This window comes from Anser anser, assembly GCF_964211835.1.
Source record: "Anser anser genome assembly, chromosome: 2".
NCBI classification, from domain to species: Eukaryota; Metazoa; Chordata; class Aves; order Anseriformes; family Anatidae; genus Anser; species Anser anser.
Genome location: NC_139721.1, coordinates 136,141,445 through 136,211,931, shown reverse-complemented (window position 1 = coordinate 136,211,931; position 70,487 = coordinate 136,141,445). Strand labels below are relative to the sequence as shown.

Here is a 70,487-nt window from a genome sequence, read left to right as displayed (position 1 = left end):
GCTGACACAGGGATTTTGGCAGGCTCAGCGTGTTCTTCTTTCTCTCTTTTTACGCACCTAGAAGCTGGGCATGACTGACAGACTGCAATTTCAGTCCTAAAAGCAGTCTCTCGAGGCTTAATCCAAAGAGCAACACAGACATCACAAGACCTTGTCCTGCTCTACTGAAAAATCAAGCAGCCGCTGCAGGTGTGAAGTTCACGGTGCTGACTTAGACTCCAAAGACTCCTTTGACTCAAAGGACTCCTTAGACTCAAACTCACACCCATGAAAGGCCTCGGTGTGGCCAGCTGGAGCTGCCAACAACGGAGGCAGAGGAGGTACAGTGCCCTTCGCCCGGGAGCAAGAAGGTGCCCCCACCAAGAACCGGGGTGCCTTGCTCAGGAATAAGGCAGGGGGCTCAGGTGGTGTACACGTCTCCTGCCAGTGCCAGGAAAGGAGGCAGAGGTGCTGATAGCACCAGCCTCGGGCTCGTGCAGGAAGACAGAGACCTGGACACCAGGGCTTGCTCAACTGGAGAAGGCTCAGGTTCACAGCTCCGACCCATCATCTCAGGGGAGGAGGACCTGAGGAACGATAAAGCTCCAAAATGGGCTGCACAGCGTGCTTTCTGCCTGCGTTTTGGAATCACAGACCAAAGCTTTGGTTCTCAGATTGCCCAGCACCCAACCAAACCTCTCCAGGAGGGATGAGAGAGGAAGTGGTAATGGGGAAAGGATGCAATGGCCTAGGGTCTGTTTCTTTCACACAGACACAAAGTTGATAAAAACATTTGTCTGCAAATCTTCTTGACATCAGCATTCTCAATACAAATAAATAAAAATAATTAGAGATAAAATATTTCTTCATGGAACCAGAAGAAAGAAGCAAATCTGAAAAGCAGCCGTTGCCTGTTGCTCTCTAAGATGAGTGTGGTTGCTACAGGATTTCTTCTCTAAACCTTCCAGTAGGACATAGACGTAGAATCACAGAACGGCTTGGGTTGGAAGGGACCTTAAAGATCTCCCAGTTCCAACCCCCTGCCATGGGCAGGGACACCTCCCACCAGACCAGGTTGCCCAGGGCCTTGTCCAACCTGGCACTGAGCACCTCCAGGGATGGGGCATCCACACATGCTTGGCATGAGACACCCCTGTAAACTCATGGCCTCTGTGGGGTAGGGGTAGGTATAATTCTCTCTCTGAGATTCCCAGAAGAAAAAACATATACACAAATCATACAATTGCGATTTTTCCTACTTATTTACCGTTTTTTTTTTTTTAATATTAGTAAATCCTTCTGTTTGGCTTTCAAAACAAAAGTGTATCTAACACTCCATACTCAGAAATTACCTTTCTGTTCCTCAAAACACCAAAGGAAGCTAATGGTAACACAGTTGCCAAACTTGTGGAGAGTACAGAACTGATTCAGTCTCAAAGTGAGTTTCATTTCAGAGAAAGTAATCATTGTAATGACAACAAAGAGTGAATCCTCAAATTTTATCAAAAGGTTTTTACATTAGACTTAGTTAAGCGGTTAATGGCATAATCATCTACAACGAGGCAGGATCTTGCATTTCTTGGATGGACTGGGGTTTGTATCCCTCTGTAAGCTCCCCATAGCTGAGGTATGAGGAGGTCTGAGAGCAACAAGTCCAAGGGTGCACAGCTGTCCCACCAACGTCCAGTGACATTAGCAGATCTCAAGGAGCCACAGGAAGCCTAAACTTCACTGATGTCAGCTGGTCATTTACCTGCTTTGTTTTCGACTAGAAGACATTTTTGATGAGTTATCACTGATATAAAGCTGTCCTGTTAGTGTAAACACTCTTTTGAGTTGCATTATTTCCGTGGAGTCAATGCAACGTCGATTGCTTGTGGTGCAGGACGTGGCCACCCTGGGTCTGAATGCAGCACTTTGTCCTTCTGATGGCTGTCTTCTCTCTAAGGAAAGCAGTGCATTCACCTTTAAAATGTAAATACTACTGGGAAAGTGAAGGAATGGCATCTGGTTTAAGAAACTATAGACTAAGTAGAGTTGGCAGTACTTTTTCATGAGGACTCTGATGGATCAAAAACGCAGATCTGGCAACACTGAAGCTTTCCAGGAATGTCCCATTTCAACATCTTTTTTCTTCTTCTTCTTCTTTTTTTCTTTTCTTTTTCTTTTTTTTTTTTTTTTCACATACAAAACTGAGAAGAAATTTCCCTGAAAATCAAAATCTTTTGTGGTAACATTTTCAAAATTAAGGATTCAGTGTTTCTTTGCAAAATGACTTTTTGTTTTGAGATGCCTTTCAACTTTCTTTGAAACAAAATTGAAAACATTTTTTAAAATCTCAATTTCAAAATAGAACAGTTCATTTGGGGATCAAACAAAATATTTCATTTAAGTGGTCAGGAAGCTTTTTTATTCTTTGGATCTGCTAATGAATCAGAAAAATTCTTTCTTTCCACAACTCTGATATATGCTGTGTTGAAGCTGCTTTGATATTTGATATTTATTACCTTAATCTTATTTGTGCCTTAGCATTACCGGGTATAATGGTTCCATCCTTGCCTGATGTTAGAAGTTTAAATGCTGTGGACCTGAACAGTGCTGGGATGCAAGGCCACTTAGGGATCCCAAATACTGTTGACATAAACAAAGCAATTATGAAGGGAAAACCCTATTGCCACTGCTGACCTGGTAAACCAAAAAAAAGAAAAAAAAAAAAAAAAAAAAGAGGAAGAACGTTCATCACGAAAAGTCACAAAAAATGTGGATAAGTAGAGGATATAATAACAGAGAATCTTAATTAGAGGAGGCTCTGAATGTAGGAGAAAAATCATCTCTGAAATTGAGAGATCTTTTGGCATTCAAATTAACTTTAATTCTATTTCAAATGACAACTGAGAGCTGATGAACAAGGTGTCATATTTTAAATCACTAATTAAAATGGTCTTGAGCCAGAACCAATCTGATTTTATGTGTTTGTTTTTAGCAAACAGCACATATTTGTGATTCGACTACACTGACTTGTGCCTACAGGAAAGCCACCCGTCATCTGCATTTTATGAGTACATCTCTTTTTTTTTTAATGCAAACACTGGGGAATGTTAGCTTTTTTGTGGCTCGTTTTCAGTGTTATAAGAAAAATACTGGAGGAGAGAGCAAAGTCCAAATGCTAGGAAAGGAGCCAAGGTCTTTGGACCTCCAGTGTGCTGTGACAGCATCAAGTTTGTTCTTCCTGTCAAGGGTAGTTCCAGGCTTTGGAGCTGGAAATCTGCCTTTTCCTCTTGATTTCTTGGCTGTGGGCAGGAAGAGGGCAGGGCAAGCCACAGGAGTGGCCAATTCTAGGTTTGGATCCCGAAGCTGCCCTCACTAAGCTTCACAACTTTCACAATTTCAAGCATTTATTTCTGGGCCATTTGTATTTACACAATAAGATCTGAAAACCTACCAGCTGAGCCTTTAGCTGTATCCCATCTTACCACGGGCCAGTTGTTTCTCCATGGTAAATATATCAGATGTAGTGTGATCACTGTTAGAGTTGTTTCAGCCAATGCCACATGGAAGATACCTCATGTTCTGATATTAAGGGCAGCGTGTGACTACAACAGGACACATTTTTGGAAAGGGGCTTTAATTCTAGCTACAAGAACAGCGTGAGCCTGTGCTTCAAGTGGTACAAAACACCTGTAATGGTGAACTCAGGTCCTGTAACCAGAATTTCACGCTCAGGTGTCTACAAGCTAATTCATACAGGCACCTGAACAAATGGTCTCAGGGCAAACATCCACGAGGGACACAGGATATGAAAGAAGGTGATTTTTTTCTTCCAATTTACTACATGTTTGGTTTCACTTCTCAGGTGGCCATAGCAACCTTCTCTGCACCTCCTTGTCATGGGAGGCATTTAAACTCTGAAGTTCTGCAGAACTGCATTGGCTTGCCATGGAGAACCCACAAGAGGCTCAGATCCTGCTGGAGAGAGGGACATATTTTGGATGCATCTTCATCCAGCATCTACACGCGGCTCCACCCAAGAGTGAAGGCATCCCATACTGCTCTCTTTGCATGGGCTCTTAGCACTGCTACAGCCTGCTCAGGTGTGCACTTCAGAACAGCCAGACATGTCAGGAAAGAAGAGCTAGTGGGTCATCTAGGTGACTCTCTGCTGACCAAGGAGCTTTGCCTATGATGCGTTGCCCTTGTAGTGCAGGCAGCTCTGCTCAGGCACTCTGAGCAAGTGGAGGAATTCAGACGAAAGATGCCTGATTTGGGATTCTTGTCAAATTCCTCCCTGTTGCTGTGAATGCTGCCTGTTTCAAGTTATCTGGTAAATACTTTTGTCATCATGACTAATGGCCTGCCAGAAGAAAAGGAAAAAGACATATAAAATGGAGCTGCATTCAGGGGTAGGTGGCCGTGCCCTGCCCCTCCAATTTCCTTGCAGGCAAACTGTGATGGCTCTCCTTTGTGAAGAAGCTCTTTGAAACTTCACATTCAAAATTCGCCATTTTCCTTACAGTATTGTTTATACAGTGGTCATCTGGAAATGGTCTAAAGCTTTATTTGTGCCCAAGAAAAATAACACGAGCTTTATTTTAAAATGCATCTTTTGATCAAGAATGCAGCCAGCACCATTAGCAGAAAAGCAATTTAGTTAGATGGTAGCTGCTTGAAAACAAAGTTCTGCTCAGAGTTTTCCCTGGACAAAACCAGATCATACTAATAGGAGGCTATACACACAGCTTTCCCACGTAGAGCCTTCAAGATGCTCACAAAGGATGTAGCTACCACAGAGCTAAACACTGAGACACAAAGGGACTTGCCCAAGCTGGAAATGAATCCCAGCTCCTCTGCGAGCCAGGCCACTGGCAGTCTGCTGTCCCTCTCTGCCCCACCTGCAGGATGGGGGAGCTAACGAAATCATTGTTCTCCCTGCGTCACATCCAGCAGTTAAATTCTGCTCACTCTGACCTCTGGACATTAGGTATGGTTCATTCCAAAAGTCTTGGGGGTTATCCAGAAGCTGTGCATGTCCATACGGCGTCACTGCTAATCTCTTTGCAGAGAGGCTGTGAGGTCCGTGCTCATTTTAGAACAACCAACTTGCACTGTGGCTTTACTACCATTTTTATTTTTTTTTTTACATCTGTCTCTCTTTCCATTTTTCTCATTGGTTTTGCAGCAATAATTGAGCCCCTTTGGTTTGTCTCTGAGAAGGGGAAACTCAAAGACTGATAATTACTTTGCGTGCCATTTAATGAAATTGAAGGAGCACCATAAAATCCATAATCTAAATCTTCTAGCTTGTTAAACCCCAGTCCTGCCTATTTCACAGTGTTAATAATCAAACATAAATGGAAAAAGGTTAAAAGGATTCAGTGAAATTGTGACAAATGTGCCCTTTGTATGTATGAATTCTGAGTTGACTCTACTGGACACAGTTTTTTGGTTAATCTTGCTACGAATACCAAAATTACCTCCTTGCTAGCAGGACTCATTGCTGTTATTACTGTGGCCCAGTGGAAAGGGCATTGACTTAGGTGCTAGGAGACTTAGCTTCTCATCACATCACTGCTACCATCCTGCCATTTGTCCTAGGACAAATTCCTGCATCGTTTTATCCCTGTGTTTCCTTTCCCAAGTTGTGCTCTCTTGTGTACCGAGAGGTAAAGCACTGGGGGCAGAGAGCTCCCTATACATTTAGTGCCAGGTACAAGGCAGCCTGATCTCCGCTGAGGTATTTTAATCTTAATAATTTTAGTCTTAATACCAACAATACCAGTAACTTAGTCAAATACCAACCAAATAAATGTTCAATGAAAAGAAGTTCCATCTAAAATTAATGAGCGTACTCAAAATTGAGCATGCTCCGTGAAGTTTAAACCAGCTTTAACAAATGAAGTTCTGGTAGTCTCAGATTATCTGTGCAGGAGGTGGTACACTCTGCTCAGCTTCCTCTACCTCTTAAATGTGGAGGCCTTTAATAAATTCACACTGAACAAAAGTTAACATAGCTGATCCCATGCCTTTCAGTTTTACCATCCTTCCAGTCATCCTGCTTTCATATTGTCACTTTCCACACACTGCGGGATTTTGCACTGAAAATCAAGAACTCAGAGGGAGAAGTTATCGTGGGGGAAGATTGAGAGGTGATTCCAGGTTACCTGGAGTGAAAGTATATGAGTTCTGCAGCTATACTGAGAGACAGAGAGAGATCAACGAGAAAAGAAAAAAGTGGGGAGCGGGGCAGAAAAGAGGCAGCACTTTATTTATTAAGTGTCATCAATGTTTAAGGCATAAGGCAGAAATTCCTGAAGCAAGCAATTCGTAGTTTAAGTGTTAAATTGTACCTTTAAATGGAAAAAGCCCACACTGAGGCCAAGAAACCACTTACCAAGATTTCTCAGAATGTTTTCGAGCCTTGCTGGGGTCTGCCTTCCTCCTACCACTCCGGTGGAAAAGGAGGGTGTCTCAATAAATCATATCTTCTGTAGAGGCCAGTGTCACCCACAGGGATACCCTCTGCTCCTTCCTTGACCGTCGCTTCCCCGCCAGAGCTGTGTCCCTGCAGCACTCCACACCCTCAGGAAAGAGTCAGAGAAATGCGGTGGGGTAAGACACAGCCAACCTAGAGAAGGAGCAAAACCGTAACACCAGCCCCCCTGATGAAAAGGATCAAGGTTGGTTGGTAGCAGATAACATGAGCAAAAGAACCGTTAAGGGATTCCCATCATCCACGGCTAATCTGTCCTCTCTTCAGCTGGATATGTCGTTTTGGTATTCACCTTTTCATCCAGAGATGCCTACTGTTTTTGGCAATATTGACCCTTGAGCATTGACACATTTGTGGGTGTTGGTTTTCTTTTCATGTTCACATGCCTGTAGCTGATGAAGTTTGGTCACTGCTGGCTGGAACTCACATATCTACGGCAAATTGCAATAGCACATAACTTGGCTAAAGCGCGGCAATGGTCTTTGGATCATGATCCCATCCTACAGTGCCTGGATACCTAAAAAGCTTCTCTGAAGTGCAACAGCTCATGGGGTGGGACAAACGTGTAAGAAAGAACTTGTATTCGAGCCCTAGGGCCCTATCCCCCTCACAGCTGTACCATGGACGACTGCAGGCATCAGGCTGCTCTGTACCAACAACTTCACATCCACCAGAATAAAAAATAAAAATAAAAATAAAAAAACAGGGAAGAGTTATAAGTAACTCTGCTGTTAAGGTTGTGGAGTGGAAATATGTCATGGAAAAATCCCTGAAGCACTCCAGTTGTCATTCTTGACTGTGGAGCCCATATGGGGCACGCAACCTGAACCTCTCCCTCTCTCCCTGCTGAGCATTTTCTTATGTCTTTTGTTATGTTACCTGAATTTGTAATGGAAAACTGACTTTTGTTATCATCTAAAAGCATTATCATGCATTTCAAACAGAGGGAGAAAAGAAAAATGTGAACCAGTAAGCTAAGAAAGCTGCGGAAAGGTAGTGAGCTCTCCAGACAGACGGAGTGCTTGGAAGCCTGCTCTCCTACCACAAAATGCAGATAAAATCTAGCTGAGGACAACCATATTTGGCCTAGTATAACCCCTACATTTAGAGTAAGGCTCAGAAAGAAATATGTGGCTTTGCAGGCACAGAGAGGTATAAGGCATCCACCCTAGAATGGGCCATTAGGCTGAAAAAGCTGCTGATTGGAGGTGTTTGTTTTCTCTGCCCATATTTTTCATACCAGAAAATGTAAGACTTTTAAAACCATTTTGTTGCCTTTTCAGAAAATACCAAGGTTATAATGCCTACCATGCCAGACTATGAAACAAAAAGAAAATGAGAATTCACTTCTGGTTTACAGCTGTTGTCCCAATAGTTGTATGTGCACCAATAAAGTATTACAATGGTCCAGAGAGACTCATTTGCCAAGCCACAAGCACATCATGCTCCAGAAATAAACAAGGGCCAAGAGAAGAAAAGTCAGTCTAGCTGGAACTATGTTATAAAAGCCTTCTTAGCTTGGTTTGAAACCAAACAGACTATTGCCAACCTTGTGATACCGAAACACTAGTCTCCCACCCCTAAACCATGAAATTAAATATATATGCACTAGATATTTTTATTTGCCTTCCACAAGCCCCAGTGCTCAAATGCACAAGCTTCGCACTACAATCACCAGGGCCGAGAATTTTAATTTGGAACAAAGGCTGAGATTACATGTAATTAAGCGACTCTGAGCACTGAGCTTTGAGGAAAATAACCTTTACAGAGTCTCTGTGAAGTGGTGAAAGACGGTAATAATGCAGTGAGAGGGATGACAAAAGAGAAAACAGTGGGGCAAGGGACACGGTATGACAGTGAACGTGCAAAGTGGGGCTGGTGACAGCCTCAACCAGCCTGTGGCGAGCAGAATCCGTCCCAGGAGCCCTCCAGAGAGGCAGCAAAGGCACAAACCTCCAGCCCCATTCTGCCGCAGCACGGAGGCGCTCAGTCTGCAATTCCTCCGGGAAATCCCACTGAGATTTTTGGCTGGGGCTTCGGAACAACCGGAGAGGAAACTTCAGCGAGCCCTCCGCCTGTTTGGAGAGCACTTCAGAAGTTTATGCCGTGCTGACTGAACACTTCTGCAGTGCAAACACCAGCCGTCAGGCTTCTCGCCTATACGCACGGCCGCCGGGGTCTGCCAGTGGAAGGCAGAGCTGGGGTGTAAGGAGGTCCTGCCTGGCGCGGGATCCGATTCCTCCCCTCTGCAGCTGCAGCTTGCAGCGCTTTCCTGACGGCTGGAAGGAATCTGTTTTCTCTCAAGAGAGTTACTAATCTTTTCAGCTACATAAATACGCTTCTATTATTGTCTGAGTAAATTGCCTTAGAAAACTGTTTCTTCAGGAAAAAGCTGAAATTTCTTAAAAGGAAAATGTCAGTATATTTTTCATAATTATTCCCGTACATTTTTTCTACCATTGTTTATGGTAAAATCTCGATAGTTAGGAACTAGCTTATAAACTGACATTATCGTACCTGTTTAAGGATCTGAACTCACCAAAACCCAAATAAAAAGTGAGACTTGTTGTGCATCTCAATCTCCTTTGCTCCTCTGCAAATCTCACCTAGATTTCTCCCCAGATTGCTGCCTGCCTACATTAGTTTGTTATTACAGCGTTGCGCTTGGATGGTGAGCTCTGAGAAGAAAAAGATTATACAGCCCCACCGTCAGCACCACACTTCAGTGCTCACATCCAGCCTTTCACAGAAAGATTCCAGTTCAGCAAGATATTTATCCAAATGCCTAATTCGGCACGCAGCAGTCTGCACTCGCTCTGCCCCCTCCAGCATCAAAAGGCACGGAGGGGTTTGCTCTGGTGGGAAGGGAAACGAGGCCGTGTCTAACCGACCCAGATATTAAACGATCTGAAGCACTCATCGTTTTGTTGAAACAAGGGCAGAAGCCCTGTGACGGATCTGCTCTGTTTTGTACACACCATTAGGTTCTTCCACTGATATTACTGGACTTAATAAGTTCCAATACTTGAAACCAGGCAGCCTTTTGAATCATTTATCTTTTTTTGAAAAAATGAACTGTGTAACAGGCACAATCTAGATGTAATTTCCAAACAAATCCTCACTGTGATCTCACCAGGAGGTCTGCAAGGAGAATGCAGACAATTCCAGAGAAGACAAGTTGAGGTGCCTGTGAGTGTCAGTGGACACTGCAATAAAATATTCGGTCAGAAAAGAGCCTGTGTCTAAGCAGAGTGCACTGGAGAAACTGTAGGCAAATCCTTGACTTATTCATATTATGAATTTTAGTATCTGGTCTCGCACCTGAGGAGCAGTACAGGAATTTAATGAATGCAGTGAACCCATGCAGCTTGGACCCATCCTCCACAGTGTGTTTATTTATTATCGGAAGGCTAATAATAACATCCCAACAGCAATTCGCATGGAAAATTCCTGCCCTTAGCTGCAGTTATTAAAATCATAATAGTGGAAGAGACTGTAAGAATTTTTGAGTCTGATCCTGAAATTACCTGCCCAAGCAGCAGTTTTAAATACCAGGTCCCATTCACAGCCGGGGGGCCGGGAACTTGCACACAATTCCCCAGAAGGTCATTTATTTGCAGAATTGCAGCCGGATGTGAAAATGTCGATCAGTCTGTGGGCCGACTTATGCTGCAGCCCCGGAGGTTTTCTCGCAAGCCTTGGGATAGTTTGCCCTGCTGAAATCCCAGCTCCTGGCAGAAACAGGCTGGCAGAATATCGGCTTTCCTTTGTTTATTTTCTGACGACTCAAATCTTCTTGGTTATAGAAAAAAAGCTCAGCTGTATAATTTTCTAGAGGCTTAAAAATCAGAAATCAGATAAAATAACGTCCCCGTTTCCTAGATTTCCTGATTTTTAAGCCCAGATCTATATCCCAGGGCTCTCAGTACTCTTTTTTAAATAACCGGGACTGCGATGCCAGTTGAGGGGCTCCCAGCACTGCCAAAAGCACACCTCTCCCGGGTGGCAGTGGGAGCAGGTTTGGCCTGAGGTCAGTAACTTACTCATCGTGCAGTCATCAGAAGTGCTTCGGCTGCCTGTGGCAGCAGGATGCAAGGGGAAGAGAAGCAGGTGTGTTTTCACTGAGGGGACTGTACCTTTTTGCTTTACAATCCTTTTTTTTTTTTTTTTAAACCTTTATAATCTTATTTCTTTACCTGGATATATATATATATATATTTATTTTTTTTACCTGATACTTTTAAATCTCACCTAAAGCTGTCACAAAGCCATTTGGTGAACAAGCCAGGCAGCAGCAGCAGCAGCAGGGCACACAGCAATAACCTCTCTCCATTCACCCTGGGAGCCTCCGAGCAGGGGGCTCTGACATCATCACACGTATTTCTTCTTCCTGGGCCTGTTACTGCGCTTTTTGGCCACGGCATAGGACAGCAAAGTGCTCTAAGGTGTGCCGTGCCTGCGGGAGGAGAGGGCCCCGTCCCTCGGCGGCAAAGGCACAGCGGGCAGGACCGGCGAGAGCAGCGGGAGATTCAGCCCTCCTGGCTTCTTTCCAAAAAAAACACTTGCAGAGAAACCTGGAATTACATATAAGTAAGGTCGCCTTTTGATATTACCACGTAATTTCCACTTCTGGCAAAGAGATTTGTGTCCGGGCTAATTTGGACACATTTTCCTCCACCGCACTGGCACCGCGATGTCATTTTGATAGAAGTTGCATTCATCGGGAGAGTCATGGCAACCCGCTCCGTCCAGCAGGGCTGTTTGTTGAGTCTCTCGGAAGGCTGTGCGAACAGATAAACATGCTACACATGAAGTACATTAGGTGGAGGTGAAATACAGATGATTATATTTAAGGGCTTACAATAGTCGTTAAGAGCTTCTAACCGCAGGCCCTGGCAGGGCTGGTCCTAGGCTCTCAGTGCATGTCTTGGCTGCATCCTCAACCGACTTTCTGTTTCTATCCCTTGAAATGGGGCCAATCTTGTCAGTCTGGTGGCAAGGAAAAAAAAAAAGAAGAAGAAAAAAAAAAGAAAAAGAAAAAGAAATCAACCCTGTTAATAGGATTATAAGATTTGGGGAATATAATGTTGTTGCAGATCATTTATTTTGAAAGCTGATTTCGTTTTAGTGAAAACAAGCTCAGCCCTGCACACTGGGGGTTTACAGCCATTATGCCAAACACAATCATTGCTGGTTTGAAAGATGTGATTGCTTTTTAATGTGGAAATTTCACAAGGTTACAAAAGAGGAAAAAATTAAACTCCTTTCTTATAACAAAGTCACTCTGGGATATGTGCTACAATGCCCTGACAATGTCCAGATACTCTGACCGCATTACACATCAGAAAGGTGGATGAGTGTGATTTACACCATTTCGCAATTGTTTTTTTTTTTTCACGCAGCTGAAAAAGCCTAACAGTTTTGAGCGAAAATAAAAACAGTGCTTTGTAAAATGCATTCAGAATTGCACAAACACAGCCCAGGGGTCAAGGAAGTAGAGGGTGGATGAGGAAAGAGTGCAGAGGGATAAATAAGGGGATAACATGATCTCCCTCCCCGTGCCCGGCAGCTCAGGACCACGGCGGTCGCCCACTTGGCATACCGAAAGCTACGCTCGTCCTTAGCGCTGTGGACGATCCTTATATTTGTTAGACATCAGAATAAAAAAACGATAATCAGCATCCGTGGCCTTTTCAATAGCAATCTCCCAAAGGGCTTAAATATATTCTAGCAATAATGGCTAAGCCCCATTTTTCTGGGTGTTAGAAGATGTTCTGTCACCATCTCAGAAGAACCATTGTTGTGACAAAAGCCTCATGGCACAGCCTGGATGGGGCTTAGCAGGAAAACAGGCACTAGCAGGAACGTCCCAGTCAGAGGAATTCATCGGGAGGCACCAAAAGGAATGATTTTTTCCAATGTCCTCTTCAAATAATAATGAAGGGGGGGACCAGGCTGCCCCTTCTTGAGTTTGGGGGGTGGCAGGAATTTGCGGGCTCCCTTCTCCTTTGTAGTGAGGATGCTGCTTTTGATCTACAGCGCAGGGACAGCTCTCCCCAAAGGCAGGGTGAGGGAGGGGGTAGGTCTGGAGGGAAGCACAAAGGATGGAGCTGAAGCACTGCCTCATAGCCGTGGATTGAAATGACATGTGCGCCGCGCAACCTTTTTCTTTTCAAAGCAATTTGCTATCATTATACTGCCCGTGCATTTCCAATACATGTCAGCCTGTTCTCTTTTAACTTGGCGGGAGGGGAAGGTGCTTTTATTGCAGGGCTCCTTGCAGAAGCTCGCCAGACATTGCTATTATTACATCTGCCGGGCACAGCACAGAATGATGTATGTTCATTAGAGGAATAGGGTTAGAGTAAAGCAAATTTGTTCAGTTCTAGTTAGAGACAGCTTGAGTGGGCTTAGAGATTTTCATATACAGAAATGCTCTGAATTTAAAAAGTAGCATGGTTTCTAACTCTGTAGCTGCAATTCAGCTTCTGGCTGGTGTCACTGAAATCATTTAGCTTTGTTTGCCTGGATCCTGTCAGCAGTGAAAATACAGAAAACTGCTAGAACAACATCTATTAATAATTGCATAAAGTTGCAAATGACAAGATTCCCGTTAACTCTTTCTAGTAGGACTCCTCTTCTGCTTTCACTCCTACACTCCTCTAGCTGTTAGGGGTCAGTGTGCGGCCATATATCTGCACGTGCGGTAGGAAAGATAGGGTGATAACATTGATTACTTAATCAATAATTAGGATTTCACTTCTTCAACCAGATGCCCTCTCACTCACGTGCCAAGAGATGGGGCTCATTATCGCTCTGCGTGGCTGTGTGCCCGGGCTGACACACGGGCTTGACACCGACAGGCAGCCTGCAGAGATGAATTTAGGCTCTGTTTCTGCTTTTCCACATATTAGTACAAGGAAAACTACACAGAGCAGAACAATGTAATTTGGGTTCCTTGTCTATTTTAACCTGGTGTTGGTTCAACCCCAGACCGAGCCCTTCCTCCACCCTTCTTTTCCTCCTACTATTTCAGGGGGAAGTTGGTAGCTGGTAAGGCATTTTTGGTGGGGAAATGGCCAATCACAGCCACCTCTGGCCGTGTAGCTTTTGAGTCGGGATTCCTAATGTTACAGAGAGGATTTGCAAATTCTTCGGTTTCTTTGCAGAACTGTGAAGATGCCATCGGTCACCTCCTCCAAGGATGGCTGCGACTATGGGAGAGCAGAGCAAAGTCCCGTCCACTGAGACCCAGGACCAGAAAGCAGAACAAAACACCAGCAGACTACACAGGGACTGCACAGCGCAAAGCTTGAAGTCATCCTGAAAAACACGGTGAAGGAGCTGGCTTCTGAAAACAACAGCAATACCAGCGTGATGCCGATTTACCCATGCCCTTTCCCGTCTCATGGCCACAGACGGGGTGCGTGAGGAGGAAAGCGGTGCTGCAAGACGGTGGGGATGCCGGGGACGCCTCCCTCCGTGAGGACAGCCCCGTGGAGTGCTAAAGGACTTGGGCAGCCAGGCCAAGAGTTGGGTTTGGGAGATGAGAGGGCCGGGATTCGCTCTGGGGCCTGTCGTGGTCTCCTGAAGGAGTGCTGAACCGTGAGGAGCCTCTGCCTCGCTCCCTCTCTGCTTTGCACAGAAGCCTGACTAACAAAATGAACAGCGCAGCTTGAAATGAGACCGCTGCACACAGGTTTTCTTCTGGCATGACAGGCTATCGCAGCCTTAATGGTAGGCTGCTAGACTAGAAGCAGTCTTTCATTGAGTTTGTCTTACTGAGAGGAAAAACTGCTTTGTGTAATAACTTTATGGTAAATGTTGGCAAAAGATTTGCACTGCATACTGAAAGAGAGACATTTCTGACCACAGCTCATGAACCACATTTATTTACTCTGGCATTTGTCCATTATTTGTTCATAGGCTTTCTGTCTCTGCTAAATGTGTTCCAATTTTGGGAGCTAAATCATTGCCAGTAGTTTCCAGGACATTCCGCTAGGCTAAGCAAAATTGCCCTAAGCAGTTGTCAGAAACCACTGGAGTAGTATTTTAAATACAGAGTATTTGAAGAAAATAAAATATACCAAGCGTCCTATCTGTCTGGATCCCAGATCTGGTGTGTTGTAAAAAGTTACAGAACAGAAGCAGAGGGCTTAAAGCGGGGCATGTCTTTCTTGAGCCATTTTCCATCATTTAATGAATCGATATGATTTTAAAATGAGGTTAGCAATTTTAAAAATATATATTTATCAGCAGCTCTCCAGATAGAAATAATACTCAGCCTTCAATCTGGAAAATCCTAGTTATTTATGTCTTAATAAAAATGCATTACAAAATATAGGAGGAGAGCCATGGCTGTTAAAACTGACACTCAATTGCTATCAGATGGCCTTACAAAAGTGTAAGTTTACAGCTTAGGCAGGATAATAATGTGGGAATTATTTTTCTGGAACATCCCCCAGATCCATCTGCTCACTGTTCTGTACCTGATAGAGTTCACAATAACCAGATATATTACCTGCCTGGTCCACGACCCAACGAAGATGTCAGAATAATCCCTAAAATAGTGAGTGACCAACTTGAAGTATGAGTTTCCTTATCATTCTCTGTTGTTGTTTTCCTCAGCCTTAATTACTGTCATTACAGAGAGCCTTATTGTCCAAAAGAAAGCTCCATGCATCTTTGGGTGGTGTTGAATTTGTGGCTGGAGCAGTACGCATTTGGCAAAGCCAACGGTCCAGAGGCAGTGTGAGTGCCCAGGGGGCAGGAGGCTTGCCTCCTCGTGCTCTGGCATTACCCACCTTTCATTTCCATCATGTCCACCCTTTGCTGTGCATGAAAGGTGTACAATGACTATTTTCTCTTCATTTATCACATCCCTTTCTCCTTCTATCCATTTCAAAGAGAAACTGTCCCAGCTTTCCAATTTCTCCACTAGTGAGTCAGAGTAATTTCTGAGCTCATTTCCAAACCCCTCTGCTTCTGCAGACAGAACAACCAGTCCCATCCACGCAGTGCCAGAGGAAGCTCTAGCAGTGCTTTACATAACAGCATTCTGCTATCCCGTTCTTTATGCACCCCATTATTTTGTCCAGGGATTCAATCTACTGCTTCGTGTTAACGGAGCATCCTCAATGAACTGCCAGCTAGGATTCCTAGGGCTCCCCTCTAAATCTGTATTTAAATGTAGGTCTCTTTGGAAAAAGGTGTTTTTGTTGTTTTGTTTTGTTTTGTTTTCAAAATGTATATAGAAATATTTTATCAACGCTCCATTCCAGTTGTCATTTCATTACTCATTAGTCTGTTTGTAGCCATGTGAATATTCTCAAAATGCACTTTTCACAGGCTGAAAAAACAATGCTACGTCCACTGTTCATTTTTCATCATACTGCCCACTTGTATAGCAGGCATGGTAGTAACAGTAACATAGTAGTAATAGGATAGTAAATAATGACACTGATCCTAGTAAATGGAGCATCTCAATGCTACTAAACCTTTGACTTTGTCAAAAGCTAGCCATTTAATCCCTATGTGAGTAATTGTTTATTCACTAGGTATAAAGACTGCTTTGCTTCTTGTGTTCAAGCCAGCTTTGATTGACGGAAAGATTCAGCTTAACTTGCATGATGGTTTGTTTTTTCCATAACTTCGTGTGTGTTGTTAGAGGTTTCCTGGAAGTCCAGGAGCACGGTGGGCTGGCTTGCCTCTGTCCACCACCCATGGGCACGGGTAAAGATTCAGAGAGATTAGGGAGGTACGATTCATCTCTGCAAAATCTATGTCGAGCCTTATCTGCACACATATTCCTGATCTTTTACCATTTTATTTTTAGGTGCCATTTGATGGATCTAATGGGAGCAGGTAAGATTCCCACTGGTCCATAAATCTTGGATCATCCTGCACTTCTAAATTCTGGAAGTCTAAGTCTACAATTTTTTCTACTCCTATCATTTAAAAGGAAATGTAAATTTTATTCTATCGCTTGGCAGTAATAGATTTATACTGTATGGTAATGTATTTGCTTTTCTTCTACCATTTGCTTCAGTGACACCTTTGTTTCACATTCTGTTATCATTACTACTACTAGAAAAGAGGAGGTGGAGAACAGATAACTTTCCAAAACCTTATGTAATAAAAATCTTTCGTAGCTCACCCTTCAATTCCCGTGAGCCCAAGCAATGTTGCGATTCTCTTGAAGCCTTCAAGCTTCTGATATATTCAAATAAAACATTTTTATTCATTCTTCCTATTGAGATATTCAGCTACTTGGGCCTTTAAAAAGCCATCTCGACTTCCTAATTTTTCTCTTGCTGGTTCTATGCTAAAAGGCAGCACCATTATCATTCACTTGTGCATTAGAGGCTATTTTCTAACCAAAAAAAAAAATAGAAGGACTACAGTGGGAAAGCAACGGCATCTGGAAAAATCAAACAATGTGAATTAATACATTCTTTGCAGGCTAGAGGAAGCAATGGAGTCAAGGAAGGCCTTTGGATGTTATGTTTTACAATACCTCTGGAGGCCCAGGTCCCACTGTAGGCTGTTTTCTTCCTGCCTTTGGACAAGCCGAAATTAACTGGTAATAACACACAATTAAAAGCGCATGTGCGTGTCTGTGATTGTGTGTGTGTCTTTGCTTTAATTCCTCTCATTCTGTGCATTTTAACTTTCAAAATTAGACAGCAGTGAAGAGGAGACAGACAGGTATACATAGCAGCCACATCAAACTCTTCGTGGGGCAGGGGGAACATTTGACACCTCCTTGTTCCAGTGCCCCCTGTCTGTTTTTAATTTCACTAAATCGCTCCCGTCTGGGGATTGTATATTTTCAGTGGCCTCTCCCAGCAATGCAGAGGTAGAGCATTAGTGTGCCAAACCCCAGCTATGCTCAAGTGTGGGGCTGCAACTTTATAGGAGAACCGGCACACGAGGCAAGAGGGGAGTCAGCTCTCGGGACCAGCCATTAGCTGAACTCAACTTTCATTTGAAAGCGATGCCAAGGGATCTCGCTTTCCCTTTTCCCTTTAGAGCTGTCTTATGAGGGAAGGGGTGGGCAACCTGGGTAGCAAATTGGTCAGTGGACTTTTTGCATCCCTGCTTTCGAAGCATAATTATGGGCTGTGTTTCTGAAAGCTCCCTCATTAGCGAGGGGATAATGAACAGGAGTTGCTGCTCGGGGAAAGAAGGACTTTGTTGGCTTGGGAAGGTTTGCCTGATGGTGAGAGTCAAGTGGGATCTGGCCATGGGCACCTCCAGGGAAAAGGGGTAGTTTGGAAAGGCAATTTGAGGAGGACTTCAATGGACTGCTGTAGGCACAGGGGAGCCTGGGCTCCTCTCCTGTGCCACTGAGATCAGAGGAAGTTTGGCTGCTGGTCGTGTTGGGAGAGAAGCTCAGGTCCAGCACTGAAAGCATGGGTGATCTTAGGAGGAGTCACCCAATAACAGGGAAAGCGAGTGACAAGGTAACTGCAAATAGGGGAAAAAAGAAGAGCCGCTCAGTCATCTGCCCAAGGCTGAACATCACTGTCACAGGACACAGACCTGCAACCCTCCTCCTGCAAGCATCTCACACCAGTACTGAATAACGAGGAGGAATTTATGCCTGGAGAGAAACCCATTCACACAGGCAAAGCCATTCCCCCTACTACCAGTTTGCACAGCTCCTGGACACCCCTCCGCCTGGGCATGGGACAAGGCCAGGGGAAGCACTGGGCAGGGTCCAGATGTTTGGGGTGCCGGGGTGTCGCAGAGGGATCCAGGCGGCTGAAATGTTTCTCGGGATACGGCCAGCCGAGGGACACCATGAACTCCTCCGGCCCGCTGGAGCTGCTCTTGCGAGAACCAGGATTTGGCCTCAGTACAGCAAGGAGACTGAGGTGGTGACAGGGTGCTTTGAGAAATGGCACCCTGCTGTTGCGTGGCCCTGAGGACACAATCGGTGACTTACTTTCAGCCTAGCGAGGCTATGACAAGAGACAATACCTGAGCCTTCTCCACTAGAGCTCCAGTGCACAAAAGCCCACATTTTTAAGATCTGAAGGATTTCTTTTTTTCCCTTCCCTGCCCTCACTGAGCTCTCTGTGAATTGAGCATTACAGTGGCTTTCACTGTAACCATTATAATCATTTTCCAGTGCTAATGTTGTGGTTTTAATGAAAGGAAACAGCAAATGGGGTATCGACTCATATACACAAATCTGCACTTCATTTGCACAAAATAGCTTCTGGATGGCTTTCCTCCATGTTTTTGGTCAACACCACTCTTTTTGAGAAATGATCAATGTCTACAACTGTTTGCTCTTCCACAGATAAAGCAGATGCTATTCATTACTGCCTTTGCCATGCATATACTGCTCCTTTCCCCAGAGCAGCCACAGTGGGTCATGTGTTTATTTTTCTTTAAATCCTTTTGTTCTTAAATCACTACACTTTTGCTTTCGGGATATGATGAATGATTAATACTGTAGTAGCAGCATTATTGAATTAGGAAAGTCACTGGCAGCTTCCAAAATTATTGAGACACCCAACAAATAAATACAAACCACTTCTTTGGCGTTAGATGTAGTGGAACAGTGTGACGGTGTAGAGATAAGCAGAGACGATGCTGACGTGAGCGCTTTTAAAGCTCACGGGCAGACTCACAGCTACTGAAATTTAAATCATAGCGTAATAACAATGCAGATGCCTCAAACAATCCTGCATCGAAGTAATACAACTGCAATGAAAACAACCAATGTGGGCATTTGGAGGGAGTTATTTTCTCTAAGAAGTTATACGATCATAAAGAAAACAATTATTGGTGGTTTTATGGTTTGTGTTTATTTAAAGAATAGCGATTCAGAGTCGGATGCTGAAAGGTAGGTGTTCAGCACCTCCCAGGGATTAGAGCCAACAGCATGAGCAGCAACACACCAGGAAAGGAGAGAGATTACAGATTGCTGGAGTAACCCTTTGTAGTCACCACTGGAATAGGGCTGGCTTGCAGGCAGAGTTAACCCGCTGTTTGCAGTGCTAGAGGAGAACATAATATGGTAAAAATCCAGTTACATAGGAGTTTGTGTGAAACAGGAAAGCAGGATTAAGTCTGTTTTCCTACATCTGTGCACAGAAGGTTCTCCTCAGGCTTCCTAATGAAGCCCATCAGCCTTTTTACGTGGCCCTGTCCCACGTGTGCTTCTTCTTCACAGCACCTTCGTGGTGAGCAGAGCAGGGGGCTAGGAAAGACCAGTAACACCAGGTTCTTGGGTTAACTGGATGTGGCACCTCAAGCCTGGTACCAGCCTTGAATTTCCAGGCAGCAGTGGTCCTCTAGTTGCACGCCTCCCTTGAAAATGCCCCTGGTGCCCATTAGGAGAGCAAGGGGCCGAGGAAGCAGCGATGCTGGCTGCCAGACCAACACAGTGCTCCCACGCTGGGCACTCTCACGTTAGAGCACCCCCAGTGAAGTGATGGAAGCAGAGCCCAGAGCAGCCAGCTTCCCACTGCCCCCATCGAAGTGACCGTAGACGCAGCAGGGATGACCGCCCTGTGGCACAACCAGTTCCCTTTCTAAACCTCCCTTACGCAGAAGGGGACGGCTGAATGGGCTTCGGGACAGTGAGGAACAAGCCCTGGCATCTCCAGCTGTCTCGGTTTGTGATCTGAAGGGAGAAACCTCTGTGGATATGGCACTGCGTGTTGTTTGACAGCAGGAACAATCACAGCTTCCCTCACCTGGGGCTGCCTCTGAGCGCGCTGCAAAGCTCTGTCCCTGACTAACTCTTTTCCCTGAGGCTCTGTTTAGCATTTCTACAGATATCATGAGACTCGGTTACTTAAGTGTACTCCTGAAAATATAGGGCCACTTTATTGAGTGATACAGTGCTATACACTTCCCTGGCCTTATTTATTTATATTTATTTTTCTCAACTACTTGTTCCTAGTTAGAGCTGGGTAGAAAAAATGGTTTCCTTGAAGGGTGAAAGATCTCACAGCTTCAGGAAGGTCCCTGTGCCTGTTCTACTTCAGCGTGCTACCAAGGCCTTTCAAACAAGGCATGCTGCCAGCCATATTTTCTTTTCCTGCTCAGAGCAGTAAACAGCCAGGGATTAAGGCTCACTGGAGCTGTTGGAGAACTGGGTAAAAATGATTTCTCTGTAGGAACAAGAATAAAAGGCTGCTGTAGCCCGGGATCAGCTCGGTGTGTTGGAGGAGGGTGTGGTGCTTTGCTCATCTCCCCGGCTGAAGGTGTTTCGCTCTGTGCAAGTAATGGCACGTCAGTCTGAGAGGAGACAGGGACTTCCACCTGCTCCTCCCAGCACGCTGAGCTAATTCCTGGACTACCAGCCCAGGCTCTTTCACTCTCTTGCCTAATGTTGTGTTGTTATGTACGTGAACTGGAGCTGCTCCAACTGGAGAAATTCTCCTTTTGAAACAGTCAGCAATGCCAAACCCACCTGGGCTGTGGGGTGCTGACTCTCATCTCCCTGGGTCAACTCAAAGGCACTATAGCCTTACATGCAGTGTGCTGTTTGGGATCTGAATATCCCACCCAGGAACTTCTGGCTGCCCCGAGGCAGCAAACAAGGGTCTCTTATTTCAACCAGAAACTTACTGAACCAGAGTACAGCTTCCCGTTGAAAGTTCTGGGTCTGGAAAATCAGCATTTTTTGATTACAGGACATTTTTTTCAGAAAGTTCTCAGCCATTCCCTCTCACCCTTACCTGCAGATCTTCAGTAGGTTCCTCCACCTGTGCATCTTTGTTTTTCTAAGAAGTTTTCATTAAGTTGATTCAAATATATGTATATATATAGGAGACCACTTCAGCCATTCCACAGCATAAGCTGTCCTTTTATTTTCACCATGTGAAGGGTCAGCTTGTAGCTATGCTAACCTGGCTGCCACCCTAAAGAGAAGGTCTCCCATCATCCCCCATCACCAGGACGAAGCAAATTGCTGAAACCCTTAGCAGGTGCTATACCCACGTTATATCTCACCAGCTGAGCGGGGGTACCTGATGTAGTATGGGAAGAAAACTGGAGGTTCCTTCCATCTGATTAAGTGAATCTGAGACGTGGGCAGAGCATGGGAACTATCATGGGAAGGGGTGATGTATGGCCCTACCCCCTCGAAAACCACAGAATCCATAAGAGAATCAGTCAAAATCTTGCCCCATAACAGACCCGTGTGCCTTTCTTTTATTTCCTCCCTTCACGTGGCAGAGCTTGCCTTTGGAAATCTCTGCTCTTCTGATGCTTGTGTCAGAAAGAGGGGGGTGGGGGCTGTCAGAGCAGGCAGAGCTCGGCGACGTTCCCTCCTCGGGCTCACCGCTGTTCTGATGCTCCAGCTAAAGAAAATCTCCGCCGATTTTTTTTGTGCTCAGAATGAAGCTTCCCACTGCTAGCCTTGGTAGATACAGAACATCCTGACTGGGCAAGAGCTCTTTATGGATATTTCTAGTGCTCAGAGGGAGAAGGGAAAAAAAAAAAAGCAACAAACTACAGCAAGTTTGCAGTAATTGCTTTAATGAGGCAAAGCCCTTTAGAATGCAAACACGCTCAACAATACACAAAGAAACAATCAAAAAGAAAGGTTTTATACAGGCTGTTTTATAAGAAGGTAATAAAAACAATTGTATGGCACACTCAGTTGCATAAACAGGCTCACCATGGAAGGTGTTTGTGTGAGAGCAGGACTATGAATACTTAATTGCTTCCATTATTCTTATTTTCAGTACAAAATACTGCAATCAAAACTTAATCTGCAGCTTGATTTTTAAATAAAAAGGTTATATTCCAGTTCCATTGTTGTAAATATAATAAAACACAGTCTTTCTGTAAATGCTCTTTCATTTCTTACTGCTTCTAAGGAGGTATAAGAGTGGTTAATATCTACATCCCTGTCAATTTTAAGTCATTTTTCAAAAGCAGGATCATTATTTCTCTTCACGTGGAAGGTAGAAGACCAAAACGTTCAAAAGGTCTTCATTAATGACGTGACTAGAAGTCATGGAAGCCTTGGTGAGATCCTTCCGTGGCTGCCAATCCTCTTTGAACCAAGCCCTATAAGCAACACAGAATTCAGGTTTATTTTCATTCACACATCTGTTCTGACAAGACCAGAGGAACACACAGAGGAACGATATAAGGAAACATGAGTTTGGGGACCTTAGTAAATAGCAAAGTACAAAACTGAAAAAATGCCACCTGTTTTCTAGTACTTCTCAAGAGGGTAAATTACTCAGACAACAGGCTCATATGAATTTGAATACAATCTGGTGTGCCTGGAACATTGTATTCTACATCTAGTGATTTTTATTTTTTTTTTAACATGTGCTGTTACACTTCTGCTTTAGTAGCACCTAGACCAGAGTAATTTTCAAATACTTAGACATAAGTACTCCTTTTTTTTTTCTCTGACTTTTCACTTCAGGAAAAGATGCAGAACTGTCAAAGACCTGCTGTGTACATAAACTGAGTGATACATCTGAAAAGATTTAGGGACCGAGATTGTCTTATATGAGAAAATGAGTGGCTGGATTAAAGAAAAAAACAAAACAAAACATATTCATTAATGGCATGTGCTGTACACACTGAGCACATTGTCGTAAAATAACATAACAGAGTAACACCACAAAGACCAGAGTCATTCTTGTTGCAAATTGGTGTCTCTAGGAAAGCAACGATGGCTTCTGTTTTTAAACTAATAGCAAAGCATGACTTTAAACTTGATATTTGTTACTCAGACACATCTTAATTTACATATTTAATTAGAATCTTAGATATTAAGAAGTAGTGCTAGTAGGCCTATAGTAATTTCTAGCTTAGAAATTGTCTGACTGTTGGACTTCTGTTAGTGCTACAGACCATCTGACAAATAGGAAATGTCATTTTTATTTTCACCTTTCTCATCATTACATATAGCACTATGTTATCAGGCATCATGCAGCTACCATTACACGTTTCCAGCTCACAATTTCATCATCACACTTCACATCATCACTTTACATTATTAATGCCCAAAACAAGTTCACATGAAGAAAAAATTAAATAAAAATTAGTAAGTCAGAAGTTCAGACATACGGTCTGAATTTTGGGAGGTCTTGTGCAGACCCAGGAGTTGGATTCAGTGATCCTTGTGGGTCCCTTCCAACTCCAGATATTGTCTGATTCTATGATTCGCATTCTCATTCTTCCTACCCCAGGGAAAATAAGTATTTTTAACAACCTTTCAACTCACTACAGTAGAGCTCCTGCCCAACAGAAGAGAGGACATGTAACTAAGTTGATGAATATTTCAAACCGCCTATGACTTGCGTGTGGAGTATAGCCCTTTCTATAACCAAACTTTGATCATCTCAGAAGTCTTACGGCAAGATCAGCCTTCCCAGCCACTTATCTTCAGGGTGTCAAGGAGACCAAGAACTCCCAGACACTGCTTGTTGACCTTTCAGCAAGGTACCTTACCCTCTTATTAGACATCAATCATGCTGGCATCCATCAATCTTCAACAATTAAAGGCAAGAGGATATACTAAAGAGGAACGTGTGTATGTGTATATGTATGCGAATGTACATATAAGAAGGAATTTTACATATTTATAAGAAGGCATGAATGTACAGATTATAACCATATATGTATAAGGAATATATATATATATTAGGATGAATGCCTACAGATATTTTAATAATAGATATATATGTGTGTATGTGCATCTGCTGGACAAAACAGCTTTGATGATTTAAAGCAAATATCCTGATACGCTGAACAGCTTTTTTTAAGCAAGGCAAATTACAATTTCTAACTTTCCATTATATGTATCTCCTTAGTTTCTTCATGAAAATAACCAATTGCCAAACAAAGATTATAAACATACCATGATCCTATTGATCTCATTTCTCCTAGCAAACAGTTTAATGATGGTATTCATGAGTAAGATTTTTTTTAAAAAATTAAATAAAATGGGTGTCTTGGTTTGGATTACATATTATGCAGAAAGATCTAGCAGATTAATCTGAAGTTTTCAGAAGCAATCCAGACCATGCTTTCCTCTTAGTGTCAAATTCTTCATGGTTCAGAAAGCAAATCTGCAATCCAAAATCCAAACACGCCAAGACGATCTATAATGTGCTGCAGAAGTGGAATTGAAAAGACAAGTCATTCAGTCCAATGAGCTAGATGGGTGTCTGGAAGCATGCTGAATGTCATCTGCTAGCAACAGTCATCAAGATCAAGGAGCCTAGCAGAGGCATATTGAAACGTTTCCAAAGTTACTCATGAGCTAACATCTGCCTGCAAGGACGAGTGAAGAACAGCCAGGAACTAGTAGTGAGGAACTTCCAATAAAGAGGTGCAATACTAACCAGCCCCCCAAGTAATCAGAGAGGCTTGATGAGATGCCACAGTATGATTTTCTGACTGATCCTGAATGCTTTGGCTCTAAGGTCCTGATGTGAAACTTTTATTAACGCATGTTTGTCATCACAATGGATTTTTCAAGTCTTCCTCTTCAATCCCTTGCCAGAGGTTGCTCAGAAATCAGGCTACAGTGGAAGTAGTCCCAGAATAAGCCACACAGTCTTGCTTTGGCTCCCTTCTCTGTGAGGAAGCTGTCTGTATTTGGAGCTCAGCTGAGTTCCTGTACTGGCCTCTCTACATCTGCAGGATATCCACCTCTGTCACAATGCGCCAGTATTACTTTGGGAAGGTAATTAGCTGGGGAGGTATTACCTGGGGAGGTGTTACTTGGGAGCAGCCTGCTGTGATGTTGAATTTTTATTAAGGGCCTCAGAATGGCAATCTTCATGATTGTTCGTGCACTTAGAGATCTTAGAGAGGCAATCTTAGAGACCTTCATGCACTAGTTTGGGCCTGGTTTGCATTGCTGGTAATGTACATTAAATAGTAGATAAAATATCATTTCCTGGAAGGGAACACAAAGTCAAAACAAGGTGCCTGATTTGGCACTGTGTGATATATTGTGCTAATGGCTACATCTCAGACCCAGGTAAGAACTCTTCCTTACTGAAAGAATCTGCACACTGATCAAACCTGTAACGAGCACTTCACAAAGCATAGTGATCCAAGTCTTTGGAAGGTGTAAATGGGCACAGTAGCTATGGTCAATCCCCATTTCCAACACCTAAGGCTCTAGCTCTCCATCTCTGTTTTTATCATACTTGCATTGGTGAAGTTGCTTACTAAAGAAAAAAAAAATGCTTCTAAGGCTGCTTCCTTAGAAGAAATGTTGCCCAAGAGCAGTTTACATCATATGCTATCTGGAAGCTATTCTGTGAAACATCGTAATAATTGCTTTCCCTGGACTCACACACTTATTAGTAGCAGCTAAAGTTAACAGATTGGAAGACTGCCTGAAGATGATGGATGGGTTTTCTCAGATTGTAGATTTCTGGTCATTTTCCATGGCAGCTGTAAATTTTAAAATAATATAAAATTAAGCAGTGGTAGAATAGAACTCACAAATATTACACAGCTACTGACTTGATCATTAATCATCCTAAATTAACATTAAAGTGTTACATATGATGAGTGAGATTCTGCCCTGGGGTGTATACAGAAGTTTCTCATTGATTAAAAATGGGAAATGGCACGTGTATATGGACAAAGAATTTAACCAGCTGCCTGTTTGTTTTGATGGATTTATCTTTATTACTATTTAAAGGAGGTGGAGACATTTCTGTTTTACAAATTCCTTTTCATACTAGTGATCTGGAAGAAAATGATCGAGAGCCATCATCTGATTTTAGTCAATATCCCAACATTATCCCTGCTTATTTTTGAAGTTGGAAGAGCGTCAATGACCTCCAGAGTTCAGCATTCATTTGATCTGCCTGATGTCCAACTTTGAGGTTGCTGCAGTCAGAAAGGAATCTATTAACAAACAGAGTGAAGATTTTTGTCAATTACTGATATTCCCTATAGGCTAAAATAGCATATTTTCCTAGACTTTGTCCTAATTTACTCTGTTATTTTTTTAATGAAATCATATCTGTCTTCAAATGACTAACTAGAGAGGAGCTGCCAGAGATATGCATGTAAAAACAAACAAACAAAAACAGCAATGTCCATCTCTTTGTCCAGCAACCAAATCAAAATCCAGCAACCAATTCAAATGAAGAAGTCTTGCACTCAGATACAACGATTCCTTGCTTTCTAGGCAGAATCTGTTATACAAATTCCGTATTAATTACACTCTATGTAGGCATATTTATGCCATACATGCAGTTAGTATTAATATATACTAGCTACAGGACTGAGTTTTCCAGCATTACTTAGTCTGACATTTAATGTCTTTCAGTCTCTATGTACAATACTATGTAGTAGTAACACTGAAAACAACTTATTTGAATGCCAGCTACAGAATACCGTTATCACCAGTTTTTTTTCAGGGCCGATTTACTTCTGTTTATCTACAGGGTTTGGTAACAAATACATGTATTTTGGGGCTCTAGGTACATTAAACATACTGAATAGTCAAAGCTTGTAGAAGCTAATTTCCCTGTCATTGCATTATAGTTAAACTGGTTACGCACGTCTCATTCAATTATGTAACTTGAAGAATACCAACAACATAGGTTCCCAATTTCAATAGTCCGTATGCTGGTTTTAGCACTTACAATGGATCAGCTTTTAGCATGAGACACTACGTTCATCATACTTTGAAATTCGGAGCCACAATTTAAAATGTAATTTTGTCTCTGTGTGTTGTTATTGGCCTTTCTTTTTGTACTTTCTGGATGTATACTGTAATATTTTGTTCAAATCAAGATGAAGACTGGAAGTTAATTCACAATACATATACACAGGTAAGCATTGGCACCACAAGAACCTCTACTGTTATCAGCCTAATCCAGTAGGTATTTAAGCAGGGAAAAAAAATGCTTAATACAAAAATGAACTAATTGCTGTTAAATCCCAGTGTGGGGAAAGTGCCAGGTATACTATGAAGTCTTCTTTAACAGTACTTCTTTAATTATATTTATTCTTGTATTAGGCTTATGTGGCAAGGTTTTGGTAGCAGGGGGCTGCAGGGGTGGTTTCTGTGAGCAGAGCCCAGCAGCTGCCCCATGTCAGATCAGAGCCAGCTCCAGCTGGCTCCAAAGGGACCTGCTGCTGGCCAGAGCCGAGCCAGGGAGTGATGTTGGTTGGGGCTCTGGGACAGCAGAGTTAATAAAGGGGGAAAAAAACTGCTGTGCAACAAGAGCTGGGAGAGAGAGGGCTGAGAACCAGCCCTGCAGCCCCCAGGTCAGTGCAGCAGGAGGGCAGGAGGTGCTCCAGGCACGGAGCAGCAGTACCCCTGCGGCCTGTGGAGAGGCCCCTGGTGGAGCAGGCTGTCCCCCTGCAGCCCATGGGTCCCACACGGAGCAGATCTCCACGCTGCAGCCCGTGGAGGAGCCCCCGGTGGAGCAGGTGGATGTGGCCTGGAGGAGGCTGCGGCCCATGGAGAGCCCCCGCAGGAGCAGGCCCCGGGCCGGAGCTGCAGCCTGTGGAGAGGAGCCCACGCAGGAGCAGGGGTCTGGGGGGAGCTGCCGCCCGTGGGGGACCCGTGCTGGAGCAGTCCTGCTCAGGGGGAGGACATAGAAGAGGGTGGATAGGGGGGAAGGTGTCTTTACTTCAGTGTTAGTTCTCACTGCACTAGTCTATTATTAGTGGGCAATAAATCACATTAATATCCCTTATGCCAAGTCTGTCTCAGCTGTGATGGTAACTGGTGAGTGATCTCCCTGTCCTTATCTCAACCCATGAGCCTTTTTTCATCGTATTTTCTCCCCCTGTTCAGTTGAGGAATGGGAGTGAGAGAGCAGCATGGTGGAGCTGAGCTGCCCACCGGTGTGAAACCACCAGAACTCTGTGTGGGAGGCACTCTGATACTGCAGTGGTACAGAAGGAGCAAGGAGGAAGGAAGGGTTAAATTAATATCCACAGAAACTGACATACTATTATGATTTTAGCATTGTGCAATAGAAATAAAGCACATATCAAACGGATTAAAAACTAGCTGACAGATCTCAAAAAAATAAGCATCACCTGGGATTTGAGACTGTCTGAATGTTCCCAATGTTCCCTTGGGCTCTGTACAAGGCCTAATATTCTTTAGCAATTTCACCAATGGTCATGTAAACATATCCCTGAATACAATCTGTGAATGACATGAGTTTGGCAGGATAGTATACAGTGATGGAGACTGGGCAGTCAAACAGAAATCAGGAATGGTACAGGAAGGAACCACAAAAATATTCAAAGGATAATTCCTTGCAGTAAAAACATGATAAATAAATAAATAAATAAATAGTTTCATCTGTTTATTTTATCAGAAAGCAGATGGGGAGAGGTGAGTTGTATATATAAGTAACTCACAGGGGGAAACATCGAGAAAAAACTCTTCCATCTAGCAGAAGAACCACGGGCTGCAAACTTAAGCCAGCTACACCAAAATTGAAAGTAAGATGCCTTTTTTATAATAAAAGAGCTTATATTTTGGAAAACGTTTTCCAGGGATATACCAGATACACTGTATGATCTCTTAAAAAGAAGAGGAAGAAATGCTTTAGCCAAAAACGGTTGTTTTGTTGTTGTTGTTATTGTTTTAATATAAGAATAACAGGAGATAGTGTAAAGACATATAGGCAGACAGATTGATCATATTCTGTGTGTGTGGATTTACACAAATTTACCAGAGTCAATATTTCCTCATCTGTATTTGGTATAAAGAATGAAAAATTATCAAAATTTCTTTCCTATCTGTCTATGTAAGAATCCTAGCAGAATTCTGCAAGCTTATTTTACATTTGAATTCTAGCCTTTATTTGTTTATTAACTCATGTTCAGTTACTTAAGCACTGTCTTCTAAGGAGGCAGATTATCATTGTTTAGTCTTACCTTAAGGAATATTATAAAAGAAAATGTTTATGAGACGTTTAGAATGTGTAACAAAGTCTACAACACAAATTCTCATGCAACACAGCAAGTTGCTAGAGAGAATAGCCCTTATTTGTTAGCTACAAACCTGAGGTAAAATAGAGGGAAGAAATGCAACTAATCATAGTGTAGCAAATATTAACAGACTAATCATGAAAATTCTACAACCACGTGTGCTCTGAAATGCATGATGACATTAAAGTGTGCCCGTGTGAATTTTAAAATAGTTAGAGCCACAATAGCACTTCAGATATTTTCTGCTTCTATCAAATAACAATAATTAATAACTGTTAGCATCCTCCCCCCTCTTCCAAGTGGTAGTATATTATATCTCCCAGAAACTTGCTGAGCCAGCTACATTAGCAGCAACAGAGAGTAAATCCATTCAAAACAATGTGACTAAAAGCAGATTCTATGTGTTTGCTTTTGCGTGACTAGAACAAAAGGTCCCATTGCTGCTTTTACAGCTAGATAGCATTTTATAATGCATTCTGAAATTTTGGGAAAATCAGATTACAATGTTTGTTTAACATCAGACCCTCTAATGTTCAGATGTGAGGTCACTGCAATGTCCAGTCTGTGAAAACTTCAGTTTTTCTTTAGATATTAAAAAACAAACAAACAACAACAGCAAAAAACGACACTGAAATAATCCAAAAAGAGCTCGGGCTGCAGGAAAGAAGTCTGAAAAACTAACACTGTTAAAGCTTGGTCAGACATGATTATGTGGCTGACAATTACATATGATAACAATTAAAATGATCTGATTCCAACCACATGGCATCTTAATACAGCAAATCTCCAAGCAAATAACGTGTCACATAATAGGTTTTGATTGATGTTGTCAGCAGCCTTTTGAATGTTACAGATACCTTCCCATCAATGCCTCAGAAATCAGTGGAGACTACTGACCTCATCCTAAACTGAAAGTGTTTGCATGTACCTAAATAACGTCTCTGGCTTTAACTGTTCACTAACCTAAAATTCTTGGCTTACTAGATGATTTGATCCACGCATACATGGTGTCCAGCTGTTTACTTCCAGTTGCAAATAACTCAGCTAATATACGCATTAGTGGTTTTAGCAAAAACCCTCGATGTTTTCTGAGAGGTCTTTAAGTTACCTGCCAGTATAGCTGTGCTCGGGTAAGTCTGATTACAAGCCAGCTGAAGCGCTCCAAACAATTGCTGAAGTCCATGTGTTGGTTGGCAAAGGGGACCTAACCAGAAAGCATAAGGAGCTGCCAAGGAGCTGCCACTGAGCAGCATGAGCCTACTCTACTGCCGACTTTAATTTGCGTTAAAAAAATAGGGATGAGTTAATGATTGCTAAACCAACAAATCATCCTCCTATTGGAGGAGCCCCAGAGGACATTCTGTCTCCAGTGGTGATATAACCAGTAAGCAAACACATTGTCACATTGCCTAGAATGGGCATACAAAAAGCAGAGGGGATCTGACCAGGAATTTGGAGTATTTTCATGGTGCCAGTCTCCACACATGTTCTTGGCTTGGCCTCCTGCTCCTTATTTTCCTCTAGACCAGCATGAGGGCACAGCCCAAAAGCTACTCTTCAGATCTGTGATGCAAGTTTTATTGTTTCCTTCTGTATACTGTTAAGTAGGAAGAGAAACATAATGTCTTAAAAACGAATTGAGGAATAATACCATACATTTGTTAGAAGGATAGTTTTTGCTACCATTGTTGTTAAAAAAAAAAAAGTTTTGTGTTTTGGCATCTAAGCCATGATTGCAACATCTCAGCTGGAAAAACAGCTGTCTCTTCTAACCATGGCTGCAATGAATACAGTTGTCCCACTGTAGGCTGTGGAGACCTAGATTCTATAAGAGCACGGTAAAAAATAAAGGTTTAGTTAAAATATTGCAACAATTTTTTTAGTGTTGTTGGTGGTCAGCAAAAACCTTATGTGTTATTTACACCAGTTTCACTCGTCTGACAGAGCATGTTATCCAGTCACAATGCAAGATCTTGCCTGTGTTTTAAATGTATGGGGTTTTATATCCAGTACATTGTAGTTTTTCCCATTATTTATAAGACATCACACTAAAAATCAAGAATTATAACAGATCACCCTAGAGATCAAGAAATCAATGAAGCAATAATCCTCACGGGCAGACTGCAATGCAGCAGTTACTCATGACACCTCAGACATAAATGTATTTCTGTTCTGAGTTACCAGTTCTGCAGAATACAGCACAGCTTTATCTAAATGGCCTTTCCTGTGGGTACTGGTCATTCCAATGCACAATGGATGTCATCTAACTATGAAGGAAATATATTGGTTTTCCAACAGTAATGAGAGGAATTATCTAGAGCATCCATGTTAAATTAGAATCACATATTGCTCCTCTGCAAGGAGAATTATGTTCATTCTCTTTATGCACCAGGACTGGCTAGCATCACAGAAGAAAAGATTTTCCAGAAGAGCAGTGAAGCATCAGCTCATTGCAACACACCGCAGAGGACAAAAACTGCATATCCATACAGGTCTAAACTTTCAGCACCAATAAGACAACCACATACCTTGTCCTGAATTGCAGAGAATTGTCTCAAAAAAATCACTGATGTCAATCAAGTCATGTGATACTTAGACTTTACAGATGAAAGATCTCGACTTTGTGCAAGAACACGTTAGACAGAATGTCTAAGTCATTAATAGGCCATCACTAGAGCAATCAATGGAGCAGGTAAACAAGTCCAATCTGTATAAATATGCACATATCCATACATCTGTAGAGATCTAGCCATAGACATACTCTCCAAAAAGAACAGTATGACAGTAAGTAGTTCAGCTGATATATAATTTCCATCTCTGATGTCCAACACTGTAGATTCAAAGGCTACTTCGCAAGTAAAGTGCACTTCTTCACTGGAAATTATTTGTATTGCTGAACTCTATGAGACAAGAAATGAAATCTCACCAGTCATAAAGGAATGGGCCTCGAGCAGAACAGTGTGCCAGCACAGCATGGTCAGTGCCTTGTCTGCATGCTGCGTTTCAGTCCGTGGCCCCTGGCTTGCCATTGTGCAAGTTCTCCTCAGTCACTTGAAGCGTTTTAGAGAGTATGGGAAAGAAGGAGCATGGTATAGGCTTCACACAACCCAGATGGGTGCAAAGGAAATATTTTTGTTCCACGTGGCACCGTAGAGACCCATCTTCCCTTGTGCTGCTGAAGCATAAGAGGTGATTAGCATGAGAGGAAGGCCTCTCGTTTTCTTCATGCGGATTCTAATACAGAGGGACTTTGATCTTTAGGGGGACCTCGACCACAGTGTGAAATAATAATGATGATAACACAACAGTAATAATAGGTACAGATAGCAATAATGAACCTTGAACATGTATCCATTATAGACACATAAATATTCAGCTGTCTACAAGAGAAGAAGAGCACAGGTCATAGACTCTTTAGCTTCATTCCCTTCCTATACAGCCAAAAGTAGGCACAGAAATTATTGAAATACATTTATTAGCTGGTAAGTAGTGTCTTTTCAAATTGGTATGATGGGAATTTGGTGAGTCAAGCTGCTAATTTATATCTGGGAGTTTATATAATATTGGGACAAAAACAAAACAAACAAAAAAAATGAGCTATGAAAGAATCTACAAAAACAGCCAGAACAGCAAGGACTTTCTTTCAAAATAGGACAATAGAGGTTGTGACACATCTCAGTTCTCTGCAGTGCTTTGAAAAACTTAACATGTACCTACAAATCAATTGCAGGCCTCAATTTATTATTCAATTGATCCTATATATGACTTTTTTGAGAATAAAGGAGAAATACCCAACAACCATAGGCTGGGTGGCCTCTGGTCCAGCTTCCAAAGGCCACAGTAACTTATCCAGCCAATAGCCACACTTTGCTGCCACGTCCTTCACTGCTGCCCTCAGTAACAGGAAGGCAATAAATTGCAAGCTGTTAAATTGGCAAAGAGTTGGCCAGCAGCTTAGTCTTAGCATCATTTTTGCACAGCGTCCTATGGCCTCTACACCATTGCAAGATAGGAGTTGCATCTGTCCCAGTTCAGGCATGTCCCTACCACATGATGAGAACAATCCCGTGACAAAAATCTGTGTAAATCTCAGCCTTGTGACAGGCTGTGCTTGAACCTCCTCATCTATTCCCAAAATAATCATTTTGTGAAGGAAGCATTTGCATTTTGATTAATGGATGTTCTTATCATACCAGAGGTTATAGTGTATTAATTCCTCCATAAAAGAAGATGTAATCTTCTAGACCAAAGGGCTGGGATTGACACAAGGTATGTGGAGTACATATTTATGGACACAATTATAATGTGTTGCCAGATGTAATGCACCAGAACTTTGGCTTTGGAGATAAGAAGCAAGTCTAGCATTTTCCTGAACGTGAATAGCGTCTTTCTGTCACAATGATTCATTCATGATAGCAACAACCTATGTGATTCAGGTGTGTGCAGGAAAGGAGCAGCCTTGCTTTGGGAAGTCAGCACTCTGAGAACAGAGGGGCAAAAACATGTTTCAGGGTAAAATGTTCAAGGTCATCAACAGTGAGATTTTCTGTAGGCATCATAGGAAGGGAATAGATAGAATGAAAGTGGAGAAGGTAGTGTGGTCAGATGAAAGAATTTAGGGAAACTGAAAATTACCAGTGGGGCTGCACGGTAGAAGGTTATTTTCTGATCAAAAGGAATCAGTTGAACTCCAAACTCACTGAAAAGCAATGAGCCAGTGCTTCCGAGAGGGGCTGAAAACAGGGAGGTGGGGCTGCTTGTATAGTTTTGCTTGGCATAATTTCATTTTTCACAAAAACGTGGGGGGAATAACAATATCCTAAAACACTTCCAGACGGTCATTAATTATTTTTCTCCCTTGGATTACAACACACACAAACATAAACAACCCTTTCGGTTATGCTGGTCTGCAGTTCTGTGCCGGCTTCCCGTTTGGAGCTAGTATGGAGCTGTCCCACTCTGTGTGTTGAAAGTCTCTCCCCTTGGAAATGCACTTGGACTGATGCCTCAAAGTGACATTTGAAACCTGCCCATGCTGCTTTGCTTTTTTTTTTTTTCCCATTCTTGTTGTCAGACTCATCATGCTGAGTCATATCTGCAGCTAGATCACAATGATTATACTGAAATGTCAGCAGCTGCTCTTTTCACCCCCATATGGTGCCAGATTTAGGATGAGGTTTCCCTAATGCATAAACAATGACTATAATTGTGGTTTTTGACAATCAAGGTATCACAGAGATGTTATTTTGTTGTAAAAAAAATGCATTTCCACAGTTGTAATGAAGGGATGGGTCACACTGACCCACATGTTTCTTTGTAGTTCACCCCAAAGAAAGTCTGTGACGTAAGTGAATCCCTGTCAGCATCGCTGTTGGTCATCAGATGTTGTTTGACAGGGAAAACAGCTAAAAGCTTTCTCATTTAATATCTTCCTAACTGTGAGAGCATGATTTGCTTAATTCCAGAGATGACTGATGGGCAAAAACCTGGCTTTAACTCCTGTTTAACTGCAATATAATTTCCTTGTGGTCCTCGGATAGCTCTGTCTTCTCCCACAGTGCTCCTTAAAGTTACCTGCTCTTTTTAGAAGTCAATTAAAAACAGCTGAGGTATCAGAGAAATAATAAACAAACAAACAAACTGGCAGAAGCTGGCAAAAGTAATGAAAACCCAAGGATCTGTCTCTTCTTTTATTCATAGATATGCATCAAATATACCTCCACTATCTAGCAACAGTGGAGACAGATGATTGTGGAACGGTTGTCAGTGAGAGGTGAATCCAGTCCCAGCACCTCCAGTCTGTATTTTAATGCCACACAAAGCAATACAGAGGTAAACGAAAGATAAGCAAGTAGAAAACCCTGTAAGGGCAAAGGCAGGGTGAATATGCTGTATTATTGTTGAGGATTGGGAGAAGAGTCATTGAGGCTGATGGAAGTAACCACCACCCTTCATTTAAGATAACAGAGTCAAGGTAGTTCTTTGATGAGGTAATACAGGTTTCCAAGACAAAGCAGAAGTACACCCTAAATCTTGAACAATGTGGGCAGATGGTACTGCTGGTTACTGCATTGAGTAAGGATGTATTTGTGTGTATGCATGTACAAAAGAACAAGCCAGCTGAAACAGAGAAAGAAATAAAGCTTTAAGCACAGCAGCTAAAAGAAAGCTACCTAGGCATAAACGCCTAAAGGGAAACCTTATCTGGGGTGCTGAATTCAAAAAAAAAAAAAAAAAAAAAAAAAAAAGTGGTATTATAAGCAAAGTTTGGTAGTTTGATTGCATCTGCAGTCAGAGAAACAGGAGTCTGCATGTTGCGTGTACGTAGGTAGAGCTGCATGCAAGAAAGACCTGACTCCATCAACAGCTTAGCTTCCTAACCAGAACAAGGCTTGTGGCCGTCTGTGTCAAAGGACGGAGTATTACAGGTAGTGAAACAGACTAAAATAAAGACTACCGACAAGCCTACACTGACCTGGGAAAGCTAAGGATGTTGTAATGAATTAAGTCTTGTTGTAATGAATTAAATTCATTATGCTGTAATGAATCAAAAGCCACATGTTCAGAAATTATTACAAATGCAAAATGCTTTCACAGATAGCAACACTGACACTAGCAATTTTTTTCAGCAAAAGGAACTGTTCTGAAGCTTAAGCCAGCCCTCAGAAACGAGCCTAGGAAGACGCTAGTACTCTGCAGGATGAGAGGTTTAGCTGCGGTGAGGCCGAAGTGGGATGCCAGTTCCACAGCGGGGTCCTTCTGTGAGAACCATCTCCAGGCTCACTACATAGGTGCTTAGGCCTTGTCCTCACAAGTGGCTCACACAGCTAACACATAACTAGGTGCCTAGAGTCCTATCTTCTCCTTCCCCTAAAACAACCCATGAGACTGGATTTTATGTCCCCAGCGGCACATGAAATAGTAGATGGGTCTAACTATTTTGCTGGTTTCAACCTTTCCCGGACAAGCCTCTCCGCTGAAACCCTCAGATGAGATGAAAATTAGTTGGACACATGATCACCGTGATGACCTCTGCAGTAACCTGAAGTGTACGTGTTATGCTGCCCGTGTAGCAGCAGGCAGTGTGCATCCCCTCCTGGGTAGGAGTTCATCTTGATCTCTGTTGCTAAAACCATACAGCCCTTCTGCAGATGTAACTGAAAAGCAACACTGCTCTTATTGGAAACTATCCTGATCTTTCAAAGCCTAGGCATGGAAGAAAATACGTAGGATACCAAACATAGAGCCCCAGCTGGATTTTTTTTTTACAGACCTTTACTTTAACGGTGTGGCTGTTCTCTAGGTATCTTGTTTCATCCACTTGGATAAGATTCATCTGCTCAGATCGAGCTGTCAAAGAGGTAGGCATCTAGGATGACTCCGTTTCCTAGACTTCCCTTACAGTTATGGAGATCCATGTTTATTTCCAGAAAACAAGTCACCATATCCAAACAAATAAACCGAAGTTAGGTATCTCTGATAAATAGTACAGCCCATCTTTCTACCACCATTGACTGCAGTGGGGGCCTAGACAGCTAGTCGGCCTAAATGCTTTCCTTTGGGTCAGCAGAAGTGACACAAATACTGGTTCCTGTGTACTGGGACATGGTGCATTGTCAAATCTTTTTCTAGAGCATCTGTGGTTTCCCAGATGTAACTTTTCATTGCCTGTCCACCATCACCTGCTTTTACATTTGCATCTGTGTCACCATGGCTAGTGTAGACTTGGGGTGCCGTTTGTTTGGATGCTGCTTGTGGAACCTTTCTTATGTGTGTCAGAAAGACACTGCCAAAGGTAGTGAGCTTATGAGAGTAGAACATCGGAGGACTCTCTGAGAAAAGAGAGTGCTTCAGTGCCTGTTCTGCTTCAGTGTCTCATCTGGGGAGCAAACCTCAGCTGGTTTCTTTCCATGAAGCAGCACTACATTTCATTCAGTATTCCTCCACCACAAAATGTGTCTGGTAGGGGGAAAAAAAAAGTGTACTTGTGACAGAAAGGTGTGGCTTGTTCTGGAGGTTTGAGTTGAGCACCATGGTCATCTGAAAGAGGAGAAGTAAGAAATGAGAGCATTTCGATCTGTCTGCCAGTCTGCAAGGGGTAATAGAAGGTTGGTTTATTGTTCTTCCAGCATAATGTGTAAGGATGATTTGTAATGAGGTAGAATCTAGGGTAAATAGCTCTTGCTATAATACTTTGCCTTCAGATATCTTAAGAAGTAATCTGTGGCAGGTATGCTTGCTGCAAATCAGAGGCTATGTCTTTGCATTTAGAAGTCACTATTATTATGCTAAAGGGTGTATGCTTACATAGTTCAAGTATGGCATTTGGAAAGAAGTAATTTCACCTCAGAGTGGAAGTTGCCCTGAGGCACAAATCCTCAACAGTGAAATTTTGTACGTGTACTTTGACAAACGCATGCCCGGGGGGCATGTGCCAAATTATGCCTTTGAAGCCATGGAAGCCTGGCTGTGGGAACCTAGAACCTTGAAGAGTTTCTCAAGAGAGAGGAAGCAGAGCCAGCTGGACTCATTTTCTATAGACAGAGATTTAATTGCTAGCTAGTAGCTACTACATCAGAAGAGAAATCGTTTCGGGGACCTGGAACATGCTGCTGTGAAGCTCTTGTTAGAGAAGTCACGTGGCAGCCTGACTGTGACCCATACATATCCCACTCTTTGCACATTATTTTTAACTCCAATATTTACTGTCATGGTAAAATGTGATCATAATTATAAGAAACAACATATAGCTGTCATTAATCAGCACCTAAGAACAAACTGCAAATATTCTGCTTTTGAGTGCAAGCCAGCTGAGCAAAGAACAATTTCTCTAGAGCTCATGCATATCAATTCAGCAGACTTCCAGAGATGAAATTAAATCTATGTAGTAAAATTGATGTACAGCTTCTTATGCAATAAGTGTGTGTTTTTTGTTTTTTTTTTTTCCCCAGCCTGGTGGTGGCTGGGCTCTATCCTCCCCATTCTCTGAGAGAGAACCTTGCAGCCCCTGAGAGGTGGTACCTCTGTGGTACCAGGTACCTGTCTTCTGCTCCATGAGCTCTTTTTTGACTTCATCCTTCTTCAGTGCTCACAGGTGGGTCCTACATCTTCCTTAACTCACACAGACAATACGTGTGTTATTTTGTTTGTACACCAAAAGAGGTAGAAAATTGGACTAAAACATTGACCTAAGAATAGGAAGCATAGTGTGAAATAATAACTCAACATTACTGTGCTACTAAGATAAATGTTTCTGTAGCAAATTCATTACTTTATAAAAATAGCACTTATGATAATAATAAAAAGTCCTACTGCGGGAAATTAACCTATGAAAGGGGGCTCAGGAGGGGTTGGATTATACCTTTATCACTACTCCGAGGTCAGAGCTAATTGGCAGACAACAAAGCTTATGAACCCGGAGTTGATTGCTGCCTTCTGCTTTTCTCCACTGACAGATGAGCACACCGCTCCCTCTATTACTCTTGTGATTTATTTTTACTTGTATGCAGATAAGATCAGTGCATCATTATGTTGGATTCTGTACCAACATGGAGCAAGAGCACCTCCACTATACAGCTTAGGATCTGGGCAGAGAATAGGGGTGGGGGTGAATAAAGGAAACATTTGTTCCTTCCCTTTTACGTGGGGAACAAATGCGCTAATCCATAGAATACACAGGTGCTTTGCTGATTTGGATCTAATAGGTCAGACTCACAGCCACATTAATATATCTTCAAGCAACAGCACTGCCATTGCATGCCAGACATTTTTTACCTCCCCAAATAACTGTTCCTGCAGAGTGACCTGCACTGGGGAGCGGGTGATGGTTAAAAGCGGTCCAGCAAAAAAGCAAAACCAAAAAACTCCCACATTTTAAATCAGATCAGTTCCCCTGTCAAGGATACAGTCTCATGGCAGCAGAGTTGGTTGTACTGGCTCGGTTTGCTGGTATAACTACACTTTGGATCGCATCAGCCTGTGTTTGCCCTGGGTAAGAGTGCACACAAGGACAGTCACTGCTGTTCAACTGAGACACAATAGCTTGTTAAATTGTCATAAACTGATCATAAGTCTGAGTCCCAACTGGCTTACCCGAGGTCACCCAGCAGTTTGAGACACACCCAGCGACTGAACAACATCTCCGGAGTCCAGCCTAGTGTCAAATACAATGGCACTTTTCCTCTCTAATTGCAACCAATTGTCACTGTCTTCTGGTGGGTGTAACCGGGAGAAAATGGACATGGGAATGAACTGGGACTGTCCAGAGAGCCCTTCCAGCTTCAGCTGAGGCATGCTGGCAGGGCTTCATCAGGAAAACTTCATGGTTCCACCAGGTCCCATCTCCCCAAGGCAACAAACTGTTAGGTATTGTTGAGTAACTCCGAGAAAGTTCCTGCGATCCGTATAGGAGTTGTTGTCACACCACACATTTCCAGGAGAGTGGACATCAGCTGCAGAAACGAGAAGCATTTTTCACCCTAGGGAAGCTCGTTCAGTTCAATGCCTTCCTTTCCCGTGCATCAGAGGGGCTGCGTGGTTAGCGCTATGCAGCGCGTAGTTTATTGGCATTCTATAACCAACATGGGAGATGTAAAAATGAAGTAGTGGGGCAAAGGGATGCAGTGCTGGAGGAACGCTGCTTTCCACAAGCCATGTAAACCCTAATTAATAGACAAAGGGCTCTATTCTTTTCCTGTGTTTAACTCCACCCCTCTCTTCTCTTCCCTTTAACCATACCCCTTCTCACCCTCCAGTTTACAGTAGCATATACAGGGCCTGACGAAAGCCCACACAAATCAATGCCAACACTCCCATTGACTTCAATGGGCTTTGTAACAAGCAAAGAGAGAAGAGAATAGGTGATTATTTTTCCTTTCCAAATGACAAGTCCCTCCCCAAACAAAACAATCCATATAGTAGTCATAAGTGTTTTATATTGTGCAGTGCATGGGCATAATTACTCCAACCCTTTAAACAGCTAGCAGCAGTTGGTCTCTTTGAATGCTTGGAAAATTATTTTAGACTTCATATCTACAAAACCGGAATTTTTTAGACCGTAAGTAGCTCGGGTCAGATCTCAACTGACTTCAGAAAGGACAGTCAGTTTGCATGTATAAAAGAACTGCCCCAGACTAGTACTTGCTGCAGTCAAAATCATTTTGCTATCCACAAGTGGCTCTCTCAAAGCCATAAACGTAGCATCAACCCTGCTGTAGATGTTCAGCCAGTTATCTAGGCATGATCTTGATTAATGACTCACCTGGCACTTTGAATTCAGGCAGACTTCTGCCTACATAATCCTCATTGAACATGACTGCATGGGCACTGCGAGCACTGGGTGAATGTTCCCACTTCAGCACGTAAGTACCTTGTGGTCTCTGAGCCATGCATCTGTATGACATCCCTCAGAGGAGAGTGTGCCAGCCTCCCACCTAGCAGCTGGGGAACTGAGCCACACGATTTCAAAGGTATCGCCTCTCGAATCACGTAACGTGAGTCTGAAGGCCTAAGTGACTTCACAAAGTCATGCAAATAGAAAACCCAGTACAGAACAGGCTACTGAGTCCAGATCTCAGTCTTGCCTGGGGACTTCCCAGACTTTCTGTCCATGTTTCCATAACATCTCCATCTATCTTCCCTACCCTACAACAGGGCATGCAAAGATTCCTCCACCTCTTCCTCTTGATTCATTGGTGTAAGGGCTTTACTGTGCAGTACAAAAATCCTGACGGTATTTTGAGTTCTTTTCCCTCATAGCTGCCTCCACAGTTTGTCTGCTTAACAAAAGGCTATGATGTGGAAAAAAAATATATATTTTGCTAAGTTAGTGTGCTAGTATGTTCTGGGCATCCAAACATCTTCATTCCAAAAAGCTGCATACTTTTTTGGCAACACTTGGACAGAAACGATCCAACTGTATTGAAGTTTAGGTAACATGCAAATTGCTCTTATTCAAAATGGTGTATGGAATTCTGTTTTTCTAATCCTTCAACTAAAATACAATTTGCGGCTGTTCTTCTTCTGTCTGCCTGATTAAACATCCTTGAAAAAACAAGCATGGGACTGCAATAAAGAAAAATAAAAAGGTTTCTTTTAATCAGTAATTAAGTAGCAATTAAGTACAATTATTACAATTTGTATCTAATTTATAATATCTGTAGAAAGAACAGATGTAATTTATCCTCCAATAGTCAACAGTGTTCGGCTTAAGCAAAGCCACCTTACGCTTTCCTTCCCATTTACAACAGGGAAGGACACTGCAGATGGTGAGCTAAGATGGTGAGCTAGCCAAGGGGTGGGAATGTTCAGCTAAGGGGTAGGAGCTGCTCATAAAGCTTTAAGTCAGTTGTCTGGGAGCATGTGAAAATACCCGTATGGACAACATAAGATTCTCCAACTGTCTTTAGTAGAGGAATCCTCCATTTAGGTCAAGTGACAAAATTCTTCAGGATTTTAACCTGAAGTCTGAGCTCTTACTTTGGGGTAGCTGGCACAGTAACTGTGTTCCGTGTTGCAAGGGACCTTTGCAGAATGCCCCCCACATGCATTTTGATATATTGGCCATTGATTGGTCATTTTCATTTGATGGATATGGGAGGAGGATTCTTCATTAACAGGCTATGAAAAATTACTTAGCTTACTGAGCTACTTACTAAGTCACAGGAAAAAATAATCATTATAGACTCTAGATTAATTTCTTTATCTCCACAGTCTTGACATACTTAGGAAATACAAGCATCAGTTTGAACTGTCTGGAGTCAGCCAAAGCCAACATGACTACTTTCTGCCACGGATGCTTTCAAATAAAACTGTTACAAAATTTTATTTGGTGTCTAACCTTGTTTACAGTTCATCTGAGCCATACATGACTTGATTGTAAAAAAAATCAGTCTTCAGACACAGACGATTACCACAGAGCTGTGTTCAGGTGATGGATGGCGATAAAAGCACCTTATGAAGTTTTTGTTTGTTTGTTTGTTTGTTTTGTTTGTTTGTTTGTTTGTTTTTTGAATTACACGGTGTAAAACAGATACTCTTACAGACCAGAAGCTTTACCATTTGTGTAACAGTGGCAAATGCACACAACAGGCCTCTCGCAAAGGTAGCCTTATCAATTTGGGTCAAGGAGAAGTAGTTACTGCACGTGGATGGGTCTAGAACGTCCTTCAAGCTCACCAGGCTGAACACATGCCCCAGCCTTATCCTGATGCCATAGCAGGGTAAGAGTCGCCCTCCCAAGCATCGTTGCCACCTGGGGAAGGACATACCCAAGGGGATCTGCAATACCTTCCAGACAGGTCCCTGACCCGACAAACCAGGGCCAGGAAGCACTGTGGTGTGCAAATGGCGCTCCTTCAATTCGTGACCTACAAACATTTTGAAGTTCTACGTAGTGCTAGTGTTAGCTCTGACCAGCTGACTCTAGAATGGCTTGGGACTTCAAAGGGCAAAAGAACCTGTTGGGATATTAAAACCTAGCTCGTTCAAGCCAGTGTTACTTCAGAGAACCAAACAGTTTTGTAGTTTCACGGCTGACAGAAGCCACACGCAGTACGTGGGATTAAGATTTCTTGCCCCTTGCATGAACAATGTAAATCTGTTGAAAAAAAATGTTACGCAACAAAAGCCTTATGGTTTAAAACTGAAAATGATGGGGTTTGGGTGGAATGTACCACTAAAACCTGCCCATTTTAAAGTGGTAGCAAGGAGACAGATGCATATTCGAATGTTTCTCTTTTTAATTTTTCCAACACCTAATCTCTTAAATGACAGTAATCAGAAAAGAGGCATTCGAATTCTCTTGTGGGGAAGAGAAGGCGCCAGAGATGAAGCGATAACCATGCTGTGTCTCAAGCCGTTCTCATGAGACTTCGGCTATGTGTGAACCCAAATCAGAGAGGAGAATTGTAGGCGCTGTGTCTGCCAGAATCCAAACAGCAGACACACTTCTGCTCTCGTGGCATGAACCCAAACTGTGGACAACCTCAGTTTCAGAAAGCTTTGCAGAATGTCGGGCTTGCTTATTCTGCTTTAGTTTACATTAAAAAATCTTTCTCACACACATATCCCTCAAAGCTAAAAGAACAATAAGATTGAGAAGTTAGTCATTCAAAAGGTAGAAAGTGCCAGACATGAGGTTACATATGCAACCCAAATTCAGTTCCTCATATGAGCTCATGATTAGACATGCTTTAATTACACGGACACATACACTTTTTCCATGAGGACAACGATAACATAGGCTAGATTTATTAGAGGAGCAAAGTAATAAGGAACAGCAGAATCATATCATGTGCCGTGCTGGACAGTCTTAACAAAGGACACTTGGAGCAGCCAGGGTGACTGCTAAAGAAACGGACAGAGCAGCCCAGCTCTGCCCTGGATGCTGTGGAACTGCCCTGCTGCAGTGGCAACAGGTTCCTTCCCTCCACCGTGCAGTGACCTCTTGTACGGGCACGTGGGGAGGAAAGGAGAAAGGGAAGGCAGCGGGCTACGACTGCAGCTGTGCGGTGGGTAACGCACCAAGGGAATCGCTGACAAAAAGGGCTAGACTGCAGCCAAGGTTGCTCCCTAGCCTATGACCCGTTTTATTTTCTGTGGCAATCTGGTTCACATTATGAGTACAGTACTGACAAAGTTGGGTGGGTTTTTTTCCTAGTATTTTGGGGGGGGGGGGGGGGGGGGGTTGGTGGCAATTCCGTGGCTTTTGCCACCTCCTCTCTAAATATTTCTTTGTTCAGCCTTGTGCCTTTGAAACTTCACGCCCAGGTCTAGCAATCTTTGCTTTCCTAGCCCTCTGAGCAACGTAGCCACTTGTAAGCGAACGTGGGCTCATCTAGGCCTGAAGCTTTCTCCAGCAGAAGCCTCCCGAGCAACCGTTACGACACCAGCGACCCGCTGCCTGCCGGCACCCCCGGGACTGCCCTGGGTGCCGCGGACCCCTGGGCTGACTCCTGCAGCCCCCTCAGCGTGCGGCCGCCCGCTCCCTCGAGCCCCGGCCGAGCTCCGGGGCCGGGTGGCCGCGCTGAGGCGGGGCGGCCGCGGGCGGGGGAGGCGGCTCCCGGCCTGCCTGCCTCCTTCCCTCCCTCCCTCCCCGCCGCCTTGGCGGGCCGCCGCCGCCCGCCCGGCGCCAGGGGCGCGGGGCCGGGCCGTGCCCCCAGGTGCGCCTCTCGCCCTCCCCGCAGGGCGGCGGGGGCAGCGCGGCGGGGAGGCCGCGGATCCCCGCCGCCCGCCGGGCCCCGGCCGCGGGACGCGGGCGGTGCCTTCCCCCGGGAGCCCCCCCCGGCAGTCGGCCGCAGCCCCGCAGGCAGCCCCCCCCCTCCCCCGGCCGCGGGACGAGCCGGGCGCAGCCCCAGCCCCGGGTCTGATCGGGTAGCGGCGTGGTTAGGCTCGATCGGTGTCCGCGCGGCGGAAGGGAGATTTGCAAAGCGATAACGTAGCCGCATGCTTGGCTGCTCGGACGCTCATGGAGGAGCGATCGGCCGGGGCCAATAAATCAATCCTCCTCCTCCTGCCCCCGTCCGCTTCGTTTCTCCTCCGTCCCCGGAATTTTCTCCCCCACGTCTAACAAGGTGCCACGGCGCAGCGCATCATTCCCGAAGCCAGCGTGCTAATTACAGATTAATAAGAGGTAAAACTCGGTTGAAACGACGCAGTGAAAAAATCCGAGCTGACCGAATTTAGCATGTCATCAAACGCATCGTGGCCACTTAAAGTTCTGTGTTTCGGGGGACGCTGCACAGTCTGCCAAACCCCGTGACCCGCTGGCACCGGCTTTTGCTCAGAGCGGCGAAGTCAGAATTCACTCAAAGTTACTCCGTGGCGACCCGGCTCCCGGACCTCGGAGGGTGCTCGCGGCCCCAGCCCCGGTGTGTCCGGTGTTTGTGGCCTGACGCGGCTGCAGGCGACCCAAGGACGTGAAACGAGGGCGCTGGAGGAGCCTCACGCCTTTCATTTAGCCGGGCTTGAACCGAGGAGCTGAGCTGAGCCTCGAAACACCAGCGAAGGAAGAGCACAATTACTCGTCATTACATTCATTCCGATTTATAAATAATGTTTCTGGGTTTATTTTATTTAATGTTTAATTTAAAAAAAAATAATAATAATGATTAAAAATTAGCCCTTGGGCTACGTGCTGGATTATAGCCAGACGCATTATTACTTCTCCTTGGGACTCCGGAAGTATCTAAATGGACGAGGAGGGAAAATGAAGAGTTCCCACTCAGTTAGTTACGACGGAAGGACAGTGCCGTGGCTTAAGCATTTCAGGTTTTAATTGTTGTAAAATGAGGAGGTATTTCGCCAGAATCGACGCCTAAATGTTGGGAGCGATCACACCGAAAGAGGATTTCGCCTGCCTTTTGGTATCCTCTCTCTCCCTCACACACGGAAGAGCACACAAACAGTGCGCTTCTGCATCTGTCTGTATACACACACACACAAGGAAATTGTAGGTGGCTGCATATCTGCGCACACACGCACGTACATAAATTTCTCTAATATGTTTATATGTTCAGGGGCTGGAACGGCAGCAAAATAAGTGTTGCCTGATTTAGAACACTTCCCAGGTGCTGCAAACACTGATGAACCAAAATCCTGATGTAGAAAATGAATAGTTCCTCCGCACGTACACACACACCCCCCAAAAAAAAGAGGGAGAAAAAGAGAGAGAGAGAGAAAGAAAGGAGAGGAAAGGGGAACTCGATTTATTCTCATTTGTTTATCTCTAGATTTTTCCCCCTTTCTGCAAATTCATTTGAATAGCTTTCAAGCTGCAAAATGGAAATGTGGCTCCTGCCCTCTATTTCAGCAGCAGCGTCCTGGCAACAGAGCAATTTTCTATCATCAAGGATAAATGGCATCGAACAGAACATTCTGATAAAAAAGAAAAAAAGCTTTAGCCCAAGAAGCCCATGATTGCTGCCCTTCCTGTCTGTCATCCCTTTACAAAATCCTCTCCTCCAAACCTGAGCTGCATGCTGTCAGAGCTAATAATGTCTTCTAAAGAAAAGGGGAAGAAACAGCATTCATGCACAATGTTCCCATTTATTACATAGAGCGCTTATTTAAAAAAATTGCAAATATCTTTGTTTGGTTCACTGCAAATTAAAACCGAGATGTAGGAAGTTACACGATGCAACAATTATTCATGTCACAGCAGCGCATCAAAACCCTCGCATCCCGCGTCTCCATTGGTTAGTGCGCGCCTCTGTGTGTGTGTGTGTGTGCCACGCGGGGAATATCCCTGGCTATGAAAATAAAAAAAAAAAAAAAATCCCCTCGGCCCTCCAGGTAAGCCGGCGTCGTTCTGTCAGAGCACAAAGCACGGCGCCGTCAGGGGGGGGCAGCCCGGGCAGGAGGCTGCGTCCCAGCGCCGCAGGTGGCGCGGGCGGCTCCTCGGGGAGGACATTTCGGGCTTCTTTATCAATTTATTTCAGTATTTCTCTTTTTTTTTTTTTTTTTTTTTTTGTTTCTTTTTTACCGCGAAGGCAGCGGCAGCCCGGAGGCGCCGCGCTGCCCCCGGCGGCCCGCCGGGGGCCGTTGGGGCCGTTGGGGCCGTTGGGGCGGTTGAGGCCCGGCGCCGCGCGCGCATGCCCCGCGCCGCGGTCACGTGCCGCGCGCCAAGGGCCGTGAGGAGAGGCGGCCGCCCCCCCCCCCCCACCATTCCCCTCACACGCGCCCCGCGGGGCGGGAGGCGCGGAGGGGTTCGCGGTGTTCCCGAGGGAAGGGGGCCCGCAGCCCCGGCCCCGGGCTCACAAAACAACCCCCCCGAGTAAAAACAGCCGCCGTGGGGGCCTGGTGTTCTGCCCCCCCTGCTTTGGGCTCGGGGATAGCCTCCCCAGCTCAGCGAGACCCTCGGGCGCCCGGCGCGGTGTCTGTGTGAAACTTGCCTTCCCCGCGGGGCCGTGGGCGAAACCTAAGCGGAGACACGAAGCGCGAAGCTTCCCCGCGAGCTCACACGTTCCCCCACACACATATATGCACCAGAAACCAGCAGAGCCCTTTAAACCTGGTTTCCTGCTGGAAACCACCAGAACCCCTTCCACCTTACAGTCCGCGAAACACTTTTTGCCCCGCTCTGGCACGCAGGCCGTTTGATTTCCTTTTTCTCTCTTTTATTTTTCTCCCGAAGGAGTGGGGCGAGCCGTGCCATGAGCAGTGGCATCATCATAATCCCCGCTCCCCAACCTGGAAAGACCCCTTGTAAACAATCGGCTCCTTCCCCCAGCCCGCTTCCCACCGCCGCTCGGCACTGACGGGAAGATTAATGAGGGTTTTTTAGCAACACCTGTCATTTTAAGCTGTCGACACAACCAATTAATACTTTTAATTACCCCTACAAGGAAACTAACCAGAGCCTTTCTGATTCGATTTGGCCGCCGCGTTTCGCCTCCCGTGAAACGAAGCGGGGGAGAAGGGGGGGGGTGCTCCTTTGGGCGCCTTTACCTCGGCTTGGGCTTTCCCTAAAGTTATTTACGTGGGGAGAGAAAAGAAGGAAATAAATTTGCTTTCGGTCCTTCGGAAACATTCGCCGCCGCCCTGGAGAAGGTGAGCCCGGCGGGGCCGGCTCGGGGCAGATCTCAGCGCTCCCCAGGTGGAAGTGGCAAGAAGCTGGGGGGGAGGCAGGGCGAAAAGAGGGGTTCAACCCCAGCCTTCCCCCTCCGCACGAGTTTGCCAGGGCCGTGAATGAGCACCCAGCTCCGGGAACCTCGCCCTGCCCCAGCCTCCGTGGGTGTCCCCCCAACCCCCGGCTCCCGAAGCGGGCGGTGGGAGGCAGGGAGCGGGGATTTGGGGTTACGCAGGCACCTCTCCGCCGGGCGAAGCCCCCCGAGCCGTGCCTCCTCTGCTCTCCTTTGTGTTATCTCTCCTGCTGCCCAGGCCTCGCAGAGTTCTCTCGTAAAGGCGATGTCCCACATTAAAACAATATGAATTCGCGGATGGATCCTGAATATGAATGAGGTATGTGGTCGTACGGCTGCTTTTAAGCTGTACTTCTCCGAATATGGCTTTAATTAAATGTCTTCCGGCTCTAAAAGATTACATGTTGTGCAAAATATATCCTAGCATGAAATTTACTTCCACGATACGAAATTAGGTTACTTATAAATGTCTTCGTTTAAAAAGGAAAATCGCTTCTCCTCGTTCTGGTTTCTGTTTTGTTGAGCAGAGAGCTCCAACGAGGAGAGAGGGCTGGGATAATATATTTATAGAGGCACGTGTAACAAAACCTGCCAGAAGCGGAGTGGGTGAGGGCTGCTCGCTCAAATGCAGACAATTCACAAAACAGGCAAGTTAATCCAGATCTGATTTGTTTCAGATCCAGCTGTCAGAAGCCCGGGATACCTCCCGCGTCTCAGGCTGCGGGTACCGCCCGTGCTGCCCCCTTCTCCCCCCGCATGTGCGCGGGGCGCCTGGGGCTGGGGGCCGGGGCAAGCAGGTGGAGAGCGGCCACCATCTCCACTCGCAAAAAAAAATAAAAATAAAAAATAAAATAAAATAAATTATTTTTTGGCAGGGCGTAGGTGGAGGGTAGCGCCGAGGTGAGCCTGGGATGAGTAAAGCGGGCACAGCGGTTTGGCGGTGCCGGGGACATCGCGCTGGGTGCCAGGAGCTCTCCCCCTCCGGCCGGTGGGTGCAGGAGGAATTCAGGGCGCTGGAGGCGATGCCCTCTGCTCGCCTGCTTCTCTTTGCGCCCCCAGATACGGGATCTCGCCTAGATGAGTTTCCACAGGGAGATCAGATAATGGATCCCTCCGGATTACCTCTCTAAATTAACTTTTAGATTTGTTTTTATAGTCTGTTGAGACCCTGACAAAAGAGGCTATAGCTCGATGGAGATAGGAGATAAACATTTAAGGCAATCTCATTACACGGGAACGAGTGAAGAACTCTCTTTGCAATCTACTCTAGATAACGAGGCTGCCTGAAGGAACAAGTAAAGCCGAGATATTTACTTCTTTTCCTATTAAATAAACCTCAATAACTGCATTGACTTTGCGCAGTGTTTACTACATTTCTATTCAATGCTTGGGTAAATGCATCCCTAAAGGTAGAGTAAATAATTGCACTGATCTCAACAAGGGAAATGTGTAGGCATCTGAAGTGTACTAAAAATAAACGGAGGCGAAACAGCGTGGGGAGAGGACATCGCGCTCGTTCGCTGCGATTAAAGCCTCTGCTGTCACTCGCCGGCACCGGGGGCTGCCGAGCGCGGCCGGGTGGCACCGGGAGCCGGCAGGCAGCTGCGGCCCGGCACGGCACGGCACGGCACGGCACGGCATGGCACGGCACGGCGTTTGGCTCGGGAGAGAAGGCGGCCGCGACCGCAGGAGAAATTGCAGCCTCTGTCCTGACTTAAAAGAGCCTCGAGTTTCCATCCGCCTCTGAGCCCTTCCAAGATGGGCACTTGAGAGCTGTGTGTTTTTCTCTCTCTTTTTTTTTTTTTTTAATTGGATGGCGTCTTCTTCTTCTGCCAGAAGCAAGGGGTTTTATTGTTGTTGTTTGTTTTTTTTTTTTTTCTTTCATTTGAAAAGAAAACAAAACAACAAAAGTCCCCGCTAAAACCAACATCTCTATTGCAGCAGCGCCCGAGCGGCCGGGGAAGCACGCCAGATAAAAGCCCTGCGGGCTGAGCTCTGCAAACCTGCGGCTGCCTCTGGGGGAGGCTCCCCCCGACCCCAAAAGGGGACGGGCCCCCGGCGGGCCCCGGCTGGCAGGGCAGCAGCCCCCCGCGGAGGGGCGCGGAGCTCCAACCCAGCCTCTCGGGCTGCTCCCGGGGACCCTGAGTGAAGGGGACAGGGCTGGCCATGTGCGCAGGGGGGGGTGGGGTGGGCGGGGACCCTTCCCCAATTTTTGGCTCAGGGATGTGGTTTGGGTGCACACCTGGCCAGGTGCGGGGGGAGGCGGCCGGCCAGGCCCCCTGCCCCGGCTGCGCGCCTCTCCGCCGGGCTCCCGTCCCTAGCCAAGCAGCCCGAAGCCTAATTCCGTGTCAAAGCAGTTATCTGCCCCCCTTCGCCCCCCCAAAAAACACGCACCGCCCCATCCCATCGGGGCGAGCAACCAACGACAACAACCAAAAAAAAAAAACCAAAAAAAACCAAACCATTACCCAAACAAAAAGCCCCGAGCCCCGGCTCTCTGCAGAGCGACACACATTGAATGAATCTGCCTGTAAGGTTTTAATTACAGCGAAGCCTTCGCTACAAATCTGTACAAGAGACAGTGGCTGGTTCCCTCTGGATCTTTCCCCTTCTGACTCCCATTATTTTGACCCGCGCTGCAGCAGAGAGCGGCGTGTGTGATCCAGCTGCGGGGCTGGGCTGGGGTTTACCCCCCCCCAACCCCAACCCCAACCCCCCCGCCCCCGCCTCCCTGCCACTTCCTTCGCACTCGCGGTACGGAAAGCCATCGACGCCTGCCTGTCTGTTGTAACGCTGGCGGCCGGGAAGCCGGAGGAGCCTCCGCTCCGCTCCCGCTCTTGCGCTGGCGGCGCTCGGGTTCCCAAAGGCTCCCCTTTCTCAAACAGCTCGCTCGCAGCCGGAGGAGGTGGCCGCCCTCCTCCTGCGGGAGCCCCCGCTCGGCCGCTGTCGAGGCGGCGGCGGTGCGGCATGCCGGCGGCGAGGCCGCGCGTCTCGGGGCAGGCAGGCTTGGGAGAGCGGGGAAGGGAGAAAAAAATAATAATAACGCCGTCGGCGGGTGCGGGGCGAGGCGTTTGGGTTTGGCCCCGCCGGGCTGCGAAAGACGCGGGGCAGCGCCCCGTGCAGTTCTGCGGGGGGGCAGCTCCAAAAACCCGGCTCGGCAGAGAAATGCCTCCGGGAGGGATGCTCCCTGGCTTTCCGCCCCTCCAGGGATTTCCCCCCCCACCACCACCACCACCACTTTACTGGGGACCCCAACTCCGAGCGCCTCTCGGTCCCTTTGTTCATTCGGTTCTGCTGCTAAAAAAATCAGGGGGCCAGGCACCCCCCTTCCCCCGCAGCCCACCTTCAGCGTTTCCCTGTCCCTTTTAAAATCGAGTAGCAAGGTCCGCCTCAGGCATGTGCGTGGGGTTCCCGCAGGAAAAAAAAATAGGAAAAAAAAAAAAAAAAAGAAGAAAGAAAATAAACCACCCGCGCTAATGTAATTCCTGAAATCAGCTTCTCCCGGACTTTCCCGGCCACGCTGCTCGGGGTGGGACAGCAAATGCTCTCCCTGGCTCTGATGTGAGCTGCGGGGGGGGGGTTGGACGGGGGGGGGACACGCGCCGTGAGCATCCCTCAGCCCCCGCGCGCTCCCTCCGCGGCCGGGGACACCCCAAGGAGCGCACGCCCGGGGGAGCCTCGGCTGCTGAACGCCACCGGCCCCCCCTGCACGCAAACGAGCGGAGCGAGCCGAAAGAGGGGAGCCTCCTGCGGAGCCCCCCCCCCCCCGCACAAACACCAGAGCAGGACTTCAGGAGAAGGAGGCGATGAGAAATGAGAGGGGAATGTTTGTTTTCCCCTGTTGTTATTGTTGAACGCATGAATGAACGGATGAATGAATGAATGAATGGAACAGAAGGTGCTCCGAGGCATATAGGAAGCCTCTGGCCGCTTATATTAACTTCCTATTATACCCTAAAAATAGCACCCCGTTTCCTGTTGTTCGTCAGCTCCTTCTAACTGTTGTGTCTGTTGTGTGACATCTCCCGGCTCACGAACGCGACTCCAGAGCACGCACACGCTCGGGGCTTTGGCGAGCCTTACCCACAGCCATCGTCGGGGCGGCGCGGCTCGCACCGTGACGCGGGGCACGGGCGGCACGAAGTCACCGCGGCCCGGGGCACGGTGCCACGCACGGGGCTCCGCCCGCGACCGCGGGCTGGGGGCGCAGAGGCCTCCGTGCCCTCCGGCTCGCTTCGGGCACCTCGGGGCGGGGGACAAGAGGGGACGGGGTGCGCCCCCCTCTCCCCATTTCGCGAGTCATCCTTCTGCCCCGGGTGCCTTCCAACCCCGCTGACTGAGGTCTGATTTCTCCAACCTGAGGCCGTCACGGGGGTGGGCAAGTGGCCCGGCAAGGACCCTCCGCACCCCCGACCCCCCGGGCCTGGGGCCTGCCAGCCGTCGGGGAAGAAATCCCCCGACACCTGCTGCTCCCCCCGGCAAGGCTCGGGCTTTCCACGGGGCCCTCATCGCCCCCCACACCCCTCCCCGGTTCCCCGAGCCCCTCGTCCTCCGCCCCGAGGTGCAGTAAGAGAGGGGTGCAGGGCAGCCGAGCCGTGCCGAGCCGTGCCGAGCCGCGCTCCCCTCCCCACAAGCGCGGCCCCTTCGTGCCAGAGGCCACGAGGAAAGCGGGGGGTATTTATTGGGGGGGGGGGGGGGGGGGAAGCAAAGACAACAATAAATATTGACAAGCAGCGTGACTCCTTGCAGCCGAGTCATTAACAGCGACCAATCAACGGCAGCTCCATACCGGGAGATTTGCCTAATTAAATTGGGGGAAATTAGCGGGGTGAGGCTGGATGGAGTCAACTGCCCCGACGACAGACGAGGATGTCTGAACGCGGCGGGGGACGAGCGCTCCCCGAGCGCATCCCTCCTCCGGTGCCCACCGGAGGCTCCGGGGGGGGCCCAGGGGGGGCTCCCGAGGGACCCCCGCGGCCCCGGTGCGCGCCCCGCAGCGCCCCCGGCACCCGAGCCGGGACCGCGCACGGATGCGACGCGTTCGCATCGAGCAGCCCCGGCAGGCACTGCCTGCCTCCTCCTCCTCCTCCTCCTCCTCTCCTTTTTGTTTCCCGTCTCGGCCGCCTTTCTCCCTTCCTAGGTACCGCTGCAAAGCGGTCTCCGGTCGTGCCCAACTTTTCCCCATGCCCGGGTTAGCATCCGTCATGCCGAGGGAGCTCTTTGGGAAGAAGGAAGCGACGCGTTGCCACCCCTCCCCAGCCCATTTTCTGACACCTTTTGTTACGCGTGCTCTTGCCGGTGGAGAAAATGCCAGTGTGTGTGTGCACCTGCGAGAAAAACGCCTTCGTGATGTTAACAGCGAGCTGGAGGGTATAAAGCAATAAAACTGCCAAATGTACCTGTTCCCACTGAGCGCGCTACCTCCACCTATGAATAAAGAGTCCCAGTAGGAATTCTCTCCCTTCTCGTCCCCTTTCTCTATATTTTTATTCACCGTAGGTTTGTAAACGCCTGGATCGGGTTACCCTTTCGCGTGTTGAAGTGGAACTCTTGTTAAAAGCCGGAGAACAAGGCTAGACACTTACAACTGCATTCAGAGTTACTGAACCGACTCCAGAGGCTCAAGAAGTGAAACGGCGATGAGAGGGTGGGCGAGAGGGCACAACGCGCCCGGCAGCCCTCGACAAAAGACCCCGCGGCTCCCCCTCAGCCAAGCGAGCCGAGCTGAGCCCGGCTCCTGCCCCGCACCGCCCAGGGTCGCTTCGCGTCCCCGTGGTCCCCCGGGGACAGCGCGGGGCACCCCCGGGGGGCTGGCACCCACCCGCCCCCCTGGGCTGCGGGGGAGCCAGCAGCAGAAACGGACGAAGGAGAAAAGGGAACGGAGAAAAAAAATGTTAGCAATTAAAAAAATAATAATAAAAATAAAAACAGGCTGATAATAATAATAATAATAAAACCACCCTTGAAATATTTCCCAAAGCGATGCGTTAAAAAATATATATATATATTAATAAATAAGAGAAAAATCAGCGAAATCTAGAAACCAGCCCTCTGGGATTGCCGCTGCGAGAGGCAGTGTCAGGACCTGTGAGTGGCCTGGGGACGGCTCGGGGCTCGCGGGGCTTTTGCGAGCGGCGGCTGCCGGTGGTGCCGGTGCCGCTTTTCCGAGCCCGAAGCCTCCGGCCCCATCTCCCCGCCCGCAGAAACTTGCGGGTTTCTCGAGGCTCGGCGGGTGCCGCCGTGCCCGTCCTACCTCGGTCCTCTGCGGTGGGGTCTGCCTCTGGAGTTCATGCTTAGCTGGACGCCAGGAGATTTAAGCGAGGGAAAGGGAAAAAGGAGAGGGAGAGGGAGAGGGAGAGAGAGAGAGAGGGGAGAGAGAGGAGAGAGAGAGATCCTCCGCGGTGCTGGATCAAACTTAATGTCTTTCCCCAGTCCATCTTTGAAAGAGAAGTGGTAATACCACCTGGATGCTCGGATATAAATCCCCTTGCAAATAATAAATGGATTAATAATAACAAGGTATGAAGTTCTTTTTATAGAAAAAAGGAGAGAATTGAAACTAAATGCGGCAGTTAGACAACCATTTTGATAAGAGGATAATTGAGGCGACACTGGTGTATAATTAGAGGATAATTTATGCTATATCCACTTTTATTCCACCTCCCAAAATAAACCCAGTCCATAATCATTACAGGCAAATTGTTCTGAATTTTATAGCAGCAATTTGAACAAAGTACTGCAGTTAATCATGGGAGATTTTTGTGTATTCCTGATTAGAAGTCTAATTGCCTCCTTCCAGAAAGTAAAAATAACTGTAAAACGACTCTATTTTTATCATTAACAATGTTGACAATAAAATAAAATCAACCGGAATTGTAATCTAAAGACAAATTTAGGGCGAAGGCGCTTTTCCTTGGGTCGTTTATATCCTAATCAAGCTTTGCCAAAACCACTAACCGCACGTAGCCATTTGCATATATTTGAAAGCGATTACGGGAGCCGCTGCTTTCAGGCGGAAAAAATGCGCCGCTTCGCCGGAGCGGGCCCGGCCGCCGGCGGCGCGCAGCGCGAAAATACCGCGCAGGGGGGAGAAAAACGGGGGGGGGGGGGCGCGGATTTTGGGGGGGTGGGGGGGAGAGGAGGGGGGCGAGCGGGGGCGCGCATCCCCTCGGCTCTTCCTCCCCCCCCCCCTTTGCGCGCAAGAGCGCGGGGCGCGCAAAGAGCGCGCAAAAAGGGGGGGGGGGGTGGCGCGCCCGGGGAGGATGCGCGGCGCGCCCCCGCGCGCAGAGGCGCGCGCCGGCGCGCCGTGTCGGTGACGTCAGGGGGCCGAGTGACCAATGGGGAGGCGCTGCCCTCCGGAGCCGAACCATTCGACTTGTGGCGTCCCTGCCCTGCGCGCCCAGGCGCGCCGGAGCCCAACTTTGGCAGAAGCCACCTTAAAAACCTCCGCCCGGGACTCCGCCGGCCCCCAAAAACACCCGTCGGGGGGAATGAGGAGCGGGGAGGAAAGGCGCCGGGAGTAGCCCTCCCTCCCCCCCCCTCCCCGCTCGGCACACACCGCCCTCCCTCCCCTCTCCTCTCCTCCCCTCCCTCCCTCCCTCCCTCGGTTAACAAGGCCCCTCGCACCACGGCGCCTTAAAAAAATAAATCCCCGCCGCCTCCAGCCGCGCCGCGGTGGTGGCCGGGCAGGGCGGCCGCGGGCGGGGGGCGAGCCGGAGAGCGCCGCTCTCTGCCTCCCCGGCGTCGATGATGACCATGACCACGATGGCTGACGGGCTGGACGCGCAAGACTCCTCCAAGTCCGCCTTCATGGAGTTCGGGCAGCAGCAGCCGCCGCCGCAGCCGCCGCCGCCGCCCCACTCCCAGCAGAGCTCGCCGGCCATGGCCGGCGCCCACTACCCGCTGCACTGCCTGCACTCCGCCGCCGGCTCGCACCCGCACCACCAGCACCACCACCACAGCTCGCCCTACTCCGGCACCGCCGGCTCCTACAACCACCGCTCGCTGGCCGCCTACCCCTACGTGAGCCACTCGCAGCACAGCCCTTACCTCCAGTCCTACCACAACAGCAGCGCGGCCAGCCAGACGCGGGCGGACGATGCAGGTGAGCGGGGGGGGCCCGGCTCTCCCGGAGAATCCACCCCCCCCCCCGGCGGATCCCCCCCCTAACCCCCCCCGACCCCCGGGGCGCCGGCAGCAGGACGCGCGGAGCCCCCCCGGGGTGTCCCCCCGCGCCGTGCCCCCCGACGGCCGCGGTGCCCCCGGTGCGGGGCGGCGGCGCCCACCCGCTCGCCTCCCGCCGGGCGCCGGGCTCCGCTCGGCGAGGCTCGGCTGCGGCCGGCTGGAGGCAAAATTCCTGCTAACACCTGAGGAGTGAAAGTTTCCGGGCGAGTGGGTCGCATTCCGCTTTGCTTTGGGGCCGTCTGATTTATGGTGGTTTTTTTTTTTTTTTTTTTTCTTTTTCTTTTTCTTTAAAATAATCCGGGAGCAGATCGTTTGTATGTATTCACCCGAAGGGGCAAGGCAGGGGGGCGGGGGGGGGGGAAGCATTGTTGGCAGTCTCGGGCTGCTGCTTCCCCGACCACCAAACTGGCGACGCGAAGTCGATGAGCCGGGGGAAACCTGGATGGCCGGGGAAGCAGCAGCCCCCTCGCCAAGCCGGCGCGGCGCTCCGTTGATTATTTTGCTTGCTGTTTTTCCGATTATTCCTCTTATTTTTTCCCCTGGGAAGGGCAGCCTGCCCACCCTGCGAGGGGACCCCCGCGAGGAGCCGTGCCTGCTGATCCCGCAGCAGCCGCTGCGATGCTGCCGAAGCGGTGCCGAGGCAGGCTGCGGGGCTCCTCGGAGCCGTCCCGACCGAAAAAAAAAAACGATTTAATAGCTAAAGGAGGGTCGTGCGGCGTTCCCGGCCGAGATTTCAACTGTGCTGTTTTGCTTGCAGATCAGCAAAAAACAACGGTGATCGAAAACGGTGAAATCAGATTCAATGGAAAAGGGAAAAAGATTCGGAAGCCTCGAACCATTTACTCTAGTCTACAACTTCAGGCTTTAAATCATCGCTTTCAGCAGACTCAGTACCTGGCACTTCCAGAGAGAGCTGAACTGGCAGCTTCATTAGGACTTACCCAGACACAGGTAATTACTGGGAATCCCAAATCACTGAAATCCGGCTCGAGCAATAAAGGCCAAGCCCGGTGCGCTGGTCCCTAGGCGTTTTGGCCTCTGTACAGGAACGGTAGCAAAGGTAACGCACACGGCCCCGTATCTATCGCGATAGGACTTATTTAATGCACGACAGAGAAAACGGTCTTCTGCTGAAGTAACTGAACGTGCCCTTCCTTCCCTCAGCCGCCTGCTGAGCAAACGCTCCCCTTTTGATGTCACAAATAAAATTCTTAAATTGCCTATATTTTTCGGATGAGACTAATTCCAGCACCGACGTGCAATTGCCCAGCTGTGGAAAGCAGAACAAAACAAAGGCGAGGAAGCCTTGGGCCTGATGTAGAGCTAAAAGAAAAGGAAAGCTGCATCGTAGCAACCTAGAGGTAGAGAGAAAGCAGGAACACGTTAGGAAATACCTGTAAAATCAATAGTTAATTCATCCTGGATGACTAACGCAAATGCAGTGGTTACCCTTGGGCAAAATGTACAGAAGGTGATAATAGATCTGAAGATCAAAGCAGCCATGTACGAAATTATAGCAGGTTAAGCCATAGTTAAGTGTGGTTGGAGTAGCTGTGCCATTCTGCTAATTTAAGCCTGAAAGACACATGAGGCATTACAGACTTCCCGAGCTGGGGTTTGCGGAGAAGCGCACGGATAGATGGGATCAATTCGGGCAAAATGTAATCATGTGAATTTATGAGCTTAACAAATAACTTCACTGTTTTATCATTGTCGTTGATAACAGCCGCTTCCAGCCAGCGATTTTTAAATGCTCGGCAAACATTAATCACGGAAATAGACCTGATGGCCATACAAATGGGATGCTGGTGTATTTAGCGTGCACGCTCTCCCTCTCTCCCTCTCTCTCTCACGTAGATTTAAGGGCCCGATCCTGGAAATGCGGACAGGCAAGCACCCCTGCCTATGTCCCACCATTCCATCTGCAAAGTTTGCAAGGTCGAGAGACAACACATTCGGGAGTTGTGTTTGTTTGATTTCGGGACGTGTATTTATATATATATATATATATACGTATGGCTCACATCTATATCATCCGTAGCATAATAGTTCTGATCTGCCACGGCGGGCCCGATCCTGGCACGCCTCTGTGAAGGCTGACTCCTTCCTCGGCACTTTGGCTGGGTTAGGAGCAGGATGGGACCCAGAGCAACCCTGATAGCCGATCGCTCTCTGAGAAAAGAGAATTTTCATTCCCTTAAAGCCAACTCTTAAAATAAAGCTACAGTCCCGGCTCTGTTGTGCCTCCTCCCCTGTCACCCAAGCGAGGAGCGTTTGGCCGTGCATGCTTTCGGATGCGCGGTTTCCGCGTAAAGATGCCCTTTGTCTTTTGGCTCCCCTCTCCTGGCACAGACCCGTATGAGTGCCCGTGTTTGACAACGGCGTGCCCAAACGAGCAAGTGACCCCCCCAGACCCTGAACGGGGCACCCGCGGGAAGGCATTAACACACGCGGGCACGTGTAAAGCAGGAGGGCTCAGAGCACGGCCCCTACTCCAGCCTGATCAATCTGGCCTGCCCAGGCAAAATCACGCTCCGGCTTAAAACCTGCGTCCACCTCGCTTTCCAGCTCCGCTCTTCCTCTGCTGTTCTCTCCGGTCACATCCAGAGCCCAAGAGCAGCAGTAGCTCACCCTCCTCTCCCACTGCCCACCCCCAGCCTGACACCCGGATGGCGTGGACTCTCCAGACCCTCTCTCGGAGCAAAACCACAGCCCCCGGGATCTTCCCTGCCGGGCCCTGGGTGCTCACGGCAGCCTAATATTTGCTGCGTTTTGCTTACAGGTGAAGATCTGGTTTCAGAACAAACGCTCCAAATTTAAGAAGCTGCTGAAGCAGGGCAGCAACCCCCACGAGAGCGACCCTCTGCCCGGCTCCGCTGCCCTGTCCCCTCGCTCGCCAGCCCTGCCTCCAGTCTGGGACGTTTCAGCTTCTGCCAAGGGAGTCAATATGCCTCCCAACAGCTACATGCCTGGCTATTCTCACTGGTATTCTTCTCCACATCAAGACACAATGCAGAGACCACAAATGATGTGAATTGTCCAAGAGAAATAATCTCCCAAGAACGCCTCGTCTCGACATGGCAAAAAGTTCCCCTGCTTTGCCAAGCCGTGCCAGCTAGCAGGCTCTGTGTGAACTTGTAGATGCGGCAAAGAGACAGAGTGGCTTTATTTTCTTTCTCCTTTTTTTTTTTTTCTTTTTTTTTAAAGTAACCTCAGCGATTGATCTCGACCAGAAAGACACAATTTTCATCCTGGCGCACAGAAGACACTTCTCTTTAGGATATTTTCATTTGGACTCCAAGGCACCAGCCTCTTTCTCTGTGGAGTATACGTCAAAACAAACTTTTTACTGACTTTGCCCACAAGAAGAACCTGAATCTACAGCGGCAGCCGTTTTTACTTGTTTAATGAGCTAAAGACATTACACGATGAAAGAGAGACTAGTCAAAGCTCCTTCATTTTTATTCACCAAATGCGGACTGGGGAAAAAGATGAAAAGAGAGAAGAAGAAGGGATAAAAAAAAAAAAAAAAAAAAGCGAAGAGGGGAAAAGAAAGAGAACTGCTTGACGATGAAAATAACGCTGTGAGCCCCGAACATTGCCACGCAGCGAAACCTGCATGCTTTCCCGCAGCGGAGCGGGCTGCGGCTCGGAGGCGAGCACCGGCTCCGCCGCCCGGAGCCCCTCGCACACGCGTGGGGCCGCAGGGCCACGGGGTGACACGGGCAGGGGGTGACACGGCCCCCCAGGTCCCCGGTCCCCCGGCCCCGGGCAGCGGCAGGACAGACGGAGCCAGGGGCGGCTCAGCGCCGGCGTCCCCCCGGCTCGTGAAGCCAGAGGGACCTTTCTCCCGAGCAACCTTTTTCTGTATATATTGTTGAATTTTAGTTGTACATATACTTTGTATGGTTTTGTCTTCTTTCATATATAGAGAGTAAAAGCCACAAAACGCCCGCCCGCCTCGCGTGTCTCTGCCGCGGCCCCCCGCTCCCCCCCCGGCCCCGCGCAGCGCGGCAGCGCCCCGACCCCAATCCCGAACCAATCCCGACCCCAATCCCAATCCCGACCCCAAAACCGGTCCCGGTGCGGGCAGGGACCAGCCCAGCCCGCAGAAGCCCCCGGCCGCTGCTGCGATCGCGCCGCTCCCTCCCTCTGCGCTTCCCCCCCCCGAGGACAGCTCGGAGCTCTGCCTTGCCTCGGAAGGTCGGAGAAGCAAAATTATTAGGAAAGGAGGCGCCCTCCTTTGTTTTTTTTTTCAACAGCAGACAATGAAAGCCGAGGAGTGCTCTGCAAAGCCTCGAAAGGTGCCTAGGCACACGCCGCGCTGGCCAGCGAGCTCCAGCCCTCCTGGCTGGTGGCAAGCACGGCGACCACCGCAAATGCAAAGCCCTTTCCTGATCCGAGCTGCGTGCCCCATACTGCGAGAATTAATGGCTAGAGACCTGGGCATCCTGCAAATTATGAACCTTGAAACCACTGAGCCATTTATCAGAAGTCAATAGAGATCCTCAGAGTGCTCCGTATAATGACAGCTACACAGAGTCGTGCAAAAGGACAGTCACTATAATTAGACACAAAGCAAAGACTACTTACCAATATACCAGTTTTTTGGGGGGTGTTTTTTTGTTTTTTTTTGAGCAACTTCCACGCTCAGTCAGTCTTCAGAGTGGTTTAAAACCGATCAGTCTTGTCATTTTCTACCATTCGTATTGTTACATTAGGAAAAATGTTTTCTTTTCTTTTTTTCCCCTTCCCACTGTGAAACTTTGGGTTCAGAGCTCCCCAGGATCAATTCTGAACAAAGCCTCCAGCTGCAGTGCCATCCAATTTGAAGCAGACATTGGGGACAATTTAAGGTTTTTATCCACAAGAAGGTTTTTTTCCATTCTCTTAAATGCAGCCATAATTAGAGTAATTTTTCATGTAGCCCGCTGATTACAGCGTTTTTACCGTCAAAGATAATTACCTGTAATTTTCTTCCACTTTTAATACTAAAAAGCCATCTTTATTTAGATTCAGGAACAGGAAAGGCGAAACAAAAGAGGAAAATTATTCTGTTATTCATACACAAATTGCAGAGACGTAGGGCCTAAAATTGAAAATTAACCAAAATTATAATGCTGAAAAGAATGGAAGAGGCTTCAGAAGTACAGCTGCTAGTGGGGCTCACTGAATTATTCAGATGACACTGGAGAGAAAGCTACCATACATTTAAACCAACAGCATCCTGCGCGGGGATGTGCGGGCGTGTGCGAGCGCCCTGCTCGCTCCGCATCAGCCCCGTTTACACGCGCACACGGGCGCTGCCTTCGCGCCGGTTCCCCGAGCTCCCGCAGAACGGGGCTGATGCTCGGGTGAGCCCCCGGGACCGGTAACCGGGCCGAGCCGGGCCGAGCCGAGCCGAGACTGTTTGCCCCCCCCTCCGCCCCCCCCCCCCCCGCCCCGCTCCGCTTTAACCCTTTCGGCGCCGAGCAGAGGCTGGGGGAGGCCGAGGGGGGCTCGCTGCTCCCCGTGGGCTGCAGCGGGGCAGCCCCCGGGTGCGTGGCGCCCACCCCACGCGCGATTCGGAGGGCAGGCTCAAACGATGCCCCGACAGCGAGCGAGCGAGCAGCTAACGAAGCAGCCCAATTAGCGTAACGCAGTGGGAGAAGGTGACACGGGCGCCGGCGGGCTGGGGAGCGAATGACAGCGGAGGCAGAGCCATCTCCCCCACTCGCCCAGGGAGACTCTCATGAAACAGCGGCATCTATGGATGGAGCGGCGGCAGCTCCCCGCGCCTGCCTCCCAGCCGTGCCGGGCCGTGCCGAGCCGTGCCGGGGGCGCGGAGCTCCGCAGGGCTGGGCGAGGCCGCCTCCCCGCCGCCGCTGCCCCCGCGGCACGGCCCGGCACGGCTCGGCACGGCCCGGCACGGCCCGGCACGGCCCGGCACGGCCCGGCACGGCTCGGCACGGCTCGGCACGGCTCGGCACGGCCCGGCACGGCCCGGCACGGCTCGGCACGGCCCGGCACGGCCCGGCACGGCTCGGCACGGCTCGGCACGGCCCGGCACGGCTCGGCGCGCTGTCCCCGCCCCGCCGCAGGGCCAGCGCGTTTTTTCCGCCGGGCGCGGAGCCCCCGCGCAGCCCCTGCGGGAGCCCGGGCCCGCCGCCCCCCCCGAGCCCCCCGCCGCCCCCCGAGGGGAGCGGAGCCGCGGAGCCTCCCGGCCCCGGCGGGGGAAAGGAGCGGGGAGGCAGCGACGAAAGAGAAAAGCCGGAGCGTGCCTCGAAGGGAGGCGAGAAGCAGCCGCAAAGCAGCCCCAACCCGAGCCGAACCCCCAAACTTACCCCCTGCGCCAAGCGGTTAGGCAAGGATCGGGGTCTGGGAACCTACACCGACCAGAAGCGGTGTAGGATATTTTTCTGAGTCTCAGGGCAGAAGCTCTTTCTCTATATTCTTGGTTGAGTGAGCACATCCAGGTGTGAAATTGTTTGCACACCCCAGCACCTCTTATATTGCCAGCAAAATTAGCTGTTATTACTGTCACTGTTTAGTGATGGTTAGCTTGATAAAAAAAAACTGCTGTAATCAAGACCTGGCGCATCTTTGCAAATTACAGATAATTGTAAACGTCCAGATTATGATAATAGCATCCTAATCCAGCCTGCAATATAATTATTACAGAGTGTTACATCTGAAACTGTCCAGTAGGGCTAATTCAGCCATTATTTAGACCCTATTTTTGCACTGCAAATGGGTTGCTGAGTTGAAAATGTACGATTGTAATTTCACGGGGCACTCAATGAGTAATGGTATAGGGAGAGAAAAATACAAAAGTGAAATGCGAACAGTAGCGATCAAATCAAACTCCGAAGGACAAAAGGCTGTTTGATTCATAGGGAACGAGAAGAGCGGGAATTAAGAAAAGAGCAAATCAGTGGTCTGCGGCGTTACGTGCCCAAACCTCGAGGAGTGCGAGGCTGCTGGCAGCCGGGGGCTGATGCTCCGGGCTCCTGCCGGGACCGTCCCGCCTGGCACCGCGGATCTTCCCCGCCGAAGGCTCCCCGAAGGCTCCCCCAGCCCCAAACGCCGGCTCCCTCCTGCACCGGGCCCCCTCCCAGGTGCCCCAAGCCTCGGAACCGGCCGGGGGGAGCCCCGGGGGGAGCCCCAGGGCTGCTGCCGGGCGCGGGGGGCCGGTGCCGGGCACCCTCCGCGGAGAGGTGCGGAGCCTCCGCGCGCCCGCTGGCCCGGTCGTCGGGGGTCCTTAAGGAAATTAGCGCAGCCCCGGCTTAATTGGAATTAATTAGCCAAAAGAGCCTGGCTAACAGGACTACCTGCGGCTAGCCAGGTTAACTCCTCGGGCTGGTTCCCCTCCCGATTAGCTTTCCTTAACCCCGCTCGGCGGGTGCATGCGAGGGGCTGCGCGGTGCTGCCCGAGGAGGGGGCGCGGGGGGGGGTGGGGGGGACCGACCCCGGCCCCCTCTCCTCTCCCCGGGCTGCAGCAGCCCCCGGCCATCGATAGAAACGGTGCCGAGAAAGGGGAAGGGAAGCTCAGCGGGGAGCTGGGGGAGGAAGCCCCCCGAAGGCGCGGTGCGCGGCGCGTGGAGGGGAGCGCCCAGGGCTCCCGGGGCGCGGGGAGGGCAGGGCGCGGAGTCAGGGCAGGATCCGGCCCGGCGAGGCTCGCTGCTGCTGCTGCTGCGGAGCCCAGGCTGAGGTTTAGGCAACCTCTCCGGGACTGCCGGCGGGAGGAGAGCGAGGAGCCACCGCCAGGCTCCTCCTTGCCAAGTGCTGAATCAGGAGCAGCTACTGGCCGGGGCCGGCTCCCCGGGCCCTCACCTGGAGGGAAATGGGGAGGTCGAGGGGGCCCGGGAGTTTTTCCTGCGGCCTTAAAGGTGGGATGCGTGGGGGGATGTACACGCAGCCACCCGTGGCGTGGGCGTCGGGATTTATCGGGTCGGTGTCTCTGGCAGATAAACCATCGCTCAGCCTCCTAACTCGCGTGTAAATAGACGCACCGCAGAACAAAGAGCAGAAACGTTTAATTGATGGAAGACAGATTCTCCCTAAAAAGAAAAAAAAAAAAGAGAGAGAGAGACAGAAAGGGAGGCTTAATGTAAACTCCGCAGTTCCTATTTTCACGGCTCTTGCCTGACCTATAAAACAGGTTATTACGTTACTGCAGGCGTCCGCTGAAACGCCCGAAAGCAAGAAGAGGGGTTTCTCCCCACCCCCCAAGCCCGACTCTCCCCGAGCAATAGATCCCCTTTCCGTAATCCACAGCCGAACCACCTAAAAGTCTGTCAGTCGCAAAATTGCGTGGTAGAAAATCCCTAATGGATGCCACATGGGCGATGCTGCGATGCTCCCCCGCCGGCCGCGCCGCGGAGCGCCCGGAGCCCCGCGCAGGCACCGCGCACCGCGGGGGGAGCCGGAGGGGAGGGAGAGGGCGAAAGAAAAGCCCTAAAAAGCCAGGAGGGCTGCTCGACGCCGTGACAGGTTGGAGGGGGTGGGTTTTTATCCCCGGGGATGGAGGGGGAGGGAAAGGGAACGGCTTCCCGAGGAGGCAGCGCTCCCCCGGGTGGAGGCTCCTCCGTGCCGGGGGATGCGGAGATGCCCGGGCAGGGTGCGGTGGGGCTCCCCTGGGGTTTGTTCCCCGCCGCCCTCGGCTGGGTCAGCTCTGGGTGCGTGTGTAGGGGGGTCTGCCGCGGGTGGGAGAGCTCCAGGGGTGCGGGCAGTGTCAGGAGGCCTCGGGCCGGGGCAGCCGGGGCTGCAGCGTGTGTGTGTGTGTGTGTGTGTGCGTGTGTCAGGCCCTGCGGCTCAGCCCTGGAGCCGCTCGGCACCCACAGGAATGTGGCTCCTCTCGGCTCCCCGAGCTGCCCCGGCTCCGCATGGAAATAGCCGCCAGGAAAAGAGAAGGGAGGGGAAGAGAGAGAGGGAAAAAAAAAAAAAAAAAGAAGAAAAAAAAGAAAAAAAAGAAAAAAAAGCCCCGAGCCAGCAATCCGCCGAGCCCAAACCCAGCGTCAGACAAAGGACAGTTCATCCCATCCCCTTCCCGGGGAGGCCCGCACAAGCCAGGCTCCCTCCGGCCGCCGCCGGAGCCCCGGGGTGCGCCCGGCCGGGGGCAGGCGCCGGGGTGAGCGGGGCTGGGGGGGCCCGGAGCATCCCCCCGGCCAGGGGCTCTGCCCGGGGGGCTGCCGGCCGGACACCTCGCGTGTGCTACCCGGGTCTGGCTGCCCTCCCCCGGGACGCCGTGCCAGGCTCCTGCCCCTCTATATGGGAAGAAAATAATGGTGGAGAGGGGGCGACGGGGAAACCGAGCCGGGGCTGGAGGGGGGCGAGGGGAGCGGTGCCGGAGCCGGGGCTCCCCGGCGGGGCAAATCCCCAGCTCTGCCCGCATCCCGCTGCCCCGCAGCCCTTCCTGCCCTCCCTGCCCCTGCAGGTTACAAGAGCCCAGCAGCTCTTCAAAGGAAAGGGGGGGGGACCGACCTGGGAAAGAGACTTCCACCTCCTGTGTCCGAGCCTTTCCGCGAAGGGAAGGAATCTCAGGGAGGGGGGGGAAGCTCTTGCTGCAGGTTAAAAAAATAAAAATAAATAAATAAATAAATAAATTAATGCTTGGCTAGAGCGAAATGAAGAGAAGAACAGAAGAAAATGAAAAGGTCGAGCATTTTTTTTTTCTTTTTTCTTTTCAGGAGGTGGAAATTATAGCAGCAGACAAAGCCGAGCGTTTCAGCAGCTCCACGGCCGCGGAAACTCCCCGCAACCTGGCGGGGGAAACGAGCAGGAGCCGGTGCCCGGAGCCGCCGTGGGGCTGCGGGAGAGGCCCGGCACCCCCCGGCTCCCCCCGGCTCCCCCCGGCTCCCCCCGGCTCCCCCCGGCAGGGCTGCCCGCTCCCCGGCACCGTGCCCGGCGGCACCCCCGCACCCTCCCCGGCTTTCAGGGCGAAGCTTTCAGCGAGCAGCCCTGTCTATTGTATTGCAGGGCGTTTAGCAACCCCCAGACCTGTTACAAAACAGCACCCCCGGGGCTGCTTTCCTTGGGGGGGGGGGGGTGCGGGGAGCGCACCGCACGCAGCACGGCGGCGGGAGCAAGTCCCCCGCAGGTAAGCGCACCGGGGGGGGGGGACGGGACATTTTCGGGCCCTCTCCCAGCCCTGCGGGCTCCGTCCCCGCCGAGCCCCGGTGGCCGGGGGCAGCTCGGAGCCCGGGCATCCTCCGCCGGGCGTTTGTGCGTGCGGAGCCGGCCAAGTCCCTCCTTCAGACGGACCCGCTGCGAGCGCCCCAGCCCGGCTTTTAATGGGAGCGAGGGGAGCGGAGCCCTCGTTTTTCTCCTTTTCCCGTATTCAGCGGCTCCCTCGGACGGAGAGGTAATTTGTGTAATTAGCCGGGCTGTGGAGTGCGCGGCTCTCGACGCTAATTGCTCTCGGGGCGGCTGGAGGCGAGACCCCCGCTTCCAGCTTCGCTTCGGCAGCAGCCGCGACCCCATAAAAAACCCCATGGGCTGCGGGGAGCCGCGCCGCAACCCCTCGGTGGCGGGGGCCGCATCCTGCCCAGCCCCCGCGCCCTGCTCAGCACCCGCCGGCCTCGTGTCCCTCTCCGCAAAAACCCGGCCTTCTTTTTCCTTTTTCCTTTTTTTTTTTTTTTCTTTTCCTTTCTCACCGGCAGAAGAAGGGGGGAATTTGGAAACGCTCCTCGTGGTCGAAATAATTTTATTTTATTCAGAATATACAGTTTAATTCCTCTATCTACAATTATTTACAGGGTTAAAATAACATTGAAAAAAAGTCTCTGGAAAAGTTGAGGTCATAGATTTCAAGGCACCATTGATAGTGTCCACAGCTGAGCCAAAAAATGTCCGTATCGTATAAAAAAGGGTTTCCTTTGAAATGCAATAAGTTACATGCACAAGCTTTACACATTTTAATCTTTTTTTGTTTGTTTGTTTGTTTCGTTTCCCTTTAAAAATTCCCCATATGCATTCCTTTCGTTATTATTCCTTAACAGTAAAACACAGGAGTCCAAGGAACAAATAATAATAATAATAATAATTAATAATAATAAAGGGTCAGGCTCTAATAAATTGTCCCAGAGGCCAGCGCTAACGGGTGCTGTAGGGAGCCGTGGGGTTGGAGGTGGGAGTTGATGGAGTTGGCACCGGGGTACCAGGAAGAGGAGCTCTCCAGGTAGCTGGATGCAGGGGACGGGTTGGAGTTTGGAGGGTGAGCGTGTGCGTGGGCATGGTGGCTGAGGGAGCGGGACGAGCCCTGAGGTTCCCAAACCGCAGGCGACTGGGGCGAGTTGCAGGCCATGGGGTCGCTGGAGCTGGGGCTGTGCTCCGGAGGCATCTCCCCGTTCTTCATGATCTTCTTGATCTTGGACCGCTTGTTCTGGAACCAGATTTTCACCTGGGAAGGGGGGACGGGAGGAGAGAGGAGGAGGAGGAGGAGGAAAGCGACACCGTTACTGCCAGCCCGGGCACGGGAGCGCCGGGGGAGACCTCGCCGGCCCCCGGCCCCTCGACCCTGCCCTTCCCGGCTCCCCATCCCGCCGTGCCGAGCCGTGCCGAGCCGTGCCGGGCCGTACCTGTGTCTGCGTGAGTCCCAGCGAGGCGGCCAGCTCGGCCCGCTCGGGCAGGGCGAGGTACTGAGTCTTCTGGAACCTCCTCTGCAACGCCGCCAGCTGAAAGCTGGAATAAATAGTCCGGGGTTTGCGCACTTTCTTTGGTTTGCCGTTCACCATCCTCACCTCGGGCTCCGCCACCTCCTTCTCTGCACGGGCGCAAGGGCGGGAGGGAGACAGACAGACAGACAGACAGACAGACGCACAGACAAGACAGACACGCAGACGTTAAGGCGCGGGGCCCGGACACGGCGGCGGCGTTGTCCCGCCCGCGGGCCGAGCCGAGCCGAGCCGAGCCGAGCCGAGCCGGGCAGCGGCGCCGGCCCGACGGGGCCCCCGCGGCTCCCCCCCCCCGGCTCCTCCCGCCGGGGCTCCGCCGGGGGGGGGCCGCTCCCTGCCCTCCGGGACCGACCCCCCCCGGGGCTCCTCCGCCTCCTGCGGCCGCGCCGGGCGCCGGGGCTCCTCCGGGCCGGGCGGCCCCGGGCGGCGGCGGCGCCGAGCGGCCGGGAGCGCGGGGCCTCGCCCCCCACGCGTGGGGTTTGCGCGGATCCGGCCCCCGCAGCCCGACCCCCGGCGGCGATCGCTTCCCCCGCACGTCCCCAAGCCGCTCTGGTCCCCAGCCGAGCCTCCCCCCCCCTCCATGCGCTCGGCTGGGGGCTCGCCGGATTTATTGATTTTTCCCCCCTTTCATTTATTCCCCCCCCCCCCCCCCCCCATCTTACGAAGCAGTAAAGGCAAAGCGCTAAAAACGCGGTAAAAAAAAAAAAAAAAACTAAAAAAAATAAAATCCTCCGGCTCTGCAGCCCTGCCGCCGCGGGGCTCCCCCCTCCCACTCTCCTCCCCCGCCCCTCCGAGCGCAGGGGGAAGGAAAACTTTCTTTGCCACCGCGAAGCCGAGGCGGAGGCGCACAACAAGGCTCGGCTCTTTTCCCCCTCTTCCTGCGGGGGGAAGGAGGAGGGAGGCAGCCGGGGGGGGGGGGGGGGGGCCGGGGCCGCTGCCCGACGGCTGCTTGCCTGCAGCACCACCACCAGCAGCCCTTTCCGACGGGCTCCGTGCGCTTCGCATCGCGCGGGGTGGGCAGGAAAACTACACCCGGCCTTCCCCCCTTAAAAAAATAATAACATTTTTTTTTCCTTTTTATTTTCTTTCTTTTTTCTTTTTTTTTCTTTTTTTTTCTTTCTTTTTTCTTTCATTTTTCTTTCATTTTTCTTTCATTTTTCTTTCTTTTTTTTCTTTCTTTCTTTCTTTCTTTCTTTCTTTCTTTCTTTCTTTCTTTTTTGGCTTTCTATTTTCTTTCTATCTTTTTTTTGTTTTTGTTTTCCTTTTTTTCCCCCTTTCTTTTATTTTTTCCCTTCTCTCTGCTGGCAGCTGCATCCACTCCGTCCCCGGGGCAGGGTCGGGACGCTCTCCACCCCCCCCCACCCCCGGGGCTCCCCTCCGGCCGCCCCCCCCGGAGCCCAGCTCTCACCTGGCTGGCTGCCGGAGCCCTGGACGCGGTTGTAAGCCCCGCTGTACTGGTGGTAGGGGCTGGCGTAGCTGTAGTCTGCATAGGCTTTGGCGGGATAGTTCCCGGCGGATCCGTTCATGCCGTGGTACTGGTACTGGTAGGGGTTGAGCGCTTTGCCGTAGGAAGCCGAGGTAGGCGAGCAGTAGCCGTGCGGGGCTCCCCCCGTCGGGCTGTAGTAGTCGGAATCCGTCGCCGAGGACTCGGGCAAAGTGGGAGACTCCTGGGACGGGTGGTGCATGGCTGCGGCGCTCTGGAAAGGAGCCTGGAAGTCGCCGGACCTGACGGTGGGGACCCTTCTGTCAAATACTCCTGTCATAGCTCGGAGCCGGCTGCGGGCTGGGGCTGCTGCTGGGGCTGCTCGGGGCTAAGCAGCCATGGCTGGGGGAGGAGGCTGCGGCGCTGTGTCTGTCTCCGGCAGACTGCTGGCTGGGGCGCAGCATAGGCTTGGTTAAATCCTTAATTGCGCTCTTACGCACAGCAGGGTGGATCGGGTTCCATTGGCCAGAGCAATCGGGAGCAGCGACACCCTAACTCGTCCAACTAGTTTAGCACAACAAAGCTTCGGCTTAAAAAAAAAAAAAAAAAAGAAAAAAAAAAAAAGTCCCATTCAAGCTCTTTTAAAGTGAATACCAACAGCAACATCCGAGGCAGAGCGGTGGGGAGGTTTCCGTCTCCCCCACCCCCCCCCCCCAGTACCGTGCAGCCTCCGAGGGGGCTCGGCCGGCCCCTAGCCCCCAGCCCGCAGCACCGGAGGGGGGGGGGGGCGGAGAAGCCCCCCCCGGGCTGTGCTGCCCCGCTCCTGCCGGCCTCGCCGGTGGCTCGGGAGCACCCCGCCGGTCCCCGGTGCGATTTCAGCTCCGGTGGCGGTAATGGTTAGCGCCTAGCCTCACCCGGCTTCCTGGGGGACGTGGTCCGGAGCGTGTGCGTTAAGCGAAATAAACCCTCTAATAAACCCTCGTACCACCCCCCCCCCAAAAAAAAAAAGAAAAAGAAAAAGAAAAAAAAAATCTCGGTTTTTGGTTGCATCATTTCCTGCATCCCCACCGCCCCGGGCCGCCTGCAGGCAGGTCCGGCTCCGGTGGAGCCCAAATCCCCCATCACACCTCCGCCGTCGCAAGAGCCCTGCCGCGGGGTGGCAGCCCCCCAGAGGGGGGGGCGAG

General features: G+C 48.9%; 2 protein-coding genes and 1 long non-coding RNA gene across 4 annotated transcripts; 1 reads left to right on the top strand and 2 right to left on the bottom strand.

Moving 5' to 3' along the window:
- Positions 1-21,953: 21,953 nt before the first annotated feature.
- LOC310895132 lies at positions 21,954-62,077 on the bottom strand. Of its 2 annotated transcripts, none has more exons than XR_014580472.1 (2): positions 60,820-62,077; positions 21,954-22,510 (listed from the first exon to the last, which is right to left on the bottom strand). It is a non-coding gene; the product is annotated as an uncharacterized lncRNA (long non-coding RNA). The 2 variants fall into 2 exon arrangements; XR_014580473.1 differs by lacking the exon at positions 60,820-62,077 and adding an exon at positions 54,296-55,050.
- Positions 55,271-60,810, top strand: DLX6 (distal-less homeobox 6). Its single transcript, XM_083825995.1, has 3 exons — positions 55,271-56,146; positions 56,984-57,177; positions 59,009-60,810. Exons 1-3 carry the CDS (start codon positions 55,789-55,791, stop codon positions 59,258-59,260), a joined length of 804 nt encoding a protein of 267 aa, XP_083682121.1. The 5' UTR covers positions 55,271-55,788; the 3' UTR covers positions 59,261-60,810.
- A 4,819-nt stretch (positions 62,078-66,896) lies between the features above and the next one.
- On the bottom strand, positions 66,897-69,881 carry DLX5 (distal-less homeobox 5). Its single transcript, XM_083825994.1, has 3 exons — positions 69,289-69,881; positions 67,785-67,969; positions 66,897-67,606 (listed from the first exon to the last, which is right to left on the bottom strand). The coding sequence occupies exons 1-3, from the start codon at positions 69,641-69,643 to the stop codon at positions 67,274-67,276; spliced, it is 873 nt and encodes a 290-aa protein (XP_083682120.1). The 5' UTR covers positions 69,644-69,881; the 3' UTR covers positions 66,897-67,273.
- Between the last annotated feature and the right edge of the window lie 606 nt (positions 69,882-70,487).

Bases quoted from the DNA above. Each gene is read 5' to 3' on its own strand.
- DLX6 (XM_083825995.1), top strand. From the start codon at position 55,789: ATGATGACCATGACCACGATGGCTGACGGGCTGGACGCGCAAGACTCC. The intron at 56,147-56,983 runs GTGAGCGGGGGG...TTTTGCTTGCAG, and splicing joins GACGCGGGCGGACGATGCAG to ATCAGCAAAAAACAACGGTG. The intron at 57,178-59,008 runs GTAATTACTGGG...TTTTGCTTACAG, and splicing joins TAGGACTTACCCAGACACAG to GTGAAGATCTGGTTTCAGAA.
- DLX5 (XM_083825994.1), bottom strand. From the start codon at position 69,643: ATGACAGGAGTATTTGACAGAAGGGTCCCCACCGTCAGGTCCGGCGAC. The intron at 67,970-69,288 runs GTGAGAGCTGGG...GCGCCCGTGCAG, and splicing joins GGGCTCCGGCAGCCAGCCAG to AGAAGGAGGTGGCGGAGCCC. The intron at 67,607-67,784 runs GTACGGCCCGGC...CCCCCTTCCCAG, and splicing joins TGGGACTCACGCAGACACAG to GTGAAAATCTGGTTCCAGAA.